A 72089-nucleotide genomic window follows, 5' to 3' on the forward strand; every position below is an offset into this window, starting at 1 on the left:
ACCAAAATTTTCAGACCTGTATGTAGCAAAAAACTCCCTCTGTGGTGTAGCATGATAAGAAGCACCTGTGTCAATCATCCACTCAAGATCCTGACACAAAAAAAAAAAATCATCAGAAGGAGACAAAATCAAATAATCACCACCCTGCATTGTAGTTGTGATATTATCTTTTGACACTATAGACTCCACTTCTTTTCCCTTTTTCTTGCTCTTTTTAGGTTGTTTACATTGGTTCTTGTAATGTCCTTTCTCACCACAATTATAGCAAACAAAATCTTTTCTTGATCTTGACTTGCTTCTACCCATGCGTGAACTACTTCTAGACTTTGACATTCCTCTGTTCTTTGAGATAAGTGCTTGTGAATCATTCTGAGATATTGCCGAACTCTGTCTTCTCAACTCCTCATTCAACAAACTACTTGTTACTTGACTCATAGTGACAACACCATCTGGCGTAGAATTACTGAGGGAAACCACCAGTGTCTCCCAACTTTCTGGTAATGAACTGAGAAGTAACAATGCCTGCAACTCATCATCAAGAGACATTTTCATAGAGGATAACTGGTTAGTAATACTTTGCATTTCATTCAAATGTTCAGCAATAGAAGCGCCCTCTCTATATTTTAGGTTCACAAGTTTTCTGATAAAAAAAGCTTTATTGCCAGCTGTTTTTCTTTCATAGAGACTTTCCAACTTTTTCCAAAGAGAATATGCAGAAATTTCAGTAGAAACATGGTGAAAGACACTATTATCAAGCCACTGTCGAATAAATCCAATTATTTTTCGATCTAACCTCTTTCACTCATCATCTGTCATAGTTGTGGGTTTTGCACTATCCCCCTGCAAAGGTCCATATAAATCTTTGCAATACAAGAGATCTTCCATTCTTGGTTTCCATATCATCCAATTGTTTTCATTTAAACTAATCATGCGAGAAACATTACTGGCCTTCATATTCAAATACAAAATTTAAATCACCAAAACCCCTTGCTCTGATACCAGTTGATGGGGATATAAACGGGAATAACCTTTGTATATGAACAAATACTATAAGACCATAATACGGAATAGAATTAAATGGAACCACAATCAAATAGAACACCAAGATATACGTGGAAAACCCCTTCAATGTGAAGGGTAAAAACCACGGGGCAAACTAGAGATAATCCACTATGAGAATAATGAATATACAAATCTCAATCTCTTGCCCTAAATCCTAGCAACAATCACAAGAGAATAACTAGGATACAAGGATCACGCCACTACCTACAATATCTAAAACCTCCCCAAGTAATCACAGCAAGAGTCTACTGTAGATTTGATCTAACCTGAGATGAGAACACTACTAGATGATTAAGAACAGCCTCTCTGCGTTGTCCTTGTCTTCTTCCCTCTCTTTCTCTTCGTTTTCTGCCTTGTTTTTCTCCTTTTCTTTGGAATCCCATGGTTATTTTTTTTCTCCCATGTTGCTGCCATATTTATGCCTTTTTCTGCCTCCAAAACGTAGCCACCACACCCCCCCTAATGTTAATTAGGGTTAGGTTAAGAGGGGATGAGCTGTGAGCTGCCCAAGCCACTATGGGCTGAATTTGTGGGCTGCCAGCCCAACAAATGCTTCGATTAGGATGAGACAATTAAAGAAGGAAGAATCATGTTAGGCCGGTGGAACATGTCAGAAGATTGGACGTCTAGCTAGAGGATCGGATGACATATCAACATAATATTTTGGGCCATGGATTGAGGCATCGGGTTAAGAAGAGCAGAAATTGCACTAAGAATATCGGAGTTGCAGGTCAACTAGCCGATTAGGCAATAGGCTGTTAGAGAGGACGATATGTCGAAGAATCGGATGACACGTCGAAGAATCGGATGATACGTCGAAGAATCGGATGAAGCGTCGATGAACCAATGATATGTCAGACAACATGATTCATGCTTAGTAATAATTGTCTAGATCAAAGTATATTTTTACATTTGCAGGATTAACTACGATAGCAAGGCATAAAGCAAAATGAATTCCCGGAGTTAAGAACGCGATTTCGTTGGGAGTTCGAGAGTTCGTCGAAAATTCGGACGTTCATCAGAGGTTCTATTAGAATTAACCAAAAAGTCCCAGAGCTTACGAAAGAAGCTCATCGGAACTCACTAAGAACATCATCATGAAGTCTAGGAGCTTGCTGGGAGTCCGTTGGAACATTACCGATAGATCGTCGGAAGTTCGTTGGAAGCTCACTAGAAGAAACCTAGACTTACAGACTTTGTTTAGCTTAGTAAATATCTTAAAATTCATAGTTAGCACATAATAGGGATTAGAATTGAGTCAACCCAATTAGGGGATAGTTGGGCTAAGTTTGGGTTGTGTTGGATCAAGAGAAAGACCCAAACAGTGACCAAACAAGTGAAACCGTCGTGGCACAATCTCCAAGACTGTGTCAGGCGGTGGTACCACTAGTCTAGGTCGTGGTACCACCCAGATTCAGTCTCTGAGACTGTCTGAGCGGTGGTACCACCAGTCTGGACAATGGTACCACCCAGTGTCAGGCTGCAAGCGGTGGTACCACCCACACCCTAAAATTTCAGGGATTTAAATATTAGGCTCCAAATTTGAATCTATTTGGGGCCTATAAATACCTCAGCTATTCCTGCATGGATTAGTAAAAAATATTGAGCAAAACCCTATGATTCTAAAGTTGTAAACCTTAGAAAATTGAGTTCCCTCCTCCCAAAACTTAGAGAGAGTTCTAAGGGAGGTGTGAGAGGGATACCTTATAAAAGAGGGTTGTAAAAGGTTATCTCCTAAACCTATGAAAAGGAAAAGAGAGGTATAAAAGGGTAGTTGGTCTTTGTCCATTGAAAGAAGACCGATAGTGGATGCTAGTGGCCTCGACAAAAGAGGAATCGACAAAGTGGATGTAGGTCACGACGACCGAACCACTATAAAAATCTAGTTTGTGTTTCTCTTGTGCAATCTACTTTACTGCAAACTACTTTACTTGCTTTATATCCACTATGCTCTTCCATATGCTTTCAAAGTTAATACCTTTACTAAATGGTTTTATTCGGAAATAGATTTAATCGCAACAAAGTTTTGAACCGACGAAATTTTTATTGCTGCACTAATTCACCCCGCCCCCCCCCTCCCCCCCCCCCCCCCCTTCTTAGTGTCGACTCTTTTCCTAACAGAGATGAGTATTTATAGGGCACAAGTGGATTCAAACTTAGAGCTGTCTCATCCTTAGTTTTTGAGGTACTAGCGATACCACTACATATGTTGAGCAGTACCATCGCCTACAGCACTGACACTAGGCGATATCACCACCCAGTCTAGTGGTACCATCGCTTGAAAATCTCTCGGAGACTGTGTTTGGGCAGTACCACCGCTTGACATAGTCTTGGAGATTGTGCCATCGACGGTTCCATCTGTTGGGTCACTGTTTGGGCCTTTCACTTGACCCAACATAGCCCAAACTTAGACCCAATTGGCCCCTAATTGAGTTGGCCGAATTCTAACCCAATTATATGCTAACTATGAATTTTAAGGCATACACTAAGCAAATTAAGTCTGATTAGTCTAGGTTTCTTCCGACGAGCTTTCGGCGAACTTTCGATGATCTCTCGATAATGTTCTAGCGGACTCCCAACAAGCTCCTGGACTTCACAATGATCTTCTTGGTGAGTTCTGACGAGCTTCTTTGGCAAGCTCCTAGACTTCTTCGTCAATTTCGATAGAACTTTCGATGAACGTCTGGACTTCCGATGAACTCTCGAACTCCCAACGAAATCTCATTCTTGACTCCGGGACTTCATTTTTCTTTATGCCTTGATCGCTATCATAGTTATTCCTACACATTTAAAATCTACTTTGATCTAGATAATTATTATAAAGCTAATCAAATGTTGTCCGGTATGTCATTGATTCATTCGTGCTTCGTCCGAATCTTCGGTGCATCGTCCTCTCTTATGGCCTATTGCCCAATTGGTCAGTTGACCTCTACAACTCCAATATCCTTGGTGTAATTTTCGTTCTTCTTGGCCCGATGCCTGCCCAAAGCCTTTTGCCGATACGTCAACCAATCCTCCGGCTCGATGTCCAATCTTCTGACATGTTCCACTCCGGCCTAACATGATTCTTACTGCTTTTAATTATCTTTCTTTGATAAAAGGTTCTTGTGTCACTCAAAATGTAGATTAAATCATAAACACTATCAATTGGTTTCATTATCAAAATCCAAGATTCAATAATCTCTCCATTTTTGATAATGTTAACTAATTGATGACGGAGTTAACCTTAACTCCCCTATCAATATGCCATACTGATAGAACCTTGAATTCAAGTTGAATTCAAGTCAAAGCAGTATTTCATAATGAATATTTCATCATCGTATGCATTATTATCATAAGTTGAAGTATTGCATGCATAATACCAAATCATAATGTATATTTTTAAAATATAAAATCTATCATTACATGTATGATTCTAAATCATCATTCATAAATATATCATACTATGCATAATCATCATCATACCTTCTCCCCCTTTGTTATGAACAAAAAGGAGAAGTGTATCTATCAAGTTTTAGATATATGAAAGCTTAGCAATTTAGCAAATTTTTCATGACTTTAGAACATACAAGTTAGTGAGTTCTTTCTTCTCTTTTGAGAAGTGCAAGCTAGCAATTTTTGCTTCCTTTGCAAAGCACAAGCTAGTGAAATTTTACATCATTTAACAACATACAAGCTAGCAACAATTTTGAGTTTTGCAAGTTTATAAATTTTGCTAGATGTACAAGTTAGTATATTTGCTTTTCTTTACGATGTTCAAACTAGCAAGTTTTTGAAAAAGAAAGTGAGATAGTAAATAGCAAGTTTAGAGCATATAAACTAGTAAGTTTTTCACATATGAAGGTTAGCAAAATTTTTACATCTTTTGAGATGAGCAAGCTAGTAAGTTTTGCCTCTCTTTGTGATGTGCAAGCTAGCATGATTTGCTTCTTGAATTGTGCAAGCTAGCAAATTTTATCTCCCCCTTTGTCTTTGTCAAAAAGAAGGGAAGAATATAATTTTGTAATTCTTTTTTCCTTTACATCAATTTTCACATCATGACAAAGATAAAGTTAAATCAAATGTGATGAGCTATATACTTCATGAATTCAATAAATTATAAAAAAAATCATATCATGAAAGATAAGATCATGTAAATACCAAAAGACGTGATTCATATAGTAAATATCCTCTTTAAATAAAATACCAAGAAAAAATCATAGGAGTACAAAGAAGAGATCTTGATTAAAAAAAAATCTCAAGCAATTCCAAGAAATCAAGATCATAAATTGGATAAAACTTATTCAAATTCAAATTATCAAAATTACTTTCATGAGATTCAAAATGACATAAATAACTTTATCAATCTTTTAGTGAAAAATCGATAAGATAGAGAAAAAAAATTTTCAAGAAAAATATTTTTCTCTTTTTCGTTGTTTCAATTTAAGTGATTTGATTTCATACAAACATGTTTTTATCTTTTATGCTAAATAAAAATATACATCATCGTTTAAAAGCAAAGTTCATCATGACAAAATCAATAAGCCATATATCACAAAGGTCAACATGCATAATTTCAAAATATAAACTCATTAAGCATGATTTCAAATTATCATTACTTCAAATCATCATGCATAATTAAATCATTAAATCATCAAGCAAGATTTCATTAATCATGGAGCATTTTTAATCAAAATTATTTTAAAAATCATTTTCGATATAAAGTAAAATGATTTATAAATTCAAATCATACAAATTGATCTTTTTCAATTAAGTAAATCTAACTCATCATGCAATCATCATACTTTAATTTTAATTTTTTCAAAGTCACTTAGAAAGAAAAGCCTAATTCTTTTTATTTTTTATTTTTATTTACTAACTAATTCAAAAAATTACTCATAAAAATGCATCAAGTAATTTTAAAATAAAGTAAAGGGGTTTTGGTTACCTCGTCATCGAAAATCATTAAGGTATAGTTCGCCACCTTATCTTTATTGGTTTGCTTCTCGTCTTCGGATGTGCTTGATTCATTCTTGATTGTTTTCTTCTTCTTTGGTAACTTTTTCTTTTTATGTTCCATTTTATTCTTAATTTCATGTTTTATAAATTTTATAAGTTTACTTATGAGAAGTTCTATGTCATCATCACTTGAGCTTTCTCTCGAGTGGTCTTCTTTTGTTCTAAGTGCAAAATCCTTTCTGTTCTTTGGAAGGTTATTTTCAAGTTTGTCATATGCCACATAAGTCATTTCGTAGGTCATCAAAGCCCCAATAAGTTCTTCGAGAGGAAAATTATTCAAATCCTTGGCCTCTTAAATGATCGTTACTTTAGGATCCCAATTTTTAGAAAGAGATTGTAAAATTTTATAACAAGTTTAAGATTCGAAAAACATTTGCCAAGAGTTTTTAAGCCATTGACGATATCCATAAAACGGGTATATATATCAACAATAATTTCACTTGGCTTTATTCATAATATATCAAAATCATGCATCAAAAGATTAACTTTAGACTCTTTAACTCTATTCGTGCCTTCATGAGTGATTTCGAGTGTGTGCCAAATATCAAAAGCTGTTTCACAAATAGTCACTTGATTGAACTCATTTTTATTTAAATCATAAAACAAAGTATTCATAGCCTTGGTAATTTAAAGAGAAAGTCTTCTTCTCCAACTCATTCCAATCGTTCATTGGAAGAGAAGACTTTTGAAAGCCGTTTTTCACAATGTTCCATAAATTTAAATAAATAGAAAGTAAGAAAACTCTCATTCTAGTTTTCCAATATATATAGTCCATCCCGTTGAAGATAGGAGAATGAATGATAGAAAAGCCCTCTTGAAAGTTAAATAGAGCCATTTCTCTTGGGTGTTAAACCAAACGAGAAAAACGTGGCTCTGATGCCAGCTGTTAGGATCAAGTCGGCACTAAGGGGGTGTGAATTAGTATAGTAGATAAAAACACATCGAGTCAAAAATCTTATTCGATAAAATCGTTTCAACAAAGTGAGTTTAACTTTAAAAGCATACGGAAGGATGTGTATCAAAAGTAATGAGGAAGTAAAGCAGTTTACAATAAAGATAAACAGTAAAATAGAAATGCAAACCATTTTATAGTGGTTCAGTTGTCGTGATCTATATCCACTCCACTGATTACTCTTCTGTCGAGGCCACCGACATCCACTAATGATCTTCCCTCAATGGGCGAAGATCAACTACCCTTTTACACCCTTCTTCTCCTTTTCATAGGTTTAAGAGACATCCTTTACACCCCCACTTACTCCTCTCTTAAACTACACTAATACTTAGAGCTTTTAGATGAGTTCTCACAAAATTACAATAATAATTTTCTTCATTTTTGCTCTTAATTCTTGTGTATGTTAACCAAGGATGAGAGGGGTATTTATAGGCCTCAAGTGGATTCAAACTTAGAGCTTAAAAGTGTCTCATCCCTGGTTTTTGGGGTACTAGTGGTACCACTGCCCAGTCTAGCGATACCATGGCCTGACACCCTACCATTGGGCGATACCATCGCTCAGACTGGTGGTACCGCCTGAGATAGTCTCAGAGACTGTGCCATCGACGGTTCTATCTGTTGGGTCACTATTTTGGCTTTTCACTTGGCTCAACACAGCCCAAACTAAGGCTCAATTGGCCCCTAATTCAGTTAGCCCAATTTCAACCTAATTATGTGCTAACTATGAATTTGAAGATATACACTAAGCAAATCAAGTCCGGTTAGTCTAGGTTTCTTCCAGCGAGCTTCCGAGAAACTTCTAACGATCTCTCGGCAATATTCCAGCGGACTTCCGGCAAGCTCCTGGACATCACGATGAACTTCTTAGCGAGTTCCGACAAGCTTCTTTGGCAAGCTCCTAGACTTCTCGGTCAATTCCGGCAGAACTTCTGATGAACGTTCGGACTTCCGATGAACTCTCGAACTCCCAACAAAATCTCGATCTTGACTCCGGGACTTCATTTTCCTTTATGCCTTGATCACTATCATAGTTAATTCTGCATACTTAAAACCTACTTCGATATAGAGAATTATTATAAAGCTAATCAAATATTGTCCGGCATATCAATGGTTCATCGGCGCTTCGTCCGAGTCTTCGGCGCATCATCCTCTCTTGCGGCCTATTGCCCAATCGGCTAGTTGACCTCTGTAACTCTGATATCCATGGCGCAATTTTCATTCTTCTTGGCCTGATGCCCGAACCCATGGCCCGAAGCCTTTTGTCGATATGTCAATCGATCCTCCGACTAGACATCCAATCTTTTGACATGTTCCACTCCGGCCCAATATGATTCTTCCTGCTTTTAATTATCTTTCCATGACCGAAGCTTCCTGTGTCACTTAAAACACATATCAAATCATAAATACTATTAATTGATTTCTTCATCAAAATATGAGATTCAACATTTGCAAACTCAATATTCAAATTAATTCCATATAAACCATCACATAGAATTCCAGAACCAAATTTTATTGAATCACAAAATATACTGAGTGTATCATTAACAAAAGAAAGACAATATCCTAACTCATTAATTCTAGATAGAGAAACTAAAATTTTGAAATAGTAGAAATATAACATGTGTCAACAAGATCCATCTGATGACATATCTCTAAGTGTAGACGATAAGTCCCCACTAATATGACTTTCGCTTTGAGATGATTTCCCATAATGATGAATCTTTCATGTTCTTTTGGTTTTCGGATTGAAAGAAATCCATCCATATTATTGGTAACATGAGTTGAAGCACCAGAATTATTCCACCAAGTATTAGAAAGAACTTTTGTAATGTTTGATTCGAAATATACAAAGGTCGTGTTAATACATTTCTTTTCAAACCAAGTCTTGCGTTTAATGCAGTCCTTCTTCATATGTCCTTTCTTGCCATAAAAGAAATACTTTACAGTAAAAGCTTTCTTTTCATTAGTCTGTTTAACATTTCCAAACTTGATAATTTTTTTTAATGGATGATGCTTCAATTTTCTTTTCTTATTACCAGCTCCTTAAGTAGTAGTCATGACATTATATGAGCTTTCCTAGTTTAATCTCAATTCTTCTTGAACACACATATTAGTTAACTCATTCAAGTCCCACTTATCCTTATTTGTATTATAGTGAATCTTGAATGGGCCAAACTTAAAAGGAAGGGAATTGAGAATGAACTGGACGGAGAAATACTCATATGTTAGGATCGGAGCAGCACTAAGAGGGGGGGTGAATTAGTATAGTGGATTAAAACTTGTAAATTTGAAAATAATTTTGTAAATGCGTAGAGATTTCGATTCGATAAAGAATGACTTAGTAAAAGTAGCTCGAGTAAAGTAAGGAGACGAAAACCAAAAGCTTGCTGTTATGTAAATAACGGTTTCAGAAAGATAAACACTTACACATTCAAGGAACACACTAATTTAAAGTGGTTCGGTCAAATGACCTACATCCACTTGCGAAGCCTTCTTCAATAAAGCTCCCAACTTCCACTAGCAAAGTACTTTGAAGGGGAAGGACAAATACCCCTCTACCAACCTTTTACAAGTGGTTCACACTCTTACAGATTTTCAAAGAGAAAGAGGGAGGTGAACACTTAAGCTATTAAAAATAAGACTTGCTAAAGACTTTGCTAAGACTTTATCTCAATCTCTAACTTTTTAAAGGTTGTGTTCTCTACTGAGAATTGAGAGGTATTTATAGGCCCCAAGAGGATTCAAATTTGAGCTCCAAATTTGAACGGCTTTTGGGTTTCCCGGTGCTGGTGGTGCCACCGCTTATCAGTGTCTGACACTGATAGTGTACTAGCGGTGCCACCGCCAGAACTCTCGGGTTCTGGGCGGTGCCATTGCCTAGTCCGGCCAGGTGCTGGGCGGTGCCACCGCCTAGTCTAGCGGTACCATCGCCCGACCTTTCGGGTTCTGGGCGATGCCACCGCCTAGTTCGACGGTGCCACCGCCCGACCTTATGGGTCACTAGTTGGACTTCAAATTTGGCCCAAACTAGTCTATATTAGGGCCTAATTGGCCCCTAACCAGGTTATAAGATTAACCCTTAATCCTAACCCTAATTACATGTAAACTATGAAATTAAGACATAGTCCTAAGTAAGTTTTTAATCGACAACATCGAGTTTCCTTCTAGTGAGCTTTTCGGTGAACTTTCGGCGGACTTCCGATACACACTCGGATTTCTTCTGGCGGACTCCCAGTAGGCTCCTGGTCTTTTGGCGAGTTCAGCAAGTTTTTAGCAAGTAGCCGAACCTTCTTGGTGATCTCCACGAACCTCCGACGATCTCTCCGGTAGACTTCTGAAAACTTCGGTAAGTCCCCGATTTCTTCTCGGTTGGCTCTGGCAGTACTTCCAACGAATCTTCGGACTCTCGACGGACTCTCGAACACCCATCAAACTTGACTTTGGTACACTTACTTTATGTCTTCAAGCTATCGTAATTAATCCTGCACACTTAACTCAATAATATGGATTAGATCAATTAACCTATTAGTTGATTTCATAATCAAAATATGAGATTCAATAATCTCCCCTTTTTTGATGATGACAACCAATTGATGACGGAGTTAAACCTAACTCCCCCTATCTACATGCCATATAATGAGAAGATAAAAACTCTTGAATTCAATCTCTTTGAATTCAAGCCTAAACCGATAAGTTCTATATGTTGAATTTATCGTTATTTTCTATAAGCATGAGCAAATACGAGACTTCGTATTTCTCATAATTTTAAACTATAAAAATTATTTTCAAGTTGAATGATAAAAGACAATTATCATTTTGACGAGAGATATGAACTTTCAACATAAATCTCATGATATAAATGTAAGGCATGATTTCATATGATCATGAGAGGAAACGATAAATAATCTAAAAACTTTCATATTATGATATTCTCAAAAAGTTTTACGATGCATATAAGACATTTGCATTACACAACATATTAGCTTTTGCAATTCATATAAGCCATGCTATCACATTTGCGATGCATATAAGACATTTGCATTACACAAGCTTTTACAATTTATATAAGTCATGCTATCGTTGCATATAAGACATTTGCATTACACAAGCTTTTTCAATTCATATAAGTCATGCTATCAATGCATGTAAGACATTTGCATTACACAAGCTTTTGCAATTCATATAAGTCATGCTATCATATTGGCACAAGTCATCAATTTTTTACACATTCTTCTCCCCTTTTGTCATCAACAAAAAGAAGATGAGACTTTAAACATACAATTTGTGATCATAAAATCATTAGAAAAGGAGTTCAGTATAAAGATCAATCATACAAAATTCATCTCATTAGAAAAATTCAGCATTCATACAAAAAGGAGATGGCAAAATGACAAAGCTTTAACTTTGCATTAAGATTAACCATATAAGGATCGCATGTCAAGGTAGCAAAATAAGAAGGCATATCGATTAATCCTTAGGAGGAAATCTATAGTTCTTATACATGACATATATCTTTTGATTTATTTATCGTAGTTCCCTCAAAATTTCAGCTTGCTATAATTGAATTTGCTCTTTCTGTGTTTTGAGTTGCTCATGTTGTGATTTGAGCTGATATAATTCTACCATAATGAGATCCTTAGAAGATGAAGCAGCAGCTAATTTTGAAGGTGCTACACCAAAGGGACTAGGAGGAGGAGGAGATTCATTTCCCCTAAAAATTAGTATTTCGGGGTGTTCTACTGGTGGGGGAACTGGATCAGTCCTTCTAGGTTGCCTAACCCAAATACCATTGCTAAAAGTGCACCTAAGTCTTTTGAGCAGGTTTCTATTGATAGTGGTTAATCGATTAACTTGAATTATTTCTTAATCGGGTGAGACACAAATATTATGGGCAAATATTAATCGAGTGACTAACCCCCCATATGGTAACATTGTGTCTTTAGCTATTATGTCCTGCATATGTTGCCGAATTAAGTATCCAAAATAATTATATTGGTCGGTCATTAGCCAATACATAGTGCTTAGCTCTATTTGACTAATTTCATTATGATGAAATTATTTAGGAAGTAGTATGCTAGTTATGATGTGATGAAGAAATTTAGAGTTAAAGGGCAATAAGTGCTCACAACTTTTGGGAATCATGCCTAGGTTTGGATTTGCAAAAATAGTTTCTAAGGCTTCGGAGTAGGTTGCTTCTATTGTATTGATATCCCATTTATTTCTAAAATAACAGCCTTTGTCCTTTTCGGTAATTTCAATTAATTCGCATATAATGCTATCAAAGATTTTAATTTGTGTTCCTAAGAGGTAGGTAATTAAGCTATTATTGTCCACACATAAGTTTGAGTAAAATAACCTAACTAACCTAGGATAAATTGGTTCATTGATTTGTAGGATAGGTAAGGCATCTAAATGTGTAAACCATCTAATGGGTTCTAGGTTTCCAAGTTCATCTAGATCAACATGTTTACCCTTATGTATTGTTCTTATTTCGAAATTAGGAAACCTAAGAGCTACTTCATTAGATCTAAAAAGGTTTTGGTCATAGGAATCTCCTTCCACCCTCTTCCCTTTTGTTCTTGATTATCACTTAGGAGCCATATCTAATCAAGATGATAGATCAAGAAAAAACTGTAAAGAGTGAGCCAAATAATGAGAGGAAGAAAGAAAGATTTCAGATTTTACCTTATGGAGATTTCCTTAGGAGGTAGAGAGTTTGATCCAACAAGAATCCCTCTCTTAGGCTTCTAGAGGTTAGAATGAGGGTGAGAGCTTTAGAGGGTTCTAGGGAGGGTTCTCACGGGTTGGGGGCGGTTCCACCGCCGACCCTAACTCATGTACTTATATGAGGATTCTCAGGCGGTGCCACCGCCTGGGGACCGAGTGCCCAAGCGATGCTACCGTCGGTTCTAGCGGTGCCACCGTTGGCATGCCAAAAAAAAAGTTTCTTTTCCTCCTTTTTTTTTGTTTTCAGAGGTGTTTGATTCAAGATAGAATAGGGTCTTGGATTGCTCTTTAAGATGTCATTTAGAATCGAAAAACAAAGAAGAAGTCAAATCCATGAAAACCGGAAAGAGGATGAAAAATTTTGAAAAATACATACAATCAAGCTCATTCACAAGGACAATTTAACATGCCTAGTTCCCTTCTAATAAAGTCAAATTGATCTTCATTTAAGGCTTTTGTAAAAATGTATGCTAATTGATGCTTTGTATCAATAAACTCTAGAATGACATTATTGTTAAGGAAATGATCGCGTATAAAATGATGCCTAATGTCGATATTCTTAGTTCTAAAGTATTGAATTAGATTTTTGGTAAGATAAATGACACTTATATTATCACATTTTATGGGAATGCTCTTCAAGTAAATTCCATAGTCTTCTATTGTATTCTTCATCCAAACAACTTGTGCGCAGCATGCACTTGCAACTATATATTCGGCTTTCACCATAGATAGTGCAATCGAATTTTGCTTCTTGGAAGTCCAAGAAACAAGTGCATGTCCTAAAAATTGGCATGTTCTAAATGTGCTTTTTCTATCTATCCTACATTCGCCAAAATCGGCATCTACATAAGCTATTAAATAGAATTTATCAGATTTCGGATACCACAATCCTAAATTGGGAGTTCCTTTAAGATATCTAAAAATTCTTTTAATACTTTTAAGATGAGATAATTTAGGATTAGATTGAAACCTAGCACAAAGTCCTACACTAAACATGATATCCGGTCTAGTCGCAGTGAGGTAAAGTAGACTACCTATCATTCTCCTATACGTTTTTTGATCAAAGTTTTCACCATTTTCATCCATATCTAACTTAGTGGAAGTACTCATAGGAGTGTTTATCGCTTTTGAACCATCCATGTTAAATCATTTTAATAATTCTAATATATATTTAGATTGATTAAGAAATATACCATCACTAAGTTGTTTAATTTGTAATCCTAAAAAGAAGGTTAATTCACCCATTAGGCTTATTTTAAATTCATGACTCATACAGTTGGCAAATAATTCACATAATGATTCATCCGAAGAACTAAAAATAATATCGTCAACATAAATTTAAATAATAAAAAAATTATTTTTAAAATATTTGATAAACAATGTAGTATCAACCTTATCTTTTGTAAAATTATTTAAAATAAGAAAGGAACTAAGCCTTTCATACCAAGCTCTAGGAGCTTATTTTAAGCTATAGAGAATCTTAGTCAATTTAAATACATGATTAGGAAGAAGAGAATTTTCAAATCTGGGAGGTTGTTTAACAAACACTTCTTCGGAAATAAAACCATTCAAGAAAGCACTTTTGACATCAATTTAAAATAGTTTAAAATCATTACTACTAGTATAGGCAAGGAGCATCCTAATGACTTCTAATCTTACCATAGGAGTAAAGGTCTCTTCGTAGTCGATACCTTCTTCTTGGTTGAAACCTTTGGCCACTAGTTTAGCCTTGTTTCTAACCACAATACCGTATTCATCTTGCTTGTTTCTAAAGACCCATTTAGTACCAATGACTAAATGGTCACTAGGTCTAGGAATAAGCTTCTATACCTCATTCCTCTCAAATTGGTTCAATTCCTTTTGCATTACAATAACCCATGAATCATCTTTCAAGGCTTCGTCAATACATTTAGGTTCAATTTGAGAAAGGAAGATGGCATTAGCATAAAAATTCTTGAAGGAAGAATAAGTTTGAACCCCTTTTGATGTATCTCCTATAATTAGCTCCTTTGGATGAGCATCTATATACTTCCATTCCTTGGGTAAGAAAATTTCGGAAGAAGATACATCCAAGTTGCTATTTTAAGGAGGGAGTTCATTTAAATTTAAATTATCAAAACCAAAATCATCATCAAAATCATTTTTCTTTAACTCAAAATTTTCATTAAAAATTACATGAATAGACTCTTCTATAACTAAGGTTCTTTTATTAAAATCACGAAGAGCCTTAGAAATGGAAGAGTAACTAAGAAAGATGCCTTCATTGGATTTAGCATCAAATTTTTCTAAGGTATCCTTTTCATTCAAAATAAAGCATTTGCAATCGAAAACTTTAAAATAAGAAACATTTGATTTTTTGTTATTCCATAATTTATAGGGAGTTTTTGATAGAGATGGTCTTATTAGAACCCTATTCATGACATAGCAAGCCGTATTAACGGCTTCAGCTTAAAAATACTTAGGTAGACTATACTCATTTAACATGGTTCTTGTCATTTCTTGTAAATTTCTATTTTTTCTTTCAACTGCCCCATTTTGTTGAGGATTTCTCAGAGTGGAGAAGTTATGATTATATCCATTGGATTCACAAAAACTTTGGAAGTCATGGTTTTGAAATTCGCCACCGTGATCACTCCGAATTGATGAAATCATGAAGCCTTTTTCATTTTAAGTAAGTTTACAAAATTTAGAGAAACATTTGAGACAATCACTTTTGTGAGCCAAGAAATAGGTTCAAGTGTATCTACTATAGTCATCGACAATTAGGAAGGCATATTTGCTTCCTCCTAGACTCGTTGTGTCAATTGGTCCAAATAAGTCCAAATGGATCAATTGTAATGGTCTAGTAGTGCTAATTTGATTTTTTGGTTTGAAACTAGTTTTTATTTATTTACCTAGTTGACACACATCACATACTTTGTTCTTAACAAACTTCATATTGGGAATCCCTCGTACTAACTCTTTAGATAAGATCTTAGCTATTAGTTTTATACTTGTATGACCTAATCTCTTATGCCAAAGCCAAGCATCATCATTTAAAGCGGAGAAGCACATTTCATTACTCAATTCGTCAAGGTTGATGGTGTAGACATTATTTTATTTTAAAGCAATCATTGACATGTTATTGTTTGGTTTTTCAATAATGCACACATTAGATTCAAATCTAACGATGTAACTTTTATCGCATAATTGACTAATACTTAAGAGATTGTGTTTTAATCCATCAACTAGCAATACATCATTAATTAAAATTTTAATTTGTTACCTATGGTTCTTTTGCCAATGATTTTGCCTTTGTTATTATCTCCGAAGGTGATGTACTCTTCTTCTTTGCTAGTGAGTATAGAGAAATGAGATGGATCTCTAGTCATGTGTCTTAAGCATCCACTATCAAGATACCATCTCTTGCTCCTAGCTTGTGGGTTTGTCTACAAAAGATGATAGTTTTTAGGTACCCATTTGATTTTGGGTGCCTAAAAAATTGATCTACCAATTTTGTTATTCATCATTAAACTATTTATAGTTCCTTTAGGAACCCATATCAACTTACGTGGTCTAATTTTCCTAAATGGATATTTGTAAGCAACATGTCTAGATTACAACAAAAGTTACATTTCAAATGAGATGAAACATGTAATGTAGGTCCTTTAATGAAAGTGGTAGGATTTTGGTGAGATCCTCTTACAAAACCAATTCCACTTCTATTTGTGACATGACCCTTGTTTGCAAGGATCATGTCCAATCCCTTGCTACCGACCTTAAACTTGTTTAAGGTCTCTTTAAGTAGTAAATTTTTATTTTTTATTGCTTCTAGGTGTTCACACTTAGAGCATAGAGGAGTTTGAAGACTATCAAGCTTATTTTGTAGTAAGACATGCTCTTTCTTTAATAGATTAAACTTCTTACTAATAGTTCTACACTCATCAAATAATTCGTGAAAAGCGATAGAAAGTTCATCGAAAGATAAATCTTCATTAATTAAATCATATACCTTTTCTCCTAAAGCTATTAGCGCGAAGTTTGCCTTCTCTTTGTTGTTAGGTTCTTCACTTTCGGAATCACTTGAATCGTCCCAAGTCGTTTTTAAAGCTTTCTTCTTCTTCGGTTACTTCTTCTTGGCTTGGGGGCATTCATTTTTGAAGTGCCCCGGCTTCTTGCATTCATAGCATATTACTTAGTCATTTTTATGTCAAATTTATTTTTAGTATTATTTTTAAATTTGTTCTTTCTTATAAAATTTTAAAATTTTTGAGTTAAAAGTGCAATGTCATCATCACTGTCCTCGTCACTTGATGTTTCTTTCAAGTGGTCTTCTTGTGATGTAAGCGTCATATTCTTCTTGTTCTTTGGAAGGGGGTTCTCAAGCTCTTTATGAGCATGACACGTTATTTCGTAGTTAATTAGAGACCCAATAAGTTTTTCAAGAGGAAATGTTTTAAGGTCCTTGGCTTCTTGAATGGTCGTAACTTTTGGATCCCAACTCTTTGAAAGAGATCTTAAAATTTTAGTTACTAGTTCAAAGTTAGAAAAACTTTTACCAAGAGCTTTGAGTCCATTGATGACATCCGTAAAACAGGTGTACATGTCTCCGATGGACTCACTTGATTTCATTTGGAAAAGTTTGTAAGAGTGCACAAGAATATTGATTTTGGATTCTTTCACTCGACTAGTGCCTTCATGAGTGACCTCAAGAGTTTTCCAAATATCAAAAGCCGAATCACAAATTAAAACACGATTAAATTCATTCTTATTTAATGCACAAAATAAGGCATTCATAGCCTTTGCGTTTAAAGCAAAAACCTTCTTCTCCGATTCATCCCATTCGCTCATCGGAAGAGAAGATTTTTTAAATCCATGTTCGGCAATAGTCCAAAGCTCGAAATCCATGGAAATGAGGAAGATCCTCATTCGAGTTTTACAATACGTGTAATCCGACCCATTAAATATAAGCGGGCGTGTAATGGAATGATCCTCATGCATGACGGAGTAAGCCATCTCTCTTGGGTATTAAACCAAATATGAGAGTGTGCTTAGCTCTGATACCAATTGTTAGGATCAGAGTGACACTAAGAGGGGGGGGGGGGGTGAATTAGTGTAACGGATTAAAACTTGTAAGTTTAAAAATGATTTCGTAAATGCGTAGAGATTTCGATTCGACAAAGAATGACTTAGTAAAAGTAGCTCGAGTAAAGTAAGGAGATGAAAACCAAAAGCTTGCTGCTATGTAAATAACAGTTTCAGAAAGATAAACACTCACACATTCAAGGAACACACTAATTTAAGGTGGTTCGATCAAATGACCTACATCCACTTGCGAAGCCTTCTTCGATGAGACTCCCAATTTTCACTAGCAAATCACTTTGAAGGGGAAGGACAAATACCCCTCTTATAACCTTTTACAAGTGGTTCATACTCTTACAAGTTTTCAAAGATAAAGAGGGAGGTGAACACTTAAGCTATTGAAAATAAGACTTGGTAAAGACTTTGCTAAGGCTATATCTCAATCTCTAACTTCTCAAAGGTTGTGTTCTCTACTGAGAATTAAGGGGTATTTATAGGCCCCAAGAGGATTCAAATTTGGACTCCAAATTTGAATTGCTTTTGGGTTTTTCGGTGCTGGTGGTGCCACCGCTTATCAGTGGCGATGCCACCGCCTGTCAGTGTTTGACACTGACAGTGTACTAGCGGTGCCACCATCGGAACTCTCAAGTTCTGAGCAGTGCCACTGCCCAGTCCGATGGTACCATCGTCTGACCTTTTGGGTTCTGGGCGGTGCCACCGCCCGACCTTACAGGTCACTGGTTGGGCTCCAAATTTGGCCCAAACCAGTCTATATTAGGGCCTAGTTGGTCCCTAACCAGGTTATAAGATTAACCCTTAATCCTAACCCTAATTATATGTAAACTACAAAATTAAGACATAGTCCTAAGCAAGTTTTTAACCGGCAACGTCGAGTTTCCTTCCGGCGAACTTCCGACGGACTTCCGATACACCCTCGGATTTCTTTCGGCGAACTCCTAGTAGGCTCCCGATCTTGTGGTGAGTTCAGCGAGTCTTTGGCAAGTAGCCGAACCTTCTCGGTGATCTCCGCGAACCTCCGATGATCTTTCCGGAGGACTTTCGAAAACTTCGGCAATTTCTTCTCGGTTGATTCCGGCAGCACTTCCAACGAATCTTCAAACTCTCGGTGAACTCTCGAACATCTATCAAACTTGACTCCAGTAGACTTACTTTATGTCTTCAAGCTATCGTAGTTAATCCTACATACTTAACTCAATAATATAGATTAGATCAATTAACCCATCAATTAATTTCATCATCAAAATCCGGGATTCAACATCATCAACATTCATGCCTAATGCTTTAAGTTTTGCAGCTTTATCAACCATATTGAGGATGTGATCCTGAATTCCTCGAGTATCATCATACTGAGTCGTAGTCAGTTCTTTCATTAGTGTACCAGCCAATGACTTATCAGTATATTTAAATCTATCTTTAATAACCTTTAAATATTCATGTGTGCTACTTGCAATCGGTAATGAAGTCCTTATATTATTTACGATTGTCATTCTTATGAATATTAAACTAAGCCTATCAGATCTTTCCCAAGCCTTCATTTAATTAACTTATTCCATAGTACTTTCATCAGTCAAATCTATGGGCTTTTCAATGAGTAATGCTAAGTCAAGATCTAATACACCCAATGTAAATTGCATATGCTCTAATCATTCTGAATAATTGAATCCAAAGAGTACAGGGATGTTGAATCTCGGATTTTGATGATGAAACTAATTGATTGTGTTTAGATGTTTAAAAGCATTTTGAGTGATATAGGTCTACTCGATCAGGATTAGACAGTTAACGCAGGAGGAATTGACGTTGTGCCGGAGGAGATCACGTTAGGATATTGGATGGCAGAAGGCTTCGGACGTCGGGCATCGGGCCAAGAGTAGAATTGTGCCAAGGATATTGGGGTTGCGGAGGTCAACCGCCGATTGGGCAACAAGCCGCAAGAGAGGACGATGCGCCGAAGAATCGGACGAAGCGCCAACCAATGACGTGCCGGGCAACAGAATGTCAATTCGCTTTGTAATAATTGTCTAGATCGCAGTAGAGTTTTGGCTTGTGTGTGCAAGATTAACTACGATAACGATGAAGACATAAAGCAAAACAAAGTGTCGGAGTCAAGCACGAAGGATTCATTGCGAGTTCGAGAGTTCGACGGAAGTCCGAAGGTTCGTCGGGAATGCTGCCGGAACTAGCCGAGAATGAGTAGGGAGCTTGCCGAAGGGTTTTTCGGAAGCTCGCCGGAAGGTTCGTTGGAAGTTCACGGAGCTCGCCGAGAAAGATTGGAGCTTGCTGAAGAAGCTCGTTGGAACTCGTCAAGATCAAATCGTGAAGTCTAGGAGCTTGCTGGGAGTCCGCAGAATGGTTTCCGAGAGTTTATCGGAAAACCATCGGAAGTTCGCCGGAAGCTCGCCGGAAGAAGTCTTGACTTACAGACTTTGTAATAGCTTAGAACATGTCTTTAAATTAGTAGTTAGCACGTTACTTAGGGTTAGGATTAGGTGTTAATCCTATAAACCAAGTAGGGGCCAATTGGGCTCTAGTTCGGACTGGTTTGGGCCAATTTTAGAGCCCAACCAGTGAGCTAAAATAGTGTAGGCGGTGGCACCGCCCAGCACCCGAGAGCTGGGCGGTGGCACCGCTTGGCTGGGCGGTGGCACCGCCAGCATCAGGAACCCAAGAGAATTCAAATTTTGGAGCCCAAATTTGAATCCTCTTGAGGCCTATAAATACCCCTCAAATCTCAACTGAGAACACAACCTTTTGAAAAGCAATAGTTTGAGTTAAGAGCCTTAGAATAGTCTTTGCAAGCCTTGTTTTTCATATTGCTTAAGTGTTCACCTCCTCCCATCTTGTTGAAAAGAATTGTAAGAGTGTGAACCACTTGTAAAGGTTGTAAGAGGGGTATTAGTCCTTCCCCTACAAGAAATTTGCTAGTGGAAGTTGGAAGCCTCTTCGAAGAAGGCTTCGTAAGTGGATGTAGGTCATTTTGACCGAACCACTTTAAAAACTGCTGCGTTATCTGGTTTGCATCCTACTCTTGCCATTTACATACTGCAAACTTCTCTACTTAGTTACTACGCTTCCATACGTTTCTAAGTTATCAAGCTTCTAAAATCGGTTTCCATTGATATTGCTTTTCATCGTATGAAAGATTTATCAAAACCTAAGTTTTAATCTGCTGCACTAATTCACCCCCCCCCTCTTAGTGCCGCTCCAATCCTAACAAGGGACACTAAAAGCATAAGAATATATGGACGGAAGTACCACTACAAAATATAAAATAACATTAATGCTATGAGTTTTTCAAAATTTGATGAACTATTGATATCATCTATATTACACCTTTTGGTGAAATATTAATATATCTAGTGTTTGCTCAAGATTATCTATGGAGGACTGATACCGTCCTTATGGAATAGTGTTGTTGCCTTTGGGTATATAACCCTAAACTCCAAGAATATCCAAAATAGTATCATCTTAACCTATCATATAATTATTTGAAATAAATTCTCCTTTGGGATTATCTAAATCTCTTCATTATGTGTGCCATTACGAATATTATTTTCTTAATGTCATTTAGGACTAATTTCTTAATATTATTTTATAAGTTATTGGTCTATGTCACTTTAGTGGCTAAAGACCAATACAATAATATAAAATATAATTTAAAATTTTTATAAATGATAAAATTTTTATTTAATTCACATCACAAAAGCTTATCATCCTATGCCACTTTGATAGCTACAAGTCAGATAAAACTTAGGGAGATGAGTTACAAATAATATTCATCAAATTTTTTTAATTTAATTTATATTAAGTAATTTAATAATAGAATAATAACCATAATAATTATTGAATATTAATTAATAAAAAAAACTCATATGATAATCATGATAACATATAAATCATGCCTTCATGTGAAAGATAAATATTATTTTATAATTTTAAATTTATGTATGTGAATAACCAAATGAATATTCAAGAACAATAATTAGATTTTATTTACCACATGTAAAAATATAATCAATAATTCATATGAGAAAACTATAAAAGTAAATCGTAATTTATAGTTTTTTAATCAAATTAACTCTAATCAAATAATCAAAATATAATCAAGATTAAATTCAATCATAATTATAATAAATCATATTTATCAATTTTATAATTGAGAATATAAATTAGAATTATAAAATTCTAATTTGGTAAAACTATAAATATATTGACAAGACATAAATTGGAATTATAAAATTTGTAAATGGTAGAACTATAATTTGATAAAACCCAACCTTGAGGGCAAAACTATAAATATACCAAAACCTAAGCTGCCTGCGCCGCCACTGCCGTGGTGCTGCTGCTACCTGGGCATGTGGCCACCGCCTTGGCGTGGCTCTTGCCCATGCGCGGCCGCCACTTGGGTGTAGCTTGTGCCCATGCACGACTTCCGCTTGGGCGTTACCTACCTGCATGTGGTTGCCGCTTGTGGGCGACCTACCTATGTGTCATCGTTGCCTTAATGCGGCCTGCCCACGTGCAGCCACTACATGGGCGCGATGTTGCCCGTGTGCGGTCGTCACATGGGCGTAGTGCTGCCTGCATGCGGCTATCGCATGGGTGCAGTGCTGCCCACGTATAGCTGCTACCTATTGCTTTGTGGCGGGCACGTTGCCTAGTGCGACCTCTGTCGCCTATAGGCTCGTTGGCTTTACACAGTAAGGTCGACGATGACCATTGTTGCTTCGCGATCATTGGAGAATAGGGATCATTCATGCATCATAAACAAAAATAATATATATAATATATTTAATCTCAAGAACCTAGGCTCTGATATGAATTATTAGCATAAAATCTATAATATACTATATTAAATATGGAAACAAATATGTAATATGCTATATTAAATATAAAAACATTCTTTTATGTTAGGATTGAAATTAAATATAATTAGATATGGTTTTAGGATGCGTACCTTTTGATGCCATATGAAAAGAGATCTCTGTATGATCTGCAAATGCATCGTTTTTAGATTCAAGATAATTTTCCTCTTTTTCTATCCTTTCATAGGACCATTTAGATTGATGGTTAGAGAGAAGCGTTGAAAGAGAGATCCTCTATGAGATGCGTAACCTCTCTTTTTATTCTTCCAGTCCCTAGAGGTCCTATCTATTTATAAGCGAGAGTAGAGGGTCTAGGATAAGTAATTAGGAGAGTTCCTCCCATCAATGGCATTTCCTAAGGAATCCTATTTTAAGTGAGCTTCTATTGGCCAATATATGTCATCAAAATCTAATTAGTTATATTATATATATTTTTTATCTAATTATAAAGGGTCACAAAATCTAACATTCTCCTATTTGGCCCATTAATTGATAAGATATAAAAAGATATTCAAAATCAAAATAAACAAAACAAAATTTATTTAAAAATAATTTTACTTAATTTGATTCCAAATAATTTTAAAAAATATTTTATACATGGCTATGAATTTTAAAACAAGCCAATAAGTCCAATAAACATAATAATACTATATTAAGTCCAACTATCAATGCAAGTCATAGCGGTTGTATATCATAAATGTCATACTCCTTCTATGTACCGTAATATTGTTATTCTTTCTTAATATATTCCATAATAACCTCTATAATTTGTCTTGTTAAGATAATCCTATTATTACATTCAATTATAATATACATAAACATAAATGTAAATAGGATAGCAGAAACAAATAACTTTAATTAAGAATATGTTCTTTAAATATTTTACGCTATAAAGTTTTTGTGAATGGATCAACAATCATCATAGTGGTGCTTAGGTTATCAATTGATACTTATTGTTTCTAGACTCTTTCTCGAACCACCATTCTTAGTCTAAGAAGAAAACTACTATGATATTATCATAAAATATCTTCAGCAATATGATAATTAAATCGATCACCAAAATCTAACACGCCGTACCTAATAAAGAGCGGAGGATGGAGAATGAGACGACGGGTTTCTCCGATTCTCACAAAAGATTGTTTTTGTATACTTAAAAATGTGAGGCAATATATAAGGCTTTGTGAACTTTTTGCAGATTGCATCAGCAAATTAAATTACCCCTTTGCTTAACATTATTGACAAAGTTCATAGCAAAGTTTTAAAGCATCAGGGAAGGAAGCAAAAATCAATAAGCAACCATCTTGCGGAAAAGGCTCTTTGAGTCCTCATATCCTACTTAACTCCATCACTCCATTCATAGCTTGCTTAAATAATCTATCAATAATTTTAGTGAAATTAGATAGCATTACATGTTGAAGATCATCAACATGACCAACTTTTCTTCAAAGCTTTGAACTTACATTACTTCAATATGAACATTATATGATCCACTAATACAAACTTAACTTAAATATATCTGTGGGAATCTACCTAACTGATCTAAATTAACATCAACAAAGTATGAAGTGTTGTAGAGAAACCAACATTATATTATCCACTAATACAATAAAAAGCACTTCCAATGTGGTTCATGTTAGAGCTAGCCCCAGGAAATTTACCAAAGGGTAATTTTGACAATCCAAAAAAGATAATAAAGTGAAAAAATAAAAACGACAAAAACATCATATTTACGTGGTTCGGCTAATTGATCTGCATCCACAGATGAAGGAGGAGCAAATCACTACTATAAAAAAAGGACTATTACAAATGCCTTAGGAAGATGTTCCTAGGCCATAAAACATCGGAATCTATTAAACAAGAAAAACTCAAACTATAAGCCCAAACTATTTAATTGAGTGTGGACTTAAAACACCGGAATCTATTAGGTTTTTCTTGTGGTGCCTCTGACTTCAAAGCCCAGACCTTTATTTATAGTTCCAATAGGAGATAACAAGCCTGATTTTCCCAATTTGGCACTATGAGACTTGTCAAACTAACAAATCTCCACCTTGACATGTCCCAACAAAACTTGCTCCACCTTCTTTATAAAAGCCCTAATAGGCAATAACCAACAATGAACACCAACCAAGTCCAAGCACTGCTTGAACTTGTAAACCGGAAGAGGCTTCGTAAGTATATCAGTTGGATTGTCCTTCGTATGAATTTTCTGAACAAGGATCTTTCCCTCAGCAATGATATCCCGAATAAAATGAAACTTCACATCAATGTGTTTCGTCCTCTCATGATACATCTGGTCTTTAGTCAAATAAATAGCACTTTGACTATCATAGTAAATTGTAGTAACACCTTGATGTAAACATAATTCGCTGAACAAACCTCTTAACCATAAAACTTCTTTGATTGCCTCTATCACTGTCATATATTCTGCCTCTATAGTAGATAAAGCCACGATAGGTTGTAAGGAAGCTTTCCAACTAACTGCACAACCGCCTATGCAAAAAATATAACCTGTCAAATATCTTCGTTTATCAAGATCCGTAGCATAATTAGAGTCGACGAAACTAACCAAAGTGTCATGATTTTTCCCAAACTCCAAACAAGCATCTGAAGTCCCTTGCAAGTATCTGAGAATCCACTTCACAGCCTGCCAATGTATTTTACCCGGGCAAGACATATATCTACTAACTACACTGACTGCTTGTGAAATATCTGGATGAGTACAAACCATTGCATACATAATACTGCCGATGGCACTAGAATATGGAACTTTCACCATATATTCTTCCTCTTCAACTGATTGTGGTGACCCAGCAGTAGATAGCCGAAAATGGCTAGCAAGAGGAGTACTAACTGGCTTAGCATTTTTCATGCCAAACCTCTCCAAGACTTTCTTGAGGTAATTTTTCTGAGTCAGAAATATTTTTCCAACTCCTCGATCTCTTTTGATCTCCATGCAAAAAAAATTTTTAGTTGCTCCCAAATCTTTCATTTCAAATTCACTACTCAGTTGCATTTTCAAAGTGTGAATTTCTAACAAATTTTTAGCTGCAATAAGCATATCATCAACATAAAGCAATAAATACACAAAAGAGCCATCAGTTAACTTCCGAAAGTAGACACAGCTATCATACATGCTCCTCATGTAACTATGACCTAATATAAAAGAATCAAACCTTTTATACCACTGCCTTGGAGACTGCTTCAATCCATACAAGGATTTCTTTAATAAACAAACATGGTCTTCCGTACCATCAACTTCAAATTCATGAGGTTGCTCCATATAAATTTGTTCTTCAAGTTCACCATGTAAGAAAGCAGTCTTGACATCAAGTTACTCCAATTCCAAATCACACATGGCAGCTGAGGCAAGCAAAACACGAATAGAGCTATGTTTAACAACAGGTAAAAATACATCATTAAAATCAACACCATGTACCTAACTATAGCCCTTTGCAACCAATCGTGCTTTGTACCTTGCATCTTCAACCCCTGGAATACCTTCCTTCCTTTTGAAGACCCATTTGCATCCAACAATTTTCTTACCCGAAGGCGGCTTCACAAGATCCCAAGTTCTATTCCAATTGAGAGATTCAATTTCTTCATTCATCGCGATCAACCACTTAGTGGAATTATCACAAGAAACTGCATCTGAGTAGGAAGTAGGTTTACCAACTTCACTTGTTTCTTCTACAACAAACAAAGCATATGCAACCAAATTTGCATATCTTTGTGGTGGTCGAATATTTCTCTATGGTCTATCCTTAGTTATAGAATATTGCTCTTCCTCTGGATCATCTGCGTTAGTAGACTCGGGACCATCTACTAGCATTCTTTGAGTAAAAGAGTTCGACTTAAAAGAATCTAAACTACCAATCTCAAGCTCCACCTGCTTCTGCACACTATCATTTGTACAACTAGTAGATTCTTCTTTAGAAGATAACATAGACAATTCATCAAAAGTAACATTTCTACTGATTATAAATTTTAGGGATTTGGGATCAGAACACCATAATCTGTATCCTTTCACCCCAGAATCATACCCAAGGAAAATACATTTTTTAGCTCGAGGCTCTAATTTTCCTTCATTTATATGCATGTATGCTGGACACCCAAAAAATTTTAAATTAGAGTAATCAGCAAGAGTACCTGACCAAACTTCCTCCGGTGTTTTAAAGTTAAGTGCTGCAGATGGAGCGCGGTTGACAACGTAACAGGTCATATTAATCGCCTCTGCCCAAAAGTCCTTTGTCAACCCTGCATTTGAGATCATACACCTTGCTCTCTCCAAGAGTATTCTGTTCATACGTTCGGCCACACCATTTTGTTGAGGCGTCATCCTAACAGTGCGATGCCAAACGATTCCTTCATTTTTGCATAATTCATCAAAGTCACCTTCACGAAATTCCATGCCATTATATGTTCGAAGCCGCTTAATCTGTTTACCTGTTTGCTTCTTAATCAAAGTCTTCCATTGTTTAAAGGTTAGAAAAATATCATTTTTATGCTTCAAAAATAATCCTAAACTTTCTTGGAATAATCATCAATGAAAGTCAACATATACCTGACACCACTTTTAGACTGAACATGAGCTGGACCTCAAAGGTCTGAATGAATATAGTCAAGAGTACTTTTTGTTTTGTGAACTGCCGGAGAATTGAAGCTGACTCTTTTCTGCTTTCCAAAAATGTAGTGTTCATAAAAATCTAGTGGCCCAGTACTCAGTCCGCAAAGTAGACCCCTTTTGCTCAATATGCTCAAACCTCTTTTGCTCATATGACTCAAACGCATATGCCATAATTTGGTGATGTCAGAATCAAACAATGATGATGATGAGACTGCAACTGAGCCTGTGATAGTAGTATCCTGCAAAATATACAAGCTCCCAGACCTATAAGCTTTCATAACAACAAGGGCACTTCTAGAAACTTTCATAACTCCACATTCAGCTATGTATTTACACTCAAGAGCCTCTAGGGTACCTAAAGAGATAAGATTCTTTTTTAAATCAGGAACATGTCTAACATTAGTGAGTGTCCTCATAATACCATCATGCATTTTAATTCGGATTGTGTCTCTACCAACAACATCACATGCTGCATTATTGCCCATCAAAACAATTCTACTATTACAAGATTCATATGTGGAAAACAAATCTCTATTAGGACAATGTGATAAGAACAACCCGAATCTAAAATTCATTCATTTTTAGACCTCGTCCTATCATCAGTAGCAAAGAAAATATTTCCATCATTCTAATCAGTTGCTACACTAGCTTCAGCAGACTCAGTAGTTTTCTCAATAATTTTTTTCTTTTGCTTTAATTTATTTTTTAATTTAAAGCAATCAGCCTTAGTATGTCCCATTTTATGATAATGTCTACATTCCAAATTTCTATGCTTGGATTTAGATCTACTGTCAAATTCTCTTTTATCCATTCTACGCCTGACAATCGGACTCTCAGCCTAATTTTCTTTACTTTCCCTAGTGATATCTCTGTCTAACTACTCCATAGATTTTAGTACAGATTTAATTTCCTGATACAAAATTATTTCTTTTTCATAAATCATAGTATCACGGAAATATTTAAAAGATTAGGGAAGAGAACACAAAAGTAACAGGGCCTTATCCTCATCATCAATTTTTGTATATATATTCTCCAAATCCATAACCAAGGAATCAAATCTATCAAGATGTATGAGTATAGATGTACCTTTAGTCATCCGAAATATATACAAACTCTGCTTTAAGTAGAGATGATTCTCTATTGTCCTCTTCATATACAAGGCTTTAAGCTTGTCCCACATGCTCTTAGCTGTCCCACATGCTCTTAGCCATAGTCTCTGTAGCTATCTCCCGTAAAACCTCGTTAGAGAGATTTAGAATAATGCTGGATCGGGCCTTCTTATTATTGGGAAGAAACTTGTTAAAGTGGAATAATTCTTTCCCTCTTTGTGTATCAAAATAGGTTCCTCATCAAAATACCAACTTGATATCCAAATGAAAATATCAACCAGCACAGCATAAACAATAGAGCAAAAATCAATCACACAATGAGACCAAATCTTTTAACGTGGAAAACCCAATGTGGGAAAAACCACGGGACCGTAGTCCACCTCAAACTTTCACTATCAATAATAATGATAACATGTTTATAGTAGGTCTTCTCTAGAATAACTAGAGGATCAGAATAACATCAAGATCATAGATCTTGGCTCAAGAATAGCATATCTTCATCATATAGGATGGATCTCCTCAAAAGAGAATTATATGTCTCACAAAGTGGATATCGCAGGAAAGTACCTTAGAGAGGGTAAACTGTAGATCAACACCGTTAGGATTGTAGAGTTTGCTGCAAGGATTCTCCAGATAAAATTTGGGCCAAAACTGACAACGTTTGGCCATCGATCGTCAAGTAGAAAACTCAGAAACCTAATCTTTCTCTCTCTATTTTTCTCTCCTCTTTCCTCTGCACGTGGCCGCACGCTGCACGCTGCAATCTCACTGCGCACGCTGCCGTCACCTAATTTTGCCCTTTCTCTCTTGATTTCTTTGATTTGGGCTCATGGCCCAAATTTGTCCAAACCCACATATGGGCTAGACCTAACAATTCTCCCCCTCCAGCTCATATAGTGGGCTGTACTAAGCTCGCTCTTCGCCTACATACTTCAAGCTTCTCCTTAGGCAAAGACTTTGTCAACATATTTGATCCATTCTCATTAGTATATACTTTTTTCAACTATAATTCTTTCATCTCAAGCACATCACGAATCCAGTGATATCTCACATCAATATGCTTGGATCTAGAATGGTTTGTTGAATTCTTGGAGAGGTGAATGACGCTCTGACTATCACAGTAAACAGTATATACTTCCTGTTTCAAGCCCAATTCCTGTAGAAACTTTTTCATCCATAAAGTTTCCTTACAGGCTTCAGTAACTGCTATGTATTCTGCTTCTGTGGTTGATAGAGCAACACACTTTTGTAACTTAGACTGCCAAGAGACTGCTCCTCCTACAAATGTCATCAAGAATCCCGAAGTGGACTTCCTGGAATCAGTATCACCTGCCATATCTGCATCTGTGTAGCCTTCTAACACAGGTTCATTACTGCCAAAACATAAACACAACCTGGAAGTACCTCTTAGATATCTTAATATCCATTTCACTGCTGCCCAATGTTCCTTTCCAGGATTAGAGAGAAATCGGCTGACAACTCCAACTGCATGAGCTATATCTGGCCTAGTACAAACTATAGCATACATCAAACTGCCTACTGCAGATGAGTAAGGCACTTTGGACATTTCTTCTTTTTCTTTCTCACTTGTAGGATATTGTTTCGAATTAAGCTTGAAATGACCTACAAGTGGGGAACAAACTGCTTTGACTTTACTCATATTGAATCTTTCAAGAACCTTTTCAATGTAAGTCTCACGAGATAGTCAAATCTTTCTTTTCTTCCTATCATGAAGAATCTTCATGCCAAGTATTTGTTTCACCGATCCCAAGTCTTTCATGGCAAAAGACTTACTTAGCTCTCTTTTAAGCTTTCCAATTTTTTCAACATCATGGCCAACAATCAGCATATCATCAACATATAGTAGTAAAATAATAAAATCATCATATGAAAATTTCTTCATAAATACACAATGATCAGATGTGGTTCTATCATACCCTTGGCTCATCATAAAGGAATCAAACTTCTTGTACCATTGTCTAGGTGCCTGTTTGAGTCCATATAAGCTTTTCTTAAGTTTATATACTAGATTTTCTTTTCCCTTGACTTTGAAACCTTCTGGTTGCTCCATGTAAATTTCTTCTTCTAAGTCACCATGAAGAAATGCTGTTTTTACATCAAGTTGTTCAACTTCTAAATTTAAGCGGGCAGCCAAACCAAGAACAACTCGGATAGAGGATATTTTTACAACCGGAGAAAATATTTCTTCAAAATCAATACCTTTCTTCTGACTGAATCCTTTCACAACTAGTCGTGCCTTGTATCTCTATTGTGAGCTATTATTTTCGGTCTTCAATTTATAAACCCACTTATTCTTGAGAGCTTTCTTCTCTTTAGGCAACTTTACCAAGTCATAGGTGTGGTTCTCAAGCAGGGATCTCATCTCTTCTTGCATGGCTTTAACCCACTCATTCTTATTCTCATGTAGAATAGCTTCTTGGTAAGTTTCTAGCTCTCCCCCGTTAGTAAGCATAACATACTCATGTGGAGGATATCTGGTAGAGGGTTGTCGCTCTCTAGTGGATCTTCTCAATGGAATCTCAACTGGTGGTGGAGGTGCCTGGTCAGTTGGTTCAGCATCATCAACTGTAGGTGTATCATCACTGGTATTCTCATCACAATCTTCTTATTCATCTCCCCCATGATCATCATGAACTACAAGTGAAGGAACTGGACCCAAACTCCAAGGAATATAAATAGAGGTTTCTGGCTTCTCAATATTATCACCATCATCAAACAATTGGTCTTCAAGAAACACAACATCTCTGCTTCTAATAATCTTCTTGTTCACTGGATCCCATAATCTGTACCCAAACTCTTCATGACCATATCCCAAGAAGATTCATGCTTTTACCTTATTATCAAGCTTGGACCTCTCATCTTTGGGAATATGAATAAATGCTTTACACCCAAAGACTCTCAAATGATTATAAGATATATCTTTTCCTCTCCATACTCTCTCTGGAACATCACCTTGCAGAGGAACTGATGGAGAAAGATTTATCAGGTCAATTGTAGTTCTTATAGCCTCCCCCCAAAATGACTTTGGTAACTTAGCATGGGAAAGCATACACCTAATCCTTTCTTCAATGGTTCTATTCATCCTTTCTGCCACACCGTTCTGCTGAGGAGTTTTAGGAACTGTTTTCTCAAGCCTGATACCATGAAACCTGCAATAATTCTCAAAAGGACCCCTGTACTCGCCACCATTATCTGATCGAATACACTTTAGTTTTCTACTAGTTTCTCTTTCAACACTGACATGAAACTCTTTGAAAACATCGAGTACCTGATCTTTAGATTTCAAAGCAAAAGCCTAAACTTTTCTAGAATGATCATAAATAAAAGTAACAAAATAAAGAGCACCTCCAAGAGTTCTAGTTTGCATAGTACAAACATCAGTATGAACTAAATCAATAATATCTGATCTTCTAGATGATGGATATGTCTGAAATGCAACTCTATGTGTTTTTCCAGCTAAGCAATGATCACAAGATTTTAGAGATGTACCTTGCAACTCTGGTAAGAACTGCTTTCTAGCAAGAGTTTGAAGTCCCTTCTCGTTGATATGTCCAAGCCTCTTATGCCAAAGATCTATACTTTCACCTTGTTGAATTGCATTAATCTCTCCTTTGTGTAGCCTAGCTTCCATGACATAAAAAGAGTTAATCTTCTTTCCTTTTGCCACAATTAGAGAACCTTTAGTGAGTTTCCATTTGCTTTCACCAAAATAATGTGCAAAACCCTCATCATCAAGTCTACCTGTAGATATCAAGTTAAGACGAATATCTGGAATATGCCTTACATCTTTGAGTATCAATTTGCTCCCAATACTGGTCTCCAAGCAAATATCTCCAATACCCACAATCTTAGATGTATCACTGTTTCCCATTCTGACATTACCAAAATCACCAGCAGTGTAAGATCTAAAGAAATCACCATGAGAAGTGACATGAAATGAAGTACCAGAGTCAATTACCCAATTACTGTCCTGAGCTACAAGGCTAACACAACCTTCATCACAGACAATAGTGATATTACCTTCAGCAGCAATTGTATTGGTCTCTTTCTCATTTTTCTTCATTTCATTCTGTTCTCGCTTCCAAAACCTACACTCTTTCTTCATGTAATCTGGCTTGTTACAGTGAAAACATTTGATATCTCTTCTAGACTTGGATTTTCCTCTATATCCATGTGGGTTTCTACTATGACTTCTTCCACGTCTTTCTTGTTTTTCAATAACAAATGCCCTAGAAGAAGATTCACCATGTTCTTTCCTTCTAGCATCTTCATTTAGTAAACTATCTTTAACCATATCTATGGTTAGAGTCCCCTTTGGCGTGGAGTTACAAATAGTCACCACAAACGTTTCCCAACTTTCTGGTAAAGAGCTGAGAAGTAATAATCCCTACATCTCATCATCTATATTCATTTTCATAGCAACCAACTTATTTGCAAGACTCTGAAATAGGCTTATGTGCTCAACAATGTTACCACCATCTTTATACTTCAAATTTACAAGTCTTCTGAGGAGAGAAATTCTATTTCCCACTGTCTTTTTCGCAAAGAGGTTTTTAACCTTTGCCAAACAACATCAACTCTGGTTTTCATCTGAAATATGCTCATGCAAGTTTATATCCATCCATCTTCTAATATAGGCAATAGCTTTTTTATGTCGAACTTCTCAATCTTCATCGTCCATAGTAGAAGGTTTATCTTTCACCTTGATAAGCTTATACAAATCTTTGTAATATAGCAAATCTTCCATCAAACGCCTCCATGTGGAATAATTTGATGAGTTCAATTTAATCATACCATCTGACTGCTCCATTTCAATCACACAAGAAAAACTAGCACCAAACAACATGTTGCTCTGATACCACTTGTTGAGAAGAAACATGTTAAAGCGAAATAATTCTTTCCCTCTTTGTGTATCAAAATAGGTTCCTCATCAAAATACCAACTTGATATCCAAATGAAAATATCAACCAGCACAGCATAAACAATAGAGCAAAAATCAATCACATAGTGAGACCAAATCTTTTAACGTGGAAAACCCAATATGGGAAAAACCACGGGACCGTAGTCCACCTCAAACTTCCACTATCAATAATAATGATAACATGTTTATAGTAGATCTTCTCTAGAATAACTAGAGGATCAGAATAACATCAAGATCATAGATCTTGGTTCAAGAATAGCATATCTTCATCATATAGGATGGATCTCCTTAAAAGAGAATTATAGGTCACACAAAGTGGATATCACAGGAAAGTACCTTAGAGAGGGTAAACTGCAGATCAACACCGTTAGGATTGTAGAGTTTGCTGCAAGGATTCTCCACATAAAATTTAGGCCGAAACTGACAACGTTTGGCCACCGATCGTCAAGCAGAAAACTCAGAAACCTAATCTTTCTCTCTCTATTTTTCTCTCATCTTTCCTCTGCACGTCGCCGCACGCTGCAATGCAATCTCACTACGCACGCTGCCGTCACCCAATTTTGCCTTTTCTCTCTTGATTTCTTTGATTTGGGCTCATGGTCCAAATTTGTCCAAGCCCCCAAATTTGTCCAAGCCCACATATAGGCTGGACCCAACACTTATCCATACTTACAAGATTTTTCTTTGACGTATCATCTAGAATGTTCCCTGTAGTGCCAAATCAACTCCGTCTTGAACCAGAATAACCTTTATCTTGAGTTACCACATGCCGAAGTTGACATTTCTATCGAATTTCTCGACAACGATCTTTGTTATTGTCATCATTGCCAAAAGATCCCGAAACCAAGCTCTGATACCATTTTGTTAGAGCTAGCCTTAGGAAATTTACCAAAGGGTAATTTTGGCAACCCAACAAAGACAATAAAGTGGAAAAATAAAAGCGACAAAAACATCAGATTTACGTGGTTCGACCAATTGACCTACATCCATGGATGAAAGAGGAGCAAATCACTACTATAAAAGAGGGACTATTACAAATGCCTTACGAAGATGTTCCTAGGCCATAAAACACCAGAATCTATTAAACAAGAAAAACCCAAACTATAAGCTCAAACTATTTAACTGAGTGTGAACTTAAATCCAAAACAAACACTTAGATTTTTCTTATGGTACCTCTAACTTCAAAGCTTAAATCCTTATTTATAATTTTAATAAGAGATAACAAACTTAATTTTTCCGATGTGGGACTATGGAACTTGCCAAACTAACAGTTCATACACTCTTATGCGTAGAGAAAAGAGGCATACATAATTGGGTACAAATGCATGCTTTGTCTGCAGGACATAGGTAATGGATGCTTCACATCATGACCATGACTTTTGTACTTCTGGTTTCCTAATGAAAACAGAAACCACTGTTGCACAACTAGTAGGAATGTTGACTTGATTCTGTAATTAAGATCAATCATTGATCTCCAACGTAAATACTTCTTTCATTCCCTGTGTCACATTCCAGCAAAAGAAACCAGCAAGAGAATTATCGGATTCTGCTATTACCCAACACCAATCTAATCTTTGGTTCAACAAGTGATTTCAACTCACAAACTTATAGTTCAATGGTCTATGTACAGCATAGTAGTTTACATCAACCCTCACCAGGCCTCTCGTTGACAGGAACCTTATGCACTGAGCTGTGCTATTTAGCAAAATCCATCTCTCTAAAGAAAGAATTGAAAACTTTTTTTCTCAAATTAATCACAAGCTGAGTTTAACTGATACTGGAAATTGGGACCTCAACAGCTTCCTGAAGAGGTTCTAAGGATTCGACGATATCTCTCATAAGTGGCCTTGCCTTCGGATTCCGGTCGAGACAATGGTAAGCCAGCATTGCCGTCTTCTGGACAGCTTTCTCTGGATAGTCTCCTCCCAATCTGGGGTCTATAATGCTAAGAACTTTCTTCTTTTGAGTGAGCAGTGGGGCAGCCCAGTCAGCAAGCGTCTGTTCTCGGACTGGACGTGACTTGTCAAGCGATTTCCTTCCAGTGAGGAACTCGAGGAGGACGACTCCAAAGCTGTAAACATCGCTCATTGCAGTCAGATGTCCTGTTACAAGCAAGAAATTTATCAGGTTAGCCAAAACTATACGAAAAGTTTCACAATTATATATAACTACAATGCAGAAAATAACAAAAATACATCAAGATCAATGGATCAAGAGGGAAAGAACTAACCAAAACATTTATTGGGTATCACATACAGTGTATGGCCTGCACTTATTTTGTTATCAGTTCCAATTAAATCACTCTTTGTGGCCCAGATTCTACATTTTCTGTATCAAATCACTATTCAACTGAATTATTTATCGTATTCAATAGGTTTTTCGGGACATGCTAATCACAGTAGCTGCTTCAACTGAATTATTTATCCTATTTTTTAAAACAACTTATCATTTATCATATTTTAGTAACATATACTGTAGGCGAATTCTTTTTTGAAATCATACTCAACCTTATCTCTGTAGTGATTCAATTCTCATTTGTGATTCATCCAATGGCATTCTGATGGTAATTTTAAAGAAAAGATACAGAATTGCATTATTAGAAGGGAAACTATCGAACTCCCAAGTGAAATATTGAACTCCCTTCAAATAGCAAATATGATGGCCTAAAGAAACAAGAGCATCTGCCTGATTTATGTAGGTGTATCATTGTTTTGGTTATCTTGTTTTGCTTCTTTGCTGTTTCCAGGCTTTAATGATTCAAAAACAGTGGTCTAAATCTGCCCTATAATCCTATTATCTGTCTTCTGTTTTTCATGATGTTCCACAACTAGGTATCACATTTCTAAAAGATGAATGAGATTCATCATGATAACAACTTGAAATTTAGCTAGGATCTATTGTATATAAAGCACATACTCTTATAATCTCCAAAAGCAAATCTAGCAGAACATGGAGAAAAAGAAGGTTTCATGTCCAACATCCTGCATATAACAACAAACATATCTAGAAGAGTGCACTTTATTGCGAACATATAATAGAAGTGTATCACACAGCCCAACACAAAAATAAGTAGAACTTTTAACATGAATATTTGGTAATTTATTGAAACATCATATTCACATCTAAAGCATTATTCACAACCAGAACCAATGAAGCAAATGTCTTTACAAATTCACTGAGGTTCTTCCTTCATACTACCTGTCATAATATACTCTGGTGCTGCATATCCATAAGTTCCCATTATCCGAGTAGAGACATGAGACTTATCACCAACTGGTCCATCTTTTGCAAGCCCAAAGTCAGAAAGTTTTGCATTGTAGTCCTGTGAATTAAAAAGAGAAGCAATTGTCGATGGTAAAGCTTGACATATGGTAGAAGCCATGAACAAGATGAATGTTAAGGTAACAGAGTGGCTGTATTGATGGTGGCGCTTCTACAATTGTCTACATAAGTAACATAACAATGCAAATGCTTCATGAGGGAAAAAGCAGTAATATTAGCCTTCTATTTGTTAGGATTGCTCTCCATCTAAGATGAGTAAGCCTCTTTGCACTTGTTAATACGAATAAAGTGCATATTCACAAGGAATATATAATTCACAGACACAAAAACATTACAAATGCTACTGCAGTATGATAGTACAGGAAACAATGAAATAAATGATGGATGAACATGCTGATTAATTACTTTATTATTTCTGGTAAACAATCACAAACTACTTTAATAATCTTAGAAAGAACAACTCTCTCATCGGACAATCATTTAGGCATAAATACGATTAGGAATTGTTTAACAAATTGTTCAATAGATTTTACATGATGAATATCCTACTAAACGTGGCATTCTGGTATACTGCTGAGACAACATAATGCAGACACAATCTAAGGTACCAACCTGGTCTAGCAAAATGTTGGATGTTTTAAAATCACGAAATATGACTGGCTTTTCAGCTTCATGAAGAAAAGCAAGCCCTTTAGCGGCGCCAAATGCAATTTTCATTCTGATAGACCAAGGAAGGGGAAGCAAGACTCCTATATGAAAAAATATTTTCAATCAGCCAATCTGTGACGTAAACATTGTTTACTTAAAATTAGAATTGAAGAGTCAGCAACAGATAATACTTGTAAGTAAACAGAGAAATGTACAAAATATTATATCGAATTTTATGATGAAAGTATGATCAACCATGTATTTTGTTAAATCTATACACACAAGAGATACTTATTTTAATTTCACTTCCTAAATAATTCCTCACACAAAGTTATACAATTGAAAGGAAACACATAGATACAACAACAACAACAAAGTCATAAGTCTCAACTATTTGGGGTCGGCTATATGGCTTTTTTGCTACTATCAAGGTCCGTAAAATGTCATATATTTAGTTAAGTTGAGAATACTTAAATGTTTATTTATTGTTTCTATAAAAAATTTTTTAGATCTTCCTCTACCTCTTATCGTGCCACTAATAGTAATCATTTCACTTCTTCTAATTGTTACATTCGGAGGCTTCTAAGCATATATCTATACTATCTTAAATGATTTTATCTCATATTATCCTCTATCGAGCGATACCTAGTTGTTCACGAATAAAAGTATTTCTTTTTCTGTTTTCCCTAGTAACTCTACATATCCATCTCAATATGAAAGGAAACACATAGATAAGACAAAATATCATCTTGATATGATGACAGTACTATATAAACACAACTTCCTCCTACCCAAATGTTTGATTTCATGAGAGTTTATCCATAATATACAGTACAGCCTTAACACATCTAACTTCTTCAAAAAAATAATAGAGCAGAAAAACTGTTTCAACATCAGCATTTATATTTGTAATAACCTTTTCCTTCTCCTTTATCATTTCTGTTAGCATCAGCTTGTCACACTCTCAGAGATTCAACACAGAGGAGATCAGAATGTTACACTCTCCAAGATTCATCAAAGAGGGGAGCATCCTTTTGATTGTCACAGGCAGCTATTCTAATGTTTAAGGATCCTTGTCAAACTCCTAGAGAACCCCATCTCACTGAAAAGTGGGCATCAATATGGGCCAAGGTACAGGCAAAGAAGAATAATTTATTTAAGATTAGGGAGACTTGAGAGGTAAATGTAACCAAATTACTACTACCCATCACAGAAGACAAACTGCACACTTTAGTTGATAAGTACCAAACAAAATTTTGATGGCACTCATCTGGCAGTTGAGCATGAGCATCTTTTCAGATTATTTGGATGCTTCTATTCCACCCGTATATGTTAACCTTGATGGAATTTCTCAAGGAAAAACTTACATGATAAAAGTTGGTTATGGATGACCTGCAAGGAGAAAAAGGACTCCTATAGAAGGTTGAGGTCTCGTTCAAATACCAAACTGAAGTAACAATTAAATGACATGACAAGAAAAAAAAAATATTGAAATTGACCAATTTAAAGTAAGCACAAAATGGCGCAAAGGGCAAAAGCAAATAGCATTGGCTAAAGTAACTCAACGTATTGAAACAATTCGGAGTTTGCTATGAAAGAAACGGATGAATATTCTTTAATGATGACCTAGAAAATTAGGTAAATTTCATGTTGCAAGTATCCACATGATGTACAATAAAACAAAAAGTATTAACAGAAAAATGGGTATTTACTTGAGAAGAGATTGGATTCCACACTTCCCCGAGCCATAAACTCATATATCAGAACTCGATGCTCATCTTCGCAGCAGTAACCAACCAATTTTACCAAGTTCGGGTGAGAAAGTTGCCCAAGAAAAATAACCTCAGTCTACAAACAACAATTGTCTATCAGAACTGACTAATAGTGATGATAACCAAGAAAAAAAATATATATATATATATGAGTTTTTTTTCTTTAAAAAGTTATGCTGATAAAATAGGATACCAGCCATTCCCTGTGACCCTGGAAACTGTTATCACCATCATGGACTTTCACAGCTACTTGAAGAGGTTGAAGCCCCTCCTTTAGATCTTGAGTGACAAATCCCTTGAAAACACTACCAAAGCCGCCTCCACCTAGAACATAGTCCTGCCTGAAATTTCCTGTGATAGCCTTAAGTTCATCAAAAGTGAATGCTATAAGTAGGTTTGTTGCAGTAGTCCCTCGCAAGTCCTCGACTTCCTCTGGGTTTGATGGTAACTTGCTGCCTTCCTTTTCCTCTTCTTTCACCAAAGGATTCTCGACCTTTGGAAATTCTAATAAAAAAAATGAAAACTAATAAAGTTTTAAGCTTGGAATAAAAGCATTCACAAGTGCTAGTTCTTCCAAGGGGCAGTTAAAGTTGACCAAGTATCAAGAACTAAAAGATCAAAAACCAAAACAAAAAGAAATTATTTGGGACCTGCCTTCAGTGAATTCCCCACCTAAAGAGAATTTGAAAGTTCAAAATCAAAAACCAAATATATGCATGTTATCCCTTGCGACATAAAACCCTTTGCAATCTATGATGTCATGATCTAGATCTCTCTAACAAGAAAACCCATATCACCACCAAAATTATTAAGCATGAGAGATGACCTTAGATTAAAAATCTTGTAAGTGGTACTGCTTACAAGATTTCCAACTTGAAATTTTAAAGAAATTCAAGAAACTGACCTGACTTTGCATTGGAAGATACTCTGTAGCTGGATGGACTCCCCCTGAACCAGCAATTACCCATTAATGACAAGACTTCCTCCAAATCAGCGAAATGCTCAGAAATATACCACAATCATAAAACCACTCTATGCCGCTTGCCAAGATATTATTTCCAGCACAAGTGGGAGGGTGGAGGAGAGAGAGAGAGAGAGAGAGAGAGAGAGAAAGAAGGAGAGAAGGATTTCTATGCCAAAGGAAATGAAGGCTTGGCGATCAAGAGCTACATGTGTCTGATGGGACCTCTCAGCATCCCGGCGCTTGTTATTATACGGTGGGTTTTGCTGTGGTTGGTGGAAGGCAACAAAAGAGAGGAATGTTCAAAAAGAAGTTTTTTTTTTTCTTTTAGCATTCTTTTCATATTTATCTATATATTTTTGGCATGGAACTTTGAAGTAGATACATGGAGATGAATTAACACCGGGCCAAGGAAGTCCACATGGGTTTTGGCTTCAAAGAAGGATAGGAAAATGTGACTAATATCATGGAAGTGATGAGATTAAGCAGGCTTACTTCATCTGTACTCTCTCTCTCTCTCTCCTATGAAGAGATGAAGTAGGCGTGGTTGTCCTTTTCCTTGGTCTCCTGTTGGCATCACGGGGTGGTGTTCCTAAGTGGCCCAAACACCTCCATTCAGCAGGAGTTGCTGTAGGTGGAGAGATGGTGGTGACAGTATAGTTGTGTTGTTTGAAGCAGTCTTAATTCCATCACCAGGTGTGAGTTAAGACACATTTCATCCATTTATCTCCCGACTGAGAAGATTCTTGTCATCCGTCAGCCTGATGGCAGAAACCAAAAAGGACGAGGAAGGAGGGCTGAACCTTCTCACCCGTGTCTTTTTTAATGTTGGCATGGTCAAAGCTTCACCAGTTACTAGCACATTCATTAATCTCCGACGAGGGCTGAACCTCGTCGGAGATCTTTCATCCCAAGTTCCATTTTCACCTTACAAAAGCAGGATCTTGTTTTAGATATCCAAAGGACTTGCTGGCAAACTACTTTGCCACAAAACATTTAAACTAGTATTCTTTGCGAGAACAACTTCTCAATCGGCAGCCCTATTAGCTTCAGCTTGGAAGTTGTTCTTGAGATTAAGGACGCATGCATCTGTGAGTGGAACTCATTAACTGCATCGATTATCTTGGATCAAGCGTGGAATCCCTTCCTTTGTAGCCAGCTCAAGCCCCTCTTTGATTGCAAGTGCTTCACATCTCAAGGCCTCCCCTTCACTAGTCAAACCCGAAACCAGCATGCACTTGTCTCATTCCGCATGAGTGTAAATGGCTCAAGGACATGATAGTGATATAAGTGTTGGGGGACTGATTGAGCATGGGCTATGGTGGATTTGGAAAACCTGTTTAATAGGATGGTTGTTAATCCAGAAAGTACAAGATTGTTGTGTCTATATATATTGTGCTATATATGATGGTAAAGAGGTATGCCAATTCTGATGACTCTTTGGATGGAAAGACTAAGGATGACATGACAATTGAACAGATCTCGTCGTGTAGATGTCCTGCATGGCTCTCAACTCCACATCTCAAGGATTACATTAGGAGTATGTTTTTTTTACCAAATCAGAAAAAAAAAGAAGTGCATAAAACTGCTAAATTGCTAACCAAAAACTCAAAGAAAAACTCAAATATATACATTAATCTCATCACAGAGACCACAAAACCTTGAGCAATTACATTGAATCAGCAAGAACACCGGCTTCCTAAGTGATTCAAATTACTAAAGTAGCTCCAACTGCAGCTGCAAGCTCAACACAATCACATAAACTCATACCATCAGTACTGATACTATGCAAGCACTTACAAGTTCAGCCACAAACATATTAAGATATATGCGATTCTAGTTTTTTCAGACCCTCTCTGCTGTAAATATAGTTTTTTTTTAACAAAAAGAATTATATTGCAGTAAGGATTAAGCACAAAATTGAAGGGCTTGGGATCATCCACAGAATAGAAAAATTGGGAAGAACCAGATCTGCCAAAAACTATCCTGAGTTTGTCAAGCAAGTGTAAAATATCATAAAAAAATAGCTCTAAAAAACTAAGGGATAGGGGATAATCCTTTGATAAAATTTACAAGTTACAAAAATCTGATTTGATCCAAATGTTGGAAAGTTGTAATGACGCATCAGTGTTAAGGCCCTCCAATAAAGCCATAATCTTTGCCATTAGAGGGTTGGAAGCTTGGCAAGATCCTCCCACCAGGCACAGCAAGGTGTTAGAAGAATTTTTGAAGGGGTAGTCGGTGCTTGTAGGGAGTTCCATAGATATAAATGAGCCATCAAACTCCAAATAGTTCTCAAAACTTATCAGTTCATCTTTAAGGTAGTCATCAAAGGCCACAACAGATCCCTCGGGAACTTGGTAGGACTCACAGGAATCATTAGCAGCTAATATAGCCCTCCTTAATGGGAGAAGAAAACCTTTGCAGGACGATTGTGATACTTGTATCATTTCGATTGCTCCACAAGAATCAAAGGCAGGTAGCAATAGTGGCAAGAAGTCTATCTGGGGAAGGTTTGTCCGGAGAAGAGCCCTCTTTAACCTAAGCACCTCGAAACTAGGAGGACATGAATTAAAAGTAGTAACAAAGAAGCTACTGTAGGGATTCCCTCGACTCTTGGGCAAAACTGCAATCAAACAGGATGTGCGAGGCAGAGTCCAAGTGCAGGTCATAGTCAAAGCATGTGTCTTGTTGGATAGTGTTAGAGATGACGTTGGAAATGGAGAGAGGTGGTTCCAGAAGAGTTTCCAAACGAAGATTTGCTTTCTAGGAGTAATCTTGAGCCACTGGATCACCTTCTAGCCCGGTCTAGGATCCTTGGGAGTATAGTGTTTGGCTAGGTGCTTATAGGCGTTGCTTGACAACTGTAGTGTCTACTAAATTATGGGTCCAAACTTTAGAATCATCCTCCGTTTGTTGTGGAATATGAATGATCAAAATTCTTTTTTACCAGCAAAAGATGAAACAAAGATTATAAAATACTCAAATTCCAGTGAGAATTAGATGTAAAGTATATCAATCATTCATCCAAATAAAGATAGGCCATTTGTTAATAGGGGTGGTGTCTAACCATGCGTCATCCCAGATTTTAGTGCTACGATTGTTATTAATAAGCTTTCTAAAACTATCTTTAATGTTAGGCAAGCTTTAGGAAATATTTGTATATGGTGAAAGTCTTGTTAGGAAGTTGGGAGGACCAAGGAAGAAAGCTATTATATTTAGCCAGAAAAATCTTTACCCAAAGAGAACTGTGAGCATTTAAGATTTGTCTTGAATACCAAGATCACCCTGTTAGGAAGAGTCATAGTAACCTAACTTACTAAACACATTTTGCTATTGCCTTGGTTAGTTTGATGAATTTGGCAATGAGGTTATCCGAGACCGAGTAGGATGTGAGTTGGGAGAGACTTAAGCAACAAATTTATAAGGACTAGCTTGACGGCTCAAGAAAGTAGGAATTTGTGCCACCCATTGATCTTACCTGAGGTTTTTTTAATAAGTGTACTCTGGAATTTATCTTGCAATCTGCCTTTATACAAATAGGCGCTTAAAGAGTTAGTTATAAATTAAGTTTTGGATCTTGAGGGGGGAGCATACGTTTGACGTTGCAAATTTGATTTTAAGATATGTAAGTTTTTCAAAGATCATCAGGGTCTTGAGAACATCGATATAAGATTTAGAGTTGGTCATAAAAGATAAGAGAATATCATAGGTGAGAGATTTTTATACCCTTCCTATTGAAAAAAGTAATTTGATTATTTTAAATAATATCATATATCACATAAGAAACGATTTGTTGAGTGAAAATAAAAAAACATGGAGAAAGGGGGTCTTCTTGCCTGATCCCATGCTCGCTTTTAAAATAGAGAAAATGTTTCCCATTTGATCATGATAAACGAAACTATGATATAAAAGTTTACGAGAAGCTTATTGATATGTTTCTTATTTATATAAGTTAGGAAAGAAGATCTTTCTCAATAGAGTAGTGAGATTTTCTCGTACAGTTGAAGAAATCTTATCTGCTATCATGCCCCGCAAGATGGTGCTCATCTCAAGGATGCCGATCTTAGACCGATGCAATGAAAATAGTTTACGGGCGAGAGGCTTAGTAAGTGAGTTTACTAGTTGATTAGCCATATATATATGTGAAAAACACATGGTTGATGTCGGATAACTTGATCTCGCACGAAGTAAAAGTCGATGGAAATATGTTTCATGTAAGAGTAGAACACTAGATTGGCACATACGTAGGTAGCTCCGACATTATCATAATATATTATAGAAGAAAGACTGGATTCGATGTTAAGTTTCTTGAGCAGATTCGTGACCTAATTGAGTTCTGCAACAACGATGGCAATAGCATAGTATTTAGCTTTAGTCGTAAACCGTGCGATTGTCTTTTGTTTCTTAGAACTTCAATTGATTAGATTAGCTCCAAGGAAGATAATATATTCTAATGTAGATATTCTATCTACTAGTCATAGGTGCTTTGTAAGTCAATCACGTGAGTGATGACAAGTATGACTTGACACGTAGTCTTTTTGCTTATTATTATTATTTAATATTTTATCACTTTATATTGCCTATTATATGAATATATTGTGATGTTCATGGATCTGTGCAATGGGAATCGAATCGTGATGAGATCACGATAATAAGACTGATTCGCCTTTAAACACAGATCATAAATAATCCTGGTCATAGGTTACTCGAGAGGGACATCGAGATAACCAGACAGACTAGTGTGTTGTATATCCATCCATATGATGGATGTAGCTGGTCTCATAGTTGCTCATGTGGGGGACACTAGGGATATAGTACATGTGCTCATTGGAGAATGAGTTCATTGATTGATCCGCTTACGAAATGTTGGATGGTTGATGAAGCCTTATTATTGGATAGTGATTCCATTATTATAGTGGTGTATCTGGTCCTTAGACTTGAGATACCAAGGATGTCCTATATGAGTACTCCACTCTTTGATACTGGACTTATAGGTCTGGAGGTTTCAAATCTAGCACAATTGGTCATCGGGAGTTGTAGCCAACCTTATGAGGGCTATTGAGTGTTGATAGATGATCATCCGCTCTAGTGTCATGAAAGGAATATCTCATGTGTTCTTGCTCAAACAAATCCCTGGCTAGGATCATTTAGATTGAGAGAAAAAGAGTTCTCCAAAAGAATCCGATTAGAGTGAGACTCGTGTAGAAACTATATGGGCCTAACAATACCATGCTCGGTATATGGTCTTTGGGGTATTAGATGGATGAGGGATTATAGATACATGGTAACTAAAGACAGATAGGTCCAAAAGATTAGATTCCCCTGTATCGTTTGAGGATTGTGGCGTAGTGGCCTAATACGTCCGTAGTCGATAAGTCGAGTGAATTATTATGGAGATAATAATTTACTTAGCCAAAAAGAGTTCTTATAGGTATGACTTATGACCAATTCGATATTGAGCCTGGAGGGTCACACACATATAATAGGCGTTGCGATGAGTAGAGGTTCGGATATGAGATATCCGTTGGAGCCCCTATCTTATTGGATATCTAATAAGTCCCTAAATTATTGTATCCTATGGATGAGATACAATAAGAGCTAATAAGAGATTATTGGGTAGAGACCTAGTAATCTAAGAGGCTTATGTAGTTGAATGGAGATCCGATATCCAATATGGTATGATCCATTATGGTTAAGTTGACAAGGGGTCTCTATAAATAGGAGGAAACCAAAGACCTATAGGCTAGAGGTTTTTTTGGCTACCTTCTCTTATTCTCCTCTTTCCCTCTCCTCATACTATAGCCTCTATTTGAAGGGGTAGCCCATTCTTGATTGCGTGGTGCTCGTGATGAAGAGTTTTGGGCATCGATTTGAGGAGCATCTTCATAGCCTCTACCATGTGGATCACCATTAGAGAGGAGGACAGTTGACCTCTTTCATCCTCTCCCATAGATCTGTAGGTTTTCAGGGATATACGATCTCCCTAAGTAAAATATAATCTTTCATATGCGCATTTTTCAGTTTTGCAGATTTTGCGCACCAATCTTCACACATCGACGACCATAATTTATGGGAAATTTGAGGATTTTGTTTTCTATTATTTCACTATACATGTGATGTCGTCCCTTGATTTCTTGATAGTGATATCAGAGCCAGGTTGCTCATGCAAAAGATTAGCTTTTAAACTGCGTGTGTTGTGTTTAATCATGTTGAAATTATTTTGCACGATTGTTACAATTTTTTTGTTACAAAATTCAAATCTATACTGCACCTTTTCTTGTTGTTAAGAGGTGTTTTAGATAGGGCCTTTGATGTCAAATTTATTGACACAAAAGGGGAAGAAAGGGCAGCAACTATTGTTGCCCCTTAGATTGGCCAAAGGCTGCTTGTAGCCTTGGCCGAGAGCTCTAATTTATTGCTCTCGGCCTGGCCAAAAGCAGCAGAAATGAGAGCAGCATGGTTTCCCTTAACCTACTGCATGACAGCCTCTGCAGCTAGGTTTCCTGACTACAAGGGGCACCCCTAGCAGCCAGGGTTTCCTGGCCGCAGGGGTTGCCCAAGTGGCCAGGAGTTCTGGCCGCATGGGACACCTGCAGCCCATGGCAGTTCTGCAGCTATAGTTTCCTAGCTGCAAAGGAATCCTTAGTAGTTAGGGTTTCCTAGCCATGCAAGGTAGTCCAATGGCCTATGATTTCTAGTTTTTGGAGAGTTTTTATATGGTAAGATTTTTTTACTTAAGAAGGGTCTACCTGCCATATGGGGCACCCTATGGTAGGGTTCCCAAAATACTACATATAATTAATTTAAATATTTTAATTAATTATTATTATCTAGTAGTCCTACATGGTGATGTGTATATTATTGAATTTTAAATCTTAATGATGAAATCAATTGATGAGTTTGTGATCTAATATGCATTTTGAGTGACATAGGACTAGCTTCGATCATGAAGATACAATTAAAGTAGGAAGAATCAATGTTGGGCCGAAGTGGAATATGTTAGAAGATTGGACATCAAGCCGGAGAATTTGTTGACGTATCGATAGAAAGCTTCGTGTCATGAGTTCGGGCATCAGGCCAAGAAGATCGAACATTACGCTAAGGAGATCGGATGTTACAAGAAAGCAACATGTCGATTAGGCAATACGCCGAAGGAGAGGATGATGCGCTAAAGGGTCAGATAAAGCACTGAATGAACTAATGACATGTCGGATAACATGTGATTAATGCGTTGTAATAGTTATCTAAATCGAACTAGTTTTAGTTCTAATTAGGTTGGTTTAAAATGTAATTAGACCAACTCAATTAGGGACCAATTGGGCCTATGTTGAGGCTATTTTGGGCCAAGAGAAAGGCCTATTCAATGACCCAAAAGTTGGGTCAAGTGGTGGCACCACCAGTGGCTTAGTCTCCAAGACACAATCTCTGAGACTATGTCAAGCAGTAGTACCGCCAGACTAGGTGATGGTACCACTTAGTGTCAAGTAGTGGTACTGCCAGTCTAAGTGATGGTACCACCTAAACATAGTCTCCTAGACTATATCAGGTGGTGGTATCGTCTAGTGTTAGTGTTGTTAGTGGTAGTACCGCCCAACATATGCGGTGGTACCACCAAGACCCGGGAAACCCAATATGAGACCTTTTTTTGCTCTAATTTTGAAGTCATTTGGGGTCTATAAATACCCCAGCTATTTCTGTATGGAGTAGCAAGAATTGAGCAAAAAAGGAAAAGAATTGTAAGTTAAAAAGTATTGTAATCTCTCTAAGATTAGTGAGTCTCTTCCTCATAGAGTTAGAAGGTTTCTAAGGGAGGAGTGAGGTCTAAAAGAAAGAGAGATGTAAATGTTCTCTCCTGAGTCTATGAAAAGGAGAAAGATGTGTAAAAGGGTAGTTAATCTTCGTCCATTGAAAGAATATCAGTAGTAGAAGCCAATGGCCTCGAGTGAAGAATCGAAAGTGGATGTAGGTCACGACGATCGAACCACTATAAATCTGGTTTGCATTTCTATTTTGCTTTTCATTCTCACATTTTAAACTAATTTCTTACTTTCACTATGCTTATGAATGTATTTTCTAGTTAACATATTTTCGGTCGGTTTTCATCGAACGAGAAATTTTAAACCAACGTGATTGTATCATAAGCACTAATTCACCCCCCTATTTAGTGCCAACTTGATCCTAATAGTTGGTATTAGAGCCAAATTTTCTTGATTAGATTAACACCCAAGAGAGGTGACTTTTTTCGATTTCAAGAGGGTCTTTCTATCACTCATCCTCCTATGTTCAATGGGATGGACTATACTTATAGGAAAACTCGAATGAGAGTTTTCTTGCTTTCTTTGAACTTTAACTTTGATTTATGGAATATAGTTGAACTTGATTTTCAAACCCCCTCTAAGCCTATGAATGAATGGAATGACTTTGAGAAAAAATCTTTTTCTTTAAATGCAAAAGCTATGAATACTTTATTTTGCACTTTAGACAAATGAATTTAATCGTATTTCTATTTGTGAAACTCTGCATGACATTTGGCACACTCTTGAAATCACATACAAAGACACTAATAGAGTTAAAGATTTAAAAATTAATCTCTTGATGCAAGATTATGGATTGTTTTGAATGAAGCCTAGTGAAACTATTGTTGACGTGTACACCCGTTTAACGGATGTTATCAATAGTTTGAAAGCACTTGGTAAATATTTTTTGAATTTTAAACTTTTTAGTAAAATAGTAAGATCCCTTCCAAAAAGTTGAGATTCGAAAATGACAACAGTACAAGAGGTAAAAGACTTAAACAAGTCTCCACTTGAAGAACTTATCGGGTCTTTGATGACCTACAAAATGACTTATGTGGCACATAATGAACTTGAAAACAACCTTCCAAAGAACATGAATGATTTTGCACTTAGAACAAAAGAAGACCACTCAAGTGGAAGCTTAAGTGATGATGATCTTGAACTCCTAACTGCTAGTCGTATGTGCCCTACAAGCCAATCACGTGAGTGATGGCACGTGTGACTGTTGAAAAATCTTGGGGGCGACATCACATGTGCAACGGGAGAACAGAAAATAAAATCCCCAATTTCCAAAGATATGTTCATCATCATGCAAAGATTGGTGGGCAAAAATCTGCGAAATAGAAAACCACGTGTGAGATAGATTGTGTTACCTAGGAAGATAGTATATCCCTAAATCTCTATAGATCTCTAGGAGAGGGTGAAGGAGGTTAAGCGTCATCCTCTTTAGCGATGATCCATACAGCAGGGTTGCGATAATGCTCCTCAAAACTCTAGGCCTACTCTGAGGTGGAGAGGGGGAGGAGAATAGGAGAGGAAGCAAAAAGCTCTAGCCTATAAACTATTAAAATTCTCCTATTTATAGAGATCCCCTATCAACTTAACCCTAATGGATCCTTCTATATTGAGTATTGGATCTCCATCCTATTGAATCTCGTATTTTGATGATGAAACCAATTGATAATTGTATTTATGTTTTAATCTGTGTTTTGAGTGATGCAAGATACTTCGATCAGGATGAGACAATTAAAGCAGGAAAAATCATGTTGTGCCGGAGAAACATGTTAGAAGATTGGACGTCGGGCCGGTGGATCGGTCGACGTATCGACAGAAGGCTTCGGGCCGTGGACTCTGGCATCGGGCCAAGAAGAGCGGATATTGTGCCAAGGATATCGGAGTTGTGGAGTCAACTGGCCAATTGGGCAATAGGCCGCAAGAGAGGATGATGCGTCAAATAATCGGACAAAGCATTGAGGGACCAATGACATGCCGGACAACTTGGTTAATTGCTTAGGGTTAATTGTCTCGATCAAAGTTTTGTTTTACATGTGTAGGATTAACTACGATAGCAAGACATGAAGCAAAATGAAGTCCTGGAGTCAAGATCGAGATCATGTTGGGAGTTCGAGAGTTCATCGGAAGTCCGGACGTTCGTCAGAAGTTCTGCGGGAACTAGCCGAGAAGTCGCGGAGCTTGCTAAAGAAGCTCATCAGAACTTGCCAAGAAGATCGTCGTGAAGTCCAGGAGCTTGCCGGGAGTCTGCTAGAACATTGCCGAGAGTTCGTCAGAGGTTTGCCGGAAGCTCGCCTGAAGAATTGACATAGAGATTCGTTTAGCTTGGAATATGTCTTAGGAATCGTAGTTAGCACGTAATTGGGATTAGATTTGGGCCAACCCAATTAGGGTCCAGCTAGGCCCATGTAATCACTGTGTTGGGCCAATAAGAAGCCCAAATAGTGCCCCAAGAAGACTCACCGTCGTCGCATAGTCTTCGAGGCTATGTCAGGCGGTGGTACTGCTAGTCGGGGCAGTTGTACCACCCCTGGCAGGGTGCTAGGCGGCACTCTACCCTAGGCGGTGGTACTGCCAGACCTGGGTGGTGGTACCGCCCAGGAAATTATCAGTCAAACTGACACTGGGCGGTGGTACCGCCCGTGCCCGGGGAACCCAGGATGAGATGTTTTTAGGCTCCAAGTTTGAATCAACCTGAAGCCTATAAATACCCCTCCCATCCTTGGTTAAAGCACACAAGCACAGAGAGCAAAAAAAGAAAGAAATGCTGTAGAAATCAATTGAGAAATCCCTCCTCTAGCTTAAGTGTTAGAATTCTATTTTAAAGAGGAGAGTGAGTGCTTGTAAGGGTTGTCTCCTAAACCCGGTAAAAGGAGAAGGGGGGTGTAAGAAGAAGGTTGATCTTCGCCTAGTAAAGGAAGATCGTTAGTGGATGCCGGTGGCCTCGACGGAAGAGGAATCGGAGGAGTGGATGTAGGTCACGATTGACCGAACCACTATAAACTCCCGTCTTCTCTTGTTTGCATTTTATTTCCTGCTATTACCTTACTGCAAACCCCTTCAATAGCTTACTGCCTTCAATACATTTATGTATGCTTTTAATTTAAGTTTCCGAAATCGGTTTTACATTGGAAACGGTTTTTATCGTACGAGAGATTTGACGAAGTTGACGTTTTTATCCGCTGCACTAATTCACCCCCCTCTCTTAGTGCCAACCCTGATCCTAACACATCCAACTACCCAAGCCTCTCAGATTAGTGGATCTCTATCCAATAATCTCTCATGGGCTTTTATTGGATCTCATCCATAGGATCCAATAATTCAGGGGCTTATTGGATATCTGATAAGATAGGGGCTCCGACGGATATCTCATATCTAAATCTCTACTCATCGCAATGCCTACCATATGTGTGTGACCCTCTAGGCCCAATATTGAGTTGGCCATGAGTCATACTTATCAGAACTCCTTCTGGCTTAGTAAATTATTATCTCCATAATAATTTACTCGACTCATCGACTACGGACGTACTAGGCCACTACGCCGCAATCCCCGAACAATACAAGGGAATCTAATCTATTGGACCTATCTGTCCTTAGTTACCGTGTACCTATAGTCCCTCATCCATTTAATATTTCAGAGATCATATACCAGGCATGGTGTTATCAGACCCATACGGTTTCTACTCGAGTCTCGCTCTAATCGGATTCTCCCGGAGTACTCTCTCTCTCAATTCGAATGACCCTGACCAGGGATTTATTTGAGTAAGAATACATGGGACATTCCTCTCATGGCACTGAGAGTATATGATCATCTATTGACACTCAATAGCCATTGTAAAGTTGACTACCACTCCCAATGACCGATTGTGTTAGGTCTGGGACATCCAAACATATAAGTCTGGTATAAAAGAGTGGAGCACTCATACAAGACATCCTTGATATCTCAAGTCTAAGGACCAGATACACTATTGGGACTATGGAATCGTTGTCTAATAATAAGACATCATCAACCATTCAACATACCATAAGCGGATCAATTAGTAAACTCATTCCCCAATAAAAACATGTATTATATCCCTAGTGTCCCCACACGAGTAGCTATGAGACTAGCTGCATCCATCATATGGACAGGTATACAATATACCAGTCTGTCCGGTTATCTCGATGTCCCTCTCGAGTAACCTATGACCGGGATTATTTAGGATCTGTGTTAAAAAGTGAATCGGTATCATTATCATGATCTTATTATGATCCGATTTCCATTGCACAGATCCAAGGAAATCACTATATATATATATATATATATATATATATATATATATATATATATATATATATATATATATATATATATATATATATATATATATATATATGTATATATACATATATATACATATATATACATATATATATACATACATACATATATATATACATACATACATATATATATACATACATACATATATATATACATACATACATATATATATACATACATACATATATATATACATACATACATATATATATACATACATACATATATATATACATACATACATATATATATACATACATACATATATATATATATATGCATATATATATATACATATATATATATATGCATATATATATATACATATATATATATATGCATATATATATATATATATATGTACATACATATATATATACATACATACATATATATATATACATACATACATATATATATATACATACATACATATATATATATACATACATACATATATATATATACATACATACATATATATATATACATACATACATATATATATATACATACATACATATATATATATACATACATACATATATATATATATATATATATATATATATATATATATATATATATATGCAACAAGCAATATAAAGTAATAAATGCCAAACTATAATAAGCAAAAAGGCTGCGTATCAAGTCATACGTGCTATCACTCACGTGATTGGCTTGCAAGACACCTATGACTAGCAATCTCCCACATACCTAAATCCAATCACCTATGTGTCTGATCTCTATCAGACCCCTATGATGCTCAAAGATAATATGAGACAACGACTTTGTTAGTGGATCTACAATATTATCTTCACATGAAACTCTTTCCACTACTACATCTCATCGGGTCATGATCTCTCTGATCAAGTGGAACCTTCTCAGAACATGCTTAGATTTCTGATGAGACCTGAGTTCCTTTGCTCAAGCAATTGCCCTATTGTTATCGCAATATAAGGGAATCGACTCCTCGCTGCTTGGCACGACTCTCAGATCCGTGATGAACTTCTTCATCCAGACTCCCTCTTTTGTTGCCTCTACTACAGCAATGTACTCCGCCTCTGTGGTTGAGTCAGCAGTAGTATCTTGCTTTGAACTCTTCCAATACATTGCTCCTCTATTCAATATGTATACATACCCTGAATTTGACTTGCTATCATCGACATCAAATTGAAAACTCGAGTTTGTATAGCCTTCAACCCTGAGGCTACTACCTTTATATACTAGTAAAAGATCCTTAGTCCTTCTCAAGTACTTAAGGATACACTTTACTGCTTTCTAGTGCTCCAAGCCTGGATCCACCTAATACCTGCTTGTGACAATCATAGTATGTGCTATATCGGGCCTGATACATAGCATGACATACATGATAGACTCTATTGCTAAGGCATAGGGTATCCTATCTATGTTCACCCTTTCTTCAGGAGTCTTTGGGGATATACTCCTAGAAAGTGATATCTCATGTCTCATCGGTATAAGACATCTCTTGAAATTTTTCATGCCAAACCTTTTGACAATGGTGTCTATGTACTTGGACTAGGACAAGCTAAGCATCCTCTTGGATCTATCTCTATATATCTAAATCCTCAAGATATATGATGCTTCCCCTAAGTCTTTCATGGAGAAGTGTCTAGATAATCAAATCTTTACTGTGGATAACATTCCTACATCATTCCCAATGATCAGGATGTCATCCATATATAACACCAAGAAGGTGATAGCGCTTCCACTCACCTTCCTGTATACACAAGGCTCATCTTCGTTCTTAACGAAGTCATAAGATCTGATTGCCTCATCAAATCTTATGTTTCAACTTCGGGAAGCTTGCTTTAGTCTATAAATGGATCTAAGCAACATGCACATCTTATTTGAGTAGTCCTTGGATACGAATCCCTTAGGCTTATCATATACATCTCCTCATCGAGGTTGTCATTGAGGAATGCAATTTTCACGTTCATCTGCCAGATCTCATAATCATAGTGTGCTACAATAGCTAATAGAATTTGGATTAATTTTAGTATGGCTACAAGTGAGAAGGTTTCGTCATAGTTAACACATTACCTTTGATGATACCCCTTAGACACTAGCCTTGCTTTATAGGTCTCTACCTTTTTATCTACTCCGATCTTTTTCTTAAAGATCTATATGCAACCGATAGGTACAATACCCTCGAGCGCATCAACTAGGTTCTAAACCTTGTTGGAGTATATGGAATCCATCTCAGAATTCATAGCTTCTTGCCACTTCCCGAAGTCTATACTCATAATAGCCACCTTGTAGGTTTGAGGATCAATATCCTCAATATCCTCTCCTCCAATATGTCCCACATATCTCTCAGGAGGATGAGATACTCTACCGGACCAATGTAAAGTCGAAACTTGAACATACTCGGGCTATGGAGTGGTGCTTGAGCTAGGTTCTCTAACCTCGCTCAACTGTATCATGTTCTCACTATCTCCACCAAGAATGTGTTCCTTCTCAAGGAACACCGTTCTCTTGGTTACAAAGACCTTTTGGTCCTTGAGATAATAGAAATAATACTCACAAGTTTTCTTGGGGTATCCCATGAACTTGCATTGCTCCGTCCTTGATTTCAACTTATTGGGGTTGTGTCTTTTAACGTGGGCAGGGCAGCCCCAAATCTTAATAACTTTAAGATCGAGCTTCTTCCATTTCCATATCTCATATAGTATAGAGACTACTGACTTAGTTAGAACTCTGTTCAGAAGGTAAGCTACGGTCTCTAGGGCATATCTCTAGAATGAGATAGGTAGGTCAACAAAACTCATCATGGATCGTACCATGTCTAACAACGTACGATTCCTCATTTTAGATACACCAATGAGCTGAGGTGTCTATTAGGATAGAATCTCATGGTCCTTAAGGAACTGGGTATACTTTGTACTTAAGTACTCATCTCTTCGATCTGATCGAAGAGTCTTGATACTCTTTATAATCTGGTTCTCTACTTCATTCTTATACTCTATGAATTTCTCAAAGGTCTCAGACTTGTACTTCATTAAGTACACATGTCTATACCTTAAGAAATCATCAGTAAAGGTAATGAAGTAGGAGTAACCACCAATGACATGAGTTGACATGGGTCCACATACATCACTATGTATGAGTTTCAGTAGTTTAGTGGCTCTTTATCCAATTCCACTAAATGGAGAGTTGGTCAGTTTTTCACAAATGCAAGACTCGCAGGTTGCATATGACTCATAGTCGAATGGATCTAGATATCCATCCTTTAGCAACTTTTGAATCTTTCCCTCATGGATGTGACCTAGCCTACAATATGATAGGTATACACTATTCACCTCATCTTGTTTCCTCTTAGATACAATTATATTCATGATATGTGGAGTAGTGTCTAGTATAAATAAACCATTATGCAATATTCCTCTCGTGATAATCTCATCATATAATAATATTGAACAACCATTGTTCTAAAAAACTAATTTATATCCACTAACTATCAAACATGAAATGGAAATAATATTTTTAATAATAGAAGAAACAAAAAAGCATGCATCCAATGCAATAACAACTCCACCAAGCAAATGTAGGGCGATATTGCTAATAACTACTATAGCAACTTTTGCTCTATTGCTCATCTTGAGGTCTATCTCGCCTCTTGCCAATCTCCTAGGCCTTGCTAGAACCTGCAACAAATTGTAAATATGATAAGCACTACCTGTATCCAATACCCATATGTTATCATAAGAGTCTGACAAATAGAGACTGATCATGAATGTACCTGAAGCTTCTCCAAGCTTCTGTTTCGCCCTCTCTATAAGATACTTTTTGTAGTTCCTCTTCCAATGCCCATCTTTTCTGCAATGGAAGCACTGGCCTTTGTCCTTTACCAAGTCTTTCTTAGAAACATTTGCTTTACCTGGTCTGCCCTTGCCCTTGCCCTTGTCCTTTTTAAGAGACTTTTCTGCTTTCCTTTTCTTTCTAGTCTTATTAGAGTAGAGAACTAGCTTCTCTTTCTTGATAGTGCTCTCAGCCACCCCCAATATATTGAGGAGCTCCGAGAGAGTCACTTCAAGCTTGTTCATATTAAAATTCATTATGAACTGTGAAAATGAATCTAGTAGGGACTGAAGCACAAGATCCACACACAAGTTATCCTCTAAGACTATTCCTAGACCTATGAGTTTCTCTATCCACTCAATCATCTTTAGGACATGGTTCTAAACCGGTGTCCCCTCAGTCATCTTAGAGCGGAAGAGGTTCTTGGATATCTCATACCGTTGAGTCCTTCCTTGTTCCTCAAATTATTTGCGGATATGTAGGAGAATAGATCTGACATCCATCTTTTCATGTTGTCTCTGTAACTCAGGAGTCATGGAGCCCAATATGTAACACTGAGCAAGAGTGGAGTCATCAATGCACTTCACGTAGCAAGTGATCTCATCCTCGCTTGCCCCTTCATCAGGCGTAGGCATCACTGTATCTGCTCCAACATCTAATTCTCCTACTTCAATCGATTGACCTTTCCATAATCGAAGTTAGTCTTGCATCACTTAAATACTGATTAAATCATAATTTTATGAATTGATTTTATTATCAAAATCTGATATTCAATAGCTTGGAGAGCACTAGTGTGATAATGATAGGGGATCTGCGACAATAAGTAAGAAAAAGAGAATGGCCTAGTGGATCACAGTCGCTACAGGAGAAGGTGCAGATCTGTTGGGGAAGGGCTTCTTGTAGGTGAAGAATAGGTGCAGCCGCTTATGTGGATCAAACGAGAAGGAGGAGAGAGTGTTAACCGTAGAACTCACACTTGGACTCTCGATAGGGGAGCAGTAGAGGAGGCCAGCTAGAAGCCTTCGGAGCTTCGACCGAAGTGGTGGCACCATTACTCATTGGAGTTGGTGCGATAGTGGTGGAGCTCAAGGACTTCGGAGGTGTCATGGGAGCAACAACAGATTGCGTCCATAGGGAAAGTCGATTGTTGCGATAAGATAGAGAAGAGGAGTATTGACAGCGAAGAAGTAATGGTAAGTCTTGCTCTAAAGTAAGAGCTCTGATACTATGATAAACTAGAGTATGATACAAAAGTTTATGAGAAGTTTATTAATATGTTTCTTATTTATACATATTAGGAGGAAGAATTTCCCTCAACAAAGCAATGAGATTTCCTTGTATAGTTAGAGAAATCTTATTTGTTATCAAATCAAACAAGCAAAAGTGGGGATAAGAAAAAAGTGCAGATTCAATCAATAGATTTTGTACAAAAGTTCATGAGTCTAAGAGTGACTTTATTAAGAGATGAAATCGAAAGTATTTTTGAGGTCAAGCTTCAATAATATATATGGGGTTTTAGATTTAGAGAGACACATGGAGTGGATAAGTTTGGTAGCAATGAATATGTTGTCATGGATATTTTTGCCCATGATACCCATGATGAAGATAGATTATGCTTGGCCAATAAGATGATTGATATGGATGTTGATTTGGCTTTAAAGGACTTTAGAGAGAATTGTATAGATAACATTATAAAGTACTATTTGATACGGTATATCTTGGTGGCCTGAATACGTCACAGCCGACACAGCATGCCAAGTCAGAGCCCTACGCCACACATCTAGTCCCGGGAGCTCGTACCAAGAAGATATGCCACACGTCCCATCCTGGGAGCTCGTACCAAGAAGATATGTCACACGTCCCGTCTCGGGAGCTCAGGGCGGTGCCGTCTGACGTCGCTCTGCACGTCCCGAAACGGTGATCGATCAGAAGGGTCATCCTATCCCTCAGGGGTCAGCGACGATGCCAAATCGACGCACTATCAACCCTTGCGCCATAGTATAGAACCCATGGCCGGCCTCCGGCTAGGGGAGAGGCAAAAAATAAAAGGGAAAAAAGAAAAGCAATCCCTCTTGTTACTAACTTGCTTGTCGGAAGGGCCACAGCCAGGGACCACCCGGCGAAGGCCATTTTTGCAGAAGGGTGACCACTTGTTGACGCCGAGGGACTTGGCACGGGAGCGCCAACCACCTGGCAATGTGGAATTGTTAATCAGCCCCAATCTTGACCAATGCCAATAGCACTCCTTCCCGAGGGCCCGGCCACCTCATCACCCATATCACCCCTAGTAGGCTCCCGACATTGACCCGCGGACCTAGCCGTGCTAACTCATCGGCCACGGCATATTTGTTCACTAACATTTTGGCACTAGAAGGAGGGCCATGTCGCAGGAGCATCTGGCTGGAGCTCTCCCTGAGAGAGAACCACATACTGACCTCCCTTCCATCGAACCCGAAAGTTAGGTCCTCCCCACTCCCGAAGATGGCGGGATTCCGACCTCAACACCAGATCGCTATTGGCGCCTGTTCAATGACCCGGGGTTGTCGCCCCCCGGATTCATCACAGGACCCTTGGTTGTGACACCTGAGGCATTCCTCGGCCTATCCAAGCAAGTGCAGGCCATGGCAGGCATGATGCAGACGCTTGCTCTGCTCATTCCTTAGATCGTGCGGCTAGCGACTCCCCCGACTGACCTGGCTCGGTAGAGGCCGAGCGGGGAGCAGGTCAGGACTGGAGAAGCTCGAGAGCAAGCGACGGACCAGAGAGGTCCGCTCGGACAGAACATACCCGCAACCTGCTGAGTCACCCTAACCCACCTCGAGCCTGACACCGTATCATCCGATTCGGTGGACGACTTGCTTAGGGCCCAACTGTCCCGAGTCGATCAACGCTTGGATGAGTTCCAGCGTGAGTTTCGAAAGTCACGGAGCGAGTCCAATGAAGACGGCTCAGGCGGGTCCCCTTTCACTTAGGAAGTACAAGACAAGCTGTACCCCTTAACTTCAGGCTGTCGGTATTAGAGACATACGACGGCGACTCCGATCCCATGAAGCACATCTCTGCATTCCAGGCTTAGATGGCCCTCTATAGCACCTTTGATGCATTAATGTGTTGGGCATTCCCGACCACCTTGAGGGGACCGACGCGAGCATGGTTTAGCCAGCTACGTCAATCCTCGGTCTCATCCTTCGACCAGCTTGCCAAGGAGTTCGAGCAGAACTTCCTTGCCAACATGCGACCTAGGCCTTCCATGGTCACCCTGCTCATGTTATCCCAACACAAAGATAAGCTACTTTCTTAGTTCGTGGCACGTTTTGCCACTGAGATCTGAGGATTCCCGGACGCTCACCCCTCTCTAATTATGCAGGCATTTCTGATGGGTTTGAAGCCTTCGAGGTTTTTCTGGTCGCTGATCAAGAAGTCACCAGTGACCGTCTCCAAAATTCTCCAACACGCTAACCAATATGTCACCGCCGAAGCGTTGGTGGCGGGGAAGTGTATGGAAGGCAAGAGGCCAAGGGTGGAACAATCCCGGGGAACAACCTCAGCAACCCTGGCGCCACCCCGTCGGGGGCCTGATCGATAAGAGCTACTCCCGAGGCCCCCACCTCTTCCCCTGAAAACCTCCCGCACTAAGATCTTCCTCCAAATTAGGGAAAAAGGTCTCTTGCAACATCCATATCCCATGAGGGCCACTCATAAGGATCGGTCCAAATATTGCAGGTTCCATCGAGACTACGACCATGATATGGAGGACTGCCATGACCACCAAAATCAAATAGAGGGACTGATCCACAAAGGCCACCTCGTATGCTATCTCAAGGAACCCCAGGAAGCAACTTCGCGCCCCAAGGAACCCGTCAAACGATAAATCGATGTTATCTCCGGGGGATCTGTGGTCGACAGCAATAGCTCTGCGGTGAGAAAAGCCTAAGCCCACAGCATGGTCGAGAAGCATCCCCGGCCTGAGCTCGAGCCTGAAATCACCTTCGGGTCCAGAGAAGTCAAGTGCTCCCACCACGATGACGCGTTGGTGATCTCCATCCAAGTCGCCAACGCTCAAGTAAAAAGGGTGATGGTCGACACCGAGAGCTCCGCCGACGTTCTTTACTTCAACACCTTCAGAAGGCTTGGCTTGACTGAGGGAGATCTCACCCCCATGGCGTTAGCACTCATAGGATTCACAAGGAATTCTATATCCCCGCTCGGGACTACGGCCCTCCCTGTCACCATTGGGGAGGAGCCGAGAGTGAAGACAATGATAACCACCTTTATGGCGGTCGATCTACCCTTGGCTTACAACATCATCCTCAGCCGATCGACGCTGAACAAGTTAAAGGTAGTGGTTTCCATTTACCACCGGGCCATCAAGTTTCCGACCTCGGCAGGGATCGGGGAGACTCGAAGCTACCCGGGGGAGTCAAGGCGGTGCTATCTCATGGTGGTTACTCTCCCGGAAAAATTGCACCCTGCTCAGGTCCCCGACCCCCGTGAAGGACCCACAGCACCAGTGCCATTGGAGCCTCCGAACGACTCACCGAGGTACCCCTAAAAAAGAGCCGACCTGACCAGACCGTCAAGGTCGGAACCGCACTCCCCGAAGTAGACCAACTCCACCTCATTGACTTTTTGAGGAGGAACAACGATATATTCGCATGGTCCCTCAAGGAGATGCTCGGGATCAGCTCAGAAGTGGCCCAGCACCGGCTCAACATCGACCCCGGAGCTAGGCCGGTAAGACAAAGGTCGAGGAAGTTTGCTCCCAACTGATTGAAGGCGATCGGTGACAAGGTCGACCGCCTTAAAAAGGCCAGATTTATTACCGAGGTCCAATACCCTTGGTGGCTATCGAATGTAGTCCTCGTTAAGAAATCTAATGGAAGTTGGAGGATGTGTGTTGATTACACCGATCTTAACCAGGCATGCCCCAAGGACTGCTATATGCTCCCCAGGGTGGATCAATTGGTCGACGCCACCATGGGCCATGAGCTCCTTACATTCATGGACGCATTCTCCAGCTACAACCAAATCCGAATGGCGACTTAGGATCAAGAGGACACAGCCTTTATCACCCATAGAGGAGCATACTGTTATAAAGTAATGCCGCAACCTACCAAAGGATGGTCAACAAACTTTTTAAACACCAGTTTGGGAGGAATATGGAAGTATACGTAGATGACATGATCGTAAAGAGCAAGGCCGCAAGTGCACACCTAACCGACCTGGCAAAGACATTCCAGATGCTCCGGCGATTCAACATGCATCTAAATCCTGCGAAGTGCGTCTTCAGAGTCAGCTTGGGGAGGTTTCTTGGCTTTATCATTCACCAAAGGGGGATAGACGCCAACCCGAAAAAGGTGCAGGCCATAGCCGAGATGCACTCCCCTCGCTCGGTCAAGGAGGTACAGTGACTTGCCGGGAGGATGGCAGTGCTCAACAGGTTCGTGTCGCGATCAGGAGATAAGTGCCTCCCCTTTTTCGAGCTCTGTGACGGGCTGACAACTGTACATGGACCTTGGAGTGCGAGGAAGCCTTCCAAAAGCTAAAGGCGTGCCTCGCCCACTTACCCCGACTCACCTTGCCCGAATCGGGCGAAACCCTTAGTCTCTACTTGGTAGCCTCGCCAAAAGCAGTTGGCTCAGTGTTAGTCCAGGAGGTGCCACCTACTCAGCAACTCATATATTATGTTAGCCATATTCTCGTCGGGCCCGAGGCGCGGTACCCCCCGATCGAGAGGCTGGCTCTCGCCCTCATGAAGACGACCCGAAAGTTGCGGCCCTACTTCCAAGCCCACACGATTAAAGTGATCACCGACTAGCTACTACGACAGATCCTTTCCAACTTCGACATGATAGGTCGCATGCTGCGATGGTCAATCGAGCTCAACGAATTCGACATTTAGTACTCCCTCAGGACCGCCATCAAAGCTCAGGTACTGGCTGATTTTGTTTCCGAGCTAACCCTTGAAGACCTTAACGTGGGGCAGGACAACAACCAGAGCACATGGACCCTGCACGTGGATAGCTCATCCACTACCGGAGCGGCCGGTATCGGGCTTATCCTCAAGGACCCGTCAGGAGAAACCTACGAGAGGTTGGTCCAATTATAATTTTGAGCTACCAACAATGAGGCCGAGTACGAGGCGTTACTCCATGGCTTGCACCTCGCTCTGGAGATGCATGTTAATGACCTTGAGGTTTTTAGCGACTCCTAGTTGGTGACGAGACATGTCAATGGGAGCTACGAAGCCAGCGACCCAACAATGGCACTATATCTCATGGAGGCGAAGCGACTCGCCCACCACTTCAACTGTTTCTCAATCGCTAGAATACCTCGGGCACAGAATGTGCAGGTCGATGCGCTAGCCAGGTCAGCCTCTGCCCGCGACCCAGCGTCGGTCCCAGTGATTGAATCCATAATGGCACCGACGGTGGCGACTCACGAGGTCGCCGAAATAGGTCTACTACCCAACTGGATGGAGGAAATCCTCCGCTTCAAGACCGACGGAAGGGAGCCCAATGACCCGACGGCCGCGAGAAAATTGAGGTGAACCCAAGCCTGGTACTGCATCGTCGGTGGGAGGCTGTACCGAAGGGCCTTCTCCCAACCTCTCTTACGATGTCTCGCCCCATCAAAAGCTAAGACGGACCTCGCCGAGCTCCATGAGGGGATCTGTGGGGAGCACATCGGGGGACGAACCTTGGCCTTCAAGATTTTTTGGCAGGGATACTATTGGCTAACCATGCGCCAGGATGCCCTGTCATATGTACAGTAGTGCCCGCAATGCCAAAGGCACGCGACTGCGACACCAGCCAGCGATTCCCCTTACCCTGATGGACGTGGCCTGGCCCTTCGCCCAATGGGGGCTTGATCTTCTCGGACCTTTCCCTCTAGCATCGGGACAACGACGCTTTTTTTAGTCAGCGTCGACTACTTCACAAAGTAGGTTGAAGTCGAACCCTTGGCCGCCATTATTGAGAAGCAAGTCCAAAGCTTCACATGGAAGAACATAATCACTCGGTTCGAGATCCCGAAGGCTATCATCGGCAACAATGGAGCTCAATTCAACAATGCTAAGTTCAAGGCCTATTGCCAATCATACTGGATCCAGCTGAAGTTTAGCTCTGCCACGCACCCCCAGACCAATGGCCAAACCGAGGTAATAAACCAGGTGATTTTGGAAGGCCTCAAGAGGAGGATCTCGAGCATGCACGGAGCTTGGGTGGAGGAGCTTCCCAACGTCTTATGGGCAATGTGGACGACTCCCAAAACTGCCTCGGGAGAGTCTTCATTCAGCCTCACGTATGGGACCGAAGCGGTCCTTCCGCTCGAGATGGTGTTCCCGAACCTACGCACCTCCAGTTATGAACAAAGGGCTTCCAAGGAGGGCCTCCGAGCAAACTTAGACCTCCTCGAAGAAAGGAGAGCCAAGGCACATCTGTGTACCTTAGCATACAAGAAGGCAACAGCCCAAGTGTACAACCGCAAAGTCCGCCCGCGACCGATCAAAGTCAGGGACCTTGTCCTTCGAAGGGCAGAGGTGAGTGACCCGACCCGAGCAAGGGGAAATCTTGCGCCTAATTGGGAAGGCCCATATTTGAGAGGGGACCTACTGACTCGAAACCATGGAGGGAAGCCCCCTGCCAAGAACTTGGAACGCAGCAAACCTAAAGAAATTCTACTTGTGAGAAAAGCAGGTCGGGGTGCGGAGAAGACATGTGAAGTACATGCACATGCGACTGGGAAAAAACCAAGGCAGAATTTCAAAATGAAAACACTTCTTAGCAAAAAAGGCATTACATGAGGAGGTCGGGCGGGACAGCCCCAAACCCGACTAGCAAAAAAGAGGGGATCCATCAACAAAGGAGGGGAAGCATAGCCCCTAGCTCGGCGAGGGGGGGGGGAGCCTTGGGCCCATCATCGAAGGGGGCGTTCATCGGCATATCAACGTTTTGGTACACTAGATTGTCGGCAAAGGGATCCGACTCAAGCTCCAGGTCCGGGTACTTTGCCCAGAAGCGAGCGCAGGCCACCCGGTACCCGTACTCGTACGTGGCCCATCCCGACCGTACCAGGCCACGTTCGAACATGGCGGATGCCTTATACCCGGCGATCACCTCCTCAATCCTTTTAGGCAGCCCCAGCCGCTCCTTCAGGACCTCCTCAATGCCCCAGGCAGTGGACCTAGCGGTCTTGACATCATGGGAAAGGGTCAGTAGCTTGTCATCCAATGATTGGACGTGTGACCAGCTTTCTTCCAGCTCGATCTTCAAACGAGCCACCTCCTCACCCAGTGTCGAGGCATGCTCCTCAGCCACGGCAACGGCCTCTGGCCCCCCTCGGGCCCTCAGTTCTAGGTTCTCCTTTTGGAGGGTGACGTCGACCTCCAACTGGTGCCCAATCACGCGTCCGACATCGAGGACCCGGTCGACCAACGCCATACCATAGTGTTGACTCTACGTGAAGGTCGGTGTTAGCATGTAGGCAGAAAGGGGTCAAGTAGGAAAAGGAAGCCACCACTTACCCAAACGAGCGACTTGGCTGCTCGCTCTACTAGCTCTTCGGAATTGGAGCCGTACAGATCCTTAGCTATGGATGGGTGGAGCGCCCCCCGGAGGAACTCCTAGGCAGTAGGCCCGTTGCCCCAGATGCGACTTTTGGCCCTAAGGGTCGACCACCGGGTGGCATAGGGGGCCCCTGGCTCCTCGGCTAGAAGATCGGCCATACTTGGAGCCTGGTACTACTCACCGTCGACCTAGGAGTGGATGTAACATAGCTCCCGTATCGGTAATGGGTGCAACGACACCCTCTTGGAAGGGTCGCCACCGGACGACCCAACCGATCCCTTCCCCTTCACATCCCCTGAGCGCTCACCCTGGGGGGCGGCCCCGAGCAATCCTAGGATGGCACTCGAGCGAGTGGTGGGGCCTGCGGGTGTTTTTCAAGCCAAAGCCTTTGTCCTCTTCGGAGGGCGCCCCTCAGTTGGAGATGCCGACACCCTCTTCGGAGTGCCCTCCTACGGGGGCTCCCTACCTCCGGAGCCCTCCCCGTCTCGAGACGGGGGCATGACAGTCTTGATGCTGGTCGTCTTCTTCACCGAACGAAGATCCACCATCACTGCAAAAGAAGACTGAACGGTCAAATAAGTCAAGACAAGCGAACAAGCCATCATAAGAGAATGACCATACCCCCAGTGGCGGGGCTCATCTATGCTTTAACCATTCCCCCCTCAGTCATCTCCTTAATTGCCTAAGAGGAGGATAGGATACCCCTCAGTTGATCCACGACCACATTTTCCCCATCGGAGAGCATCGGGGGGCAATTATTGATGGTCCGAAAGGCCCACCCAGTGCTGAAGCCCCACTCTTTGTTGTAGCTAATAAAGAAGAAACGCCTCTTCCAACCCTTGTTGTTGGAAGGCGCACCATTGATATTAAAACCGCTACGAGCGGTCAGGTAGTACCCGCCTAGCCCCTTGCCCAAGCGGAAGCAAGCCAGAAAGAGGGCCTGGGACGGCTCGATCCCAGCCCCCCGACACTCCCAGATGAAGGCCACCAGGTACCGCCATGAGTTCGACGACACTTGGGAGGGCAAGATCCCCCAAAGGCAAAGACAGTCCCTAATGACAGGGTGCAACAGGAACCGCAGCCCCGCCTCAAGTACCCCCATAGTCAGCCCAAACCCACCCATCGGGAAACCGATCATACAGCCGCTGCCCAAACTGAGGGACATGTAGACCGTAACACTCCAGGATGTGGTAGCGATCCCGGAGCACTCTCAAAAGGTCCTCGGTCACCACCGAGTCTACGTCATGCCACGACTTGAGAACCTCAAGCACGGCCGAACTCCTTGAGGCCTCTGAGGAGGCGCTACCTGAAGACACACAGACCACCTCGTCCTGAGAACCCCCATAAGAAGAAGAAGAAGAAGAAGGAGAAGGAGAAGGAGAAGGGGAAGGAGATGAAGACAACAATGAGGACAATGACGGAGATATCTCGACCTCAAAATTGCAAGCAAAAGCTAGGGCGCGAGATGAAGGATGGAAGCAGGAAGGATGACTGAGTTGCAAGAAGGGAGCCGAGGCATGGGATGGGGGGTTGAAGACAAATGTGATGATAACCACCCTGGGTAGGGTTTATAAAAGGCGGGCTATCCATAGCAGAGTAGCAGTTGGGGTTTCCCAAGGAGAGAAATAGTCACCGCATTTAAGACCCATCATAACCCCTCGGATCCGCCAGATTCGCCTGCCTCGGAACCCGCACCAGAAGTGTCCCATCGCCCGAGGACCACCGACGAAGGCCGTTTAAATAAAAAGTTTCCCGCAAGGCCGAAGTGACACTTCGCCCAGCCACATGGCATGATGGCATGAACCGGCATCCAGGTAATAGTCGCTCGGCCCGCAGGTTAGGCTCTTGCCCGAGTCGCTCCAGATCGCTCTCGACAGGCGACCTGCTGGCACCAAGGTCCGAGTCCGAATATAATCACTTAGCTCGCGATTCCAACTCCTGCCCAAGTCACTCCAAATCGCTCTCGATAAGCAACCCGCCGGCACCGAAACTTGAGCACGAGCATAGTCGCTCGGCCTGTAGGTAAGGCTCTTGCCCGGGTCGCTCTAGATCGCTCTCGACAGGTGACCCGCCGGCACCAAGGCCCGAGCCTGAGTATAATCACTCAGCTCGTGATTCTAGCTCTTGCCTGATCGCTCCAGATTGCTCTCGACAGGCGACCTGCTGGCACCGAAACCTGAGCATGAGCATAGTCGCTCGGCCCGCAGGTTAGGCTCTTGCCTAGGTCGCTCCAGATCGCTCTCAACAGGCGATCCGCTGACACCAAGGCCCAAGCTCGAGTATAATCACTCGACTCGCGATTCCAGCTCCTGCCCGGGTCGCTCCAGATTACTCTCGATAGGTGACCTACCGGCACCGAAACCTAAGCACGAGCATAGTCACTCGGCCCGGAAGTAAGGCTCTTGCTCGGGTCGCTCCAAATCGCTCTCGATAGGCGACCCGCTGCCACCAAGGCCCAAGCCCGAGTATAATCACTCGGCTCGCAATTTCAGCTCCTACTCGAGTCGCTCCAGATCCCTCTCGACAGGCGACCCGCCGGCACCGAAACCTTAGCACGAGCATAGTCGCTTGGCCCACAGGTAAGGCTCTTGCCCGAGTTGCTCCAGATCGCTCTCGATAGGTGACCCACCAGCACCAAGGCCCAAGCCCGAGTATAATCACTCGGCTCGCGATTCCAGCTCCTACCCAGGTTGCTCTAGATTGCTCTCGACAGACGACCCATCGGCACCGAAACCTGCACATGAGCATAGTCGCTCGGCCCGCAGGTTAGGCTCTTACTCGGGTCGCTCCAAATCGCTCTCGACAGGCAACCTGTCGGCACCAAGGCCCAAGCCCGAGTATAATCACTCGGCTCGCGATTCCAGCTCCTGCTCGGGTTGCTCTAGATCTCTCTCGACAAGCGACCCATAGGCACCGAAACCTGAGCACGAGCATAGTCGCTCGGCCCGCAAGTAAGGCTCTTGCCTGGGTCGCTCCAGATCGCTCTCGACAGGCGACCGATCAGCACCAAGGCCTAAGCCCGAGTATAATCACTTAGCTCACGATTCCAGCTCCTGTTGGGTCGCTCCAGATCGCTCTCTACAAGCGACCCGCCGGCACTGAAACCTGAGCATGAGCATAGTCGCTCAGCCCGCAGGTAAGGCTCTTGCTCGGGTCGCTCCAGATCGCTCTCGACAGGTGACCCGCCAGCACCAAGGCCTGAGCCCGAGTATAATCACTCGACTCGCGATTCCAGCTCCTACCTGAGTCACTCTAGATCGCTCTCGATAGGCAACCCGCCGGCACTAGAACCTGAGCACGAGCATAACTACTTGGCCCACAGGTCTGGATCTGATGCCTCGCGGCTGATCCGATGCCCGAGCCTCATCTCGAATGACCTAACGCCTGAGTCACACCTCCCGACCAACCTGACACCCCTCCCCGTCCGATGCACAAATCGTTCCACGTTGATCCACGATTTGCAGCTTTAATCGGGTCACCTCAGTTCGCTCGCTGACTCGTAAAATCAGGGTCCGTAACTCCCACCTACACCAAACCGGTTATCCGACCGACTAGGATGATAGGTTCCGACTGCCCAACTAGTAGAGCCAATCCTGCCTGAGGCACGGGGCGTTGCCCCTCTGATCGCCCCATGACTAGTCAATTTCGTTTTCCCCCTCCTGAGCGATTAACACCCCTCCAACTCAGGCATGCCTCCTAGCCCTTTAAGAACCCCACGGCACGCCCCTCCAACTCAGGCATGCCTCCTAGCCCTTAAAGGATCCCACGACACGCCTTGGCGGGGGGGGGGGGGGGGGTGTGATATAATATATTTTGGCGGCCTGAACATGTCACAACTGACACAGCACGCCAAGTCAGAGCCCTATGCCACACGTCCCGTCCCGGGAGCTCGTACCAAGAAGATATGCCACACGTCCCGTCTCGGGAGCTCGGGGCAGTGTCGTCTGACGCTGCTCTGCATGTCCTGGAATGACGGTCGATCAGAAGGGCCATCCTATCCCTCAGGGGTCAGTGGCGATGCCGAATCGATATACCATCAACCCTCGCTCCATAGTATAAAACCCCTGGCTGGCTTCCGACCAAGGGAGAGGCAGAAAATAAAAAGAGAAAAAGAAAAGAAATCCCTCTTGTTACTAACTTGCTTGTCGGAGGGGCCACAGCCGAGGACCACCCGACGAAGGCCATTTTTGCATAAGGGCGACCACTTGTTGACGGCGAGGGACTCGACATAGGAGCGCCAACCACCCGGCAATATGGAATTGTTAATCGATCCTGATCTCAACCAACGCCAACAACACTCCTTCCCGAGGGCTCGGCCACCTCATCACCTAGATCACCCCGCAGTAGGCTCCCGACATCGACCCGCGGACCTAGCCATACTGACTCATCGGCCACGACATATTTGTTCGCTAATACTATTAATCTTAAATCCTTGATTTGGATAGTGTTGGGAGTTCTCTGGGATGAAAACAAAAAAAGTGTGACCCTAGCCAGAAGGAAAGAAAGAGTAAGAGTGAAAATAAGGTGATTATCTTTTGAGTCTTCTTAAAAACCCTTGCGGAATTCTATGTTAAGCCTAGGATAGGGCTTTTTTTTGGTACCCATTTGAAGAAGAGTGTTCTTGATTTTAGTAATAGATAAGATAATTATGATTAGATAAGGATAATGATGGAAGATTCATGCACAGATCAAGAGGACTGGTATGACCAGGGAGTATTTGAGATTTTTATAAGATGAATTAATTTCTTTCATCTTCTAAGGGTATAGATTATCTGGAAATACTTAATATTTCTGTCCCTATTATAATTTCATTGAGTCTTAGCTTTAGTCTACTATTTTAAATGTAACTATCTATTGAGGGCAAATAATTTGTTGGAGAGATTGTGAATAGTTATGAGTTCAGAGTCAAAAAGGGGGCAAGGGACTCTTTCTACTTAAGTAGTGAAATCTCATGGTTATAGATTTAATCTAATTCTCTAGATTCATACTCTCGAAGAATATAATTCCTTAGATTCCTACTCTTGGAGTGCACTCAACATATAATAGTAGAAGTGAGGGTAAAAAGATCCTTGTGTAAGAGCATCGGGTCTCTTCTGGGGTTGACACTAGTCCAATGAACTTGACAAAGTCTTTGAATTCATCATCAAGAGCCAGTGAGGGTCAAACTGATAATTGGTAGAGTTTCTATTGGGTCTTGGGAGGTTATTTAATCTAACCATAAAGGAAGAGTCATTAGAAGCCATCCTAGGAAAACGAGTGATAGAAATACCATTATAAACAGAAACATAAATTTAAGATAATCCTATCCAATCTAGTTGCAATATGTGAAATGACCAAAATGATTATTGTACTAGGTATATTTAGATTCAGCAAAAATAGTGTATGAAAGATTATTGTTGAATAAGAAATAGTTAAAAATAGAAATTGACAAAGAAAAAGTGAAAAGGTGAACCCATAACTTTTCTTTAATAGATAGAATTATGATGAAATCTCCACAAGAAGCCATAGTAGACATATCTAATAAGGAGAATAAATTTTAAATTTTATTTTATATAGAAGAAATAGTACTAGTGTATATAGTCAAGAGGAGCTAAGGGGACATATTTGTTTCTTCAATTACTAAATTATCAGTTTGCTTGGTTTTATAGATTAGAAAAACTTATATTTTATATTATCTCCATGCCACTAAGATTTTGCTTGAGTATCCATCAGCTTCTATTAACATTCCTAGCCGATCTCTTCTCAACCAACATAAGAGAAAGATAATTGATGTTCCTATGTTAGGACTCTAGCTAGGAGATTCCTAATTGAGAGGGACATTTATGTAAAATCTACCTAAGTCGACCCCTATTAAAGAAAAGAAGAGACCGGCTAGGGTTAGGAGGTTATTTCTTAGAGAAGAATAGGGAGTTGTAAAGGAATAGGAGTCTTGAGTAGGAGTCCTATTATGAGTTGGTTAGAAATAGGAGTCTTGAGTAGGAGTCCTATTATGAGTTGTTTAGAAGTAGGAGTCTTAAGTAAGAGTCCTATTAGGAGTTAGGGTTTAGAAGCCCTATAAATAGTCATGTATTCTACCTTTTTGATAAGCAATAGATAAATCTTTTCTGCAGCCTTTGAGCAGTAACTAGGAGGGAGGAACCCCTATAGAGTTCCAAGGAGGCCGATCCCCTAAAGAGATCAACCCCAAGTTTAGAATCTGCAAGGGTTCTAACACCTGGTATTAGAGCAGCGTTCTTGGCATCTCGCTACCCTTCCACAGCCATCCATCAACCCTCCACAACCATCCAAAGCAATTCCCACAATTGCTTAAAAGATCGTCGTCGAATTCCGCCATCATCTCCACCACCGTGGATCATCCTTTGATCTCCTCGTGAATTGCAACAGGTTCTGGTTTCCTACCTTACTGCTGCTGCAATTTAGTTATCCTTATTCGAAAATCCAAAAAAAAAAAAAATTGTTCCTATATTGCTGCATAAACCTTTCATCACAAAGTTTTCATCTTTACGACGAAAGATACATTGCAGAATTCCAACCGCATAGCACCATCTGTTTGATCTTGCTACTGTGCTTTTTCTATCCAAATTTCTATGAAATTTTTATGACATCTTTGACACTTCCTAACAGCATATTTCCCTTTGGTTTTTTCAAAAAATTCTCAATATAAACCATTAATTTTTTATGTCTAATCTGCTATACTTGAAAATCTGCACTGTAAAATTTCAGCCGCATAGCACTATTTGTTTGATCTTGATACTATGTTATTTCTATCCAATTCTCTACGAATTTTTTATGACAGCTTTGACACTTCCTAACAGTATAATTCCCTTTGGTTTCATCAAAAAATTCTCAGTATAAACCACTGATCTTTTACGTCCAATCTGCTATACTTAAAAATCTGTGCTGCAGAAAATTTCAGCCGCATATTGTTGCCTTAACCCATCTATTTACAATATTTTTTGAATGAAATTTCTTATACACTTCATAGATCATCTTGGCTTCCATCTAAGATTGATTTATAAAGGAATTCATCTCTAAAAACGATTTTGTGTCGCTGTAAATTTTCATCGTAAACCGCTGAAATTTTTCGATGAGAATTTTACAATTGCAACTTGCACCAATTTCCTTGCTGTTATACTGCCGAAATTTTCTTGATTAAATTAGACATCCTTACTGTCATATAAACTGTGATTTTTCTATCAATTCCCTCCTCAATTATCTCAAGTTTTTGGTGGAAATTATGTCAAGAAATCGTTGTTTCTTCGACGACAATTCTACTCTTACAAGACAGCACATACTTGCTGCAACTTCCACTTATTTCTATCAAACCTTTGCTACCATCTACCACAGATCCAAAACTTTCATCTATAGCCCTAAAACTCCACTAAACTACACCCTCAAACTGCATCCAAAATAGCCACAAAACAAGCCTAAACCGTAGCCTACATCCACCGATCTACCAACCCTTTCGACCATCACCGCTCTCAACCAATACATGCCTTTAACCCGACAACAAAAAAGAGATATTAACATCACAGATTTGGTGG

The 72089-nt window shown here is 39.6% G+C and overlaps 1 protein-coding gene across 1 annotated transcript; it reads right to left on the reverse strand.

Moving 5' to 3' along the window:
• Positions 1-34931: 34931 nt before the first annotated feature.
• On the reverse strand, positions 34932-40298 carry LOC135676896 (probable serine/threonine-protein kinase PBL16). The gene is made up of 6 exons (XM_065188594.1): positions 39965-40298; positions 39254-39564; positions 39001-39136; positions 37253-37389; positions 36557-36680; positions 34932-35460 (listed from the first exon to the last, which is right to left on the reverse strand). Exons 1-6 carry the CDS (start codon positions 40026-40028, stop codon positions 35126-35128), a joined length of 1107 nt encoding a protein of 368 aa, XP_065044666.1. The 5' UTR covers positions 40029-40298; the 3' UTR covers positions 34932-35125.
• Between the last annotated feature and the right edge of the window lie 31791 nt (positions 40299-72089).

Source organism: Musa acuminata, chromosome BXJ1-1 (assembly GCF_036884655.1).
Source record: "Musa acuminata AAA Group cultivar baxijiao chromosome BXJ1-1, Cavendish_Baxijiao_AAA, whole genome shotgun sequence".
NCBI classification, from domain to species: Eukaryota; Viridiplantae; Streptophyta; class Magnoliopsida; order Zingiberales; family Musaceae; genus Musa; species Musa acuminata.

Excerpts from the sequence above, each read along its gene's own strand:
- LOC135676896 (XM_065188594.1), bottom strand. The coding sequence starts at position 40,028 with ATGGGTAATTGCTGGTTCAGGGGGAGTCCATCCAGCTACAGAGTATCT. Across the intron at positions 39,565-39,964 it reads ATCTTCCAATGCAAAGTCAG|AATTTCCAAAGGTCGAGAAT; the intron begins GTCAGTTTCTTG and ends TTTTTTTATTAG. Across the intron at positions 39,137-39,253 it reads AGGGTCACAGGGAATGGCTG|ACTGAGGTTATTTTTCTTGG; the intron begins GTATCCTATTTT and ends TGTTGTTTGTAG.